Here is a 72,089-nt window from a genome sequence, read left to right as displayed (position 1 = left end):
ATCACTTATACTTGGCAGAAGGCTCAACTGATCCTGCTGAGAGGGACTTGCCATTTCCAAATCAACCAACTATACTAATACTGACCCTCACACTGCAACTATCTGAAACACGGAACTGTTTGCAACACCGAACTGCCTAAAACACTGAACATGCCTGAAACTCTGAACTGCATGAAACACTGAACATGCCTGAAACTCTGAACTGTATGAAACACTGAACATGCCTGAAACTCTGAATACGCCTGAATCACTGAGTTGCCCGAAACACTGCTTCCCAATTATCTCAAGACCTTCCTGGTTACCAATCATTCGTCGTTTATTTGCAACACTGAGTTCCAACTCAACTGTGGAGTCAAAGGACTCCTCACTTAGTCGCTCCCATGACTTCTGGATGAAATCTTTCTCTGGAACTAGTTTCCACTAGTTATCTTGTCACTGTGGCTCTAACAACCCTCCGATCTAACCGATCGGGTCCATACGTCACATCCTGACATCATCAATTCCACGACTAACAACATGATGGCTCCCAGACTGATGGTAGCCCTTAACATACCCGAACCCCAACAGTCCACTGCTACTCTGATCTCATAACTGATGTGACGATCTATAGCCAAATTGCTGAGTTAACCATAAATGAACCATTTGGGAAATCCGAAATCTAACCCGGGATTCCCATATCTTCACTGCTGCACCCGAACTGGTGGGTACTACTATTTCCCCCGCGTCCAATAACGCGCTCATGCTGTCTACCAACCTGATAAAGGCCATGGCTACACCCGCATACTTACAACTCTCTAATACTATCTGGCTGCTAGTGAATGCTACGGCTACCCCCGCAGACTTACAACACTCTATTACTATCTGACTGCTAGTGAATGCTACGGCTACCCCCGCAGACTTACAACACTACTACTACTATCTGACTGCTAGTGAATGCTACGGCTACCCCCGCAGACTTACAACACTACTACTACTATCTGACTGCTAGTGAATGCTACGGCTACCCCCGCAAACTTACAACACTATTACTACTACTATCTGAGGACATCCTGACTATCCCTTGTCCTGCTAGGGATTCCTCATCCTGATTTCTCAAAACCAGCCCTCAGTCTTTGAATTCTGCATCAACCTCGACATATTATATCCTTGATATACTTAGCGCTTCGTCGAGGAATTCTTCGGCTTGGTTCCCAAACCAACCGCCTACTAATCCGGATACAAGAAGCTATTTTTTGGAAGTTTCCAAACTCCCAACTCCTGAATCTACACAATCATGCATGCTGAATCTGTCACTGGCTACTAATACGAAAGCATCTCTTACTAACCGTTCTCAGGATCCTCATTCCGACTCACTTGAGCCCTACAGGTGGTCCTCCAATCCTGGATTCCCAACCAGATTCTAACCATCTCGATTACATGAACTAACTGTTAGGAAGGTCCTCGAACTCCCAATTCTGAACTTCTCAATCCATCAATCACTGTGCTACTATCTTTTCTTCTCAGAGGCCGCACACTCATTCTGGGTGTACGTGGCTCTTATCCTTGTATACTCGGAGAGTTCTCCCCTACTTGGATTCGGCTAATTCCTTACTGCTCACTGGTCGAAAGGATTCCCAACCTTCCTTCCATTAAAAGGGTGATACGCTGTCCGCCAACGTTTACCCTTGCCAACGCTCCAACTAACTCTTACTAGATCCGCACCCTTCTTGCTATCTGACTGAGCACCCTTCGATACTTAACTGTATTTGCTTTAGGGACTACATCTCGAGAACCTGCGTTTGGGGTGCACATCCCCAACCCACTTCCTTACTGACCGCTAGCTACTCTACTAAAAACTCTGGATTATCACTACTAGGAATATAACTGATCATTACCCGACTAACGCCTTCCGCAAGTAGTAAGGCACTACTGAATCTTACACATACATGTTATAGTCACCGCATCTGAAGTAACCTGATCTAGAGGGAACGACCTCCAATTCACCATTCTAATCCCATGGTATGCAGATGGCATAAAACTCTGTCACAAGTAGGTAATATAATACCCCCAACACATATACTTATTGATATTAATGCAACAACATAACAAATAATAACATGAATAATAATTGACAGGGAGGTAGAAGATACATACCTCCATCACTCAGCGCTACGCGAATCCTTGCTGAAATCAACCGGAAAACTCGGCTCCGAGCCGTGGGCGCCCTTGCCCGGCCTCGGCAACCACTGGCGGTACTTGAAGTCCCAAGGGCAGGAACTGGCACCTGCCCTGCTGTATACAAACTCGGACAGTGGGCCTTCTTGTGTCCCCTCTAACTGCAATGGAAACATATCGAATCAAGTCCATGGGCGATGGTAACAGTACAATCTCTGCTAAAATGGCCAATATGGCCGCACTTGAAACATCCAGCATCACCACCACTTCTACGCCTGCATGTACCCATGTGCTTCCTACCACACTTCCCGCATTGACTGCAGCTCTGATAGTTCCTCGTCCTCAAATCCGACCCCTTGGGCCTCTTGCCCGAACCTGCGGCTTCCTGAGTCTCATCCGTTTTCCTCTTCCTTTCCGATTCCCTGCCCGTCTCTCGTTCCTGCGTTCCCTTGTCGACACCGCCCGTCGACTGAACAACAGCTGTCTGATCCTGGAGCTTCGCAATCAACCTATCAGTGATCCTCACAACCATGTCGGGCAGATCCTCGCGAATGGCTCGCGTAACCTCCTAAACTATCCAATCATGCAAAGGTCTCTCTTGGAGACAGGGTGCCCCACTCACTCTTGTCCTCTGATGGCAAAAACTAGAAATGGGATCTCCTTTCCCGATGGATCCCTGAACTCCATAAGAATTGGGGTCTAGACGAGCCCCAATCTGTCCTGAAACTATCCCGGCCTTAAAGGCCTCAAGATGACTGTCCATGAGCTCCACAATGGTCTCTCTAACCGAACCGAAAATCACTGGAGTCTGATCAATGATGTTGCGCATGATCTCTGTGGAAATGAAATCCCTCATCTGATCCTCAAGCTGCCCGGCTCTAGAGCCTGAGCCAGATCCCTCCCCGACACCTGAACTGCCAACTGATATCTCGCGCAACGTCACCATGCTGAAAATATAACAATTCATGATCAATTTACACACTACTGCTGAGGGATCTCTCACACACTCTACTAGTTCCATGGTTTTTCCTTGGCCCCTCTTGAATCGAGTACGGATCCTCTGCTTTCAGTAGTACGGGCCCATACTACCTTCCACATCTATCCGTACTTTCCTCAAGAGTTACCTCAACTCCACCAAGTCCCCTTTTCTACTACTGATCTCTGCTACTCTCATCCTAGGCTTGCCCTAGGGAACCTCTAATTCCATCCAAACCAATCCTCAGCTGCTGAAGGCCTCCTCGTAATGCCAATTAGCCACCACCTGAATACCATCACATGCAATGAGGCTCGGATAATCCTTCGAGTAAAAGTCTCATCCCTACAACGGTTAGACTCAAGCGAGAGCTGCGCAGTAGGGCCAAATCCAGCACTCTGAGATTATTCAACCCTGATCACATGTGATGTGACGTATTCACCTAATGGCTAACTCCCATCACTCAGAGTCCCACAAAGAACAAAGCAAGCAACATTCGGATAAAGGAAACATACTCAGGCAAAACTATTCTCATAACAAGAAACTGTACTAGCATACAATGCTAAGCTCATACTATCAGGCATAACCTACACAGGCTATCCTACTACTGTCTACTCAATACTAGCATGAAATTCTTATCAAACTGAAACATATAAAGCAGGCACATAAGGCATCCTCCTAGATCCTTAGTCCTATACTAGCATGCTGTTCTACTGAAACTGAAACTGGAACTAAAACTGAAACTGAAACTAATGATCATAAACTTGTATGGGTAATTTGGGAGTACTTACTTGAGCTCGGCTGATTGCATGCACCACACCCTTTTCTCTTTTCAAAATTCTTTTCGCTTTTTCTAAAACTCTTTTCTTCATACTTTTTCTAAAATTGTTTTCTTTTCTCAAAATTCTTTTGTAACCATGGTTTTTCTCTTGAAAACTTTATACCTCTTCCTTAGTTTGAGTTCAGACACACTCGGGAGTGCGCCCGAATCCCTCAAACCAAGGCTCTGATACCAACTTCTAACGACCCAAAAATCATAACTAAAAATTTCTTTTTAAAAACATTACTAAAACCATATTTATAAAAACGTATCATAAGTCATAACATAACTTTCGAGTATTAGATTCAAAACATAATCTCATTATCAGAGTAAAACATTTCCCAGGCTAACTGACTATGGTGTGTGCACTGCAATCTCTCTGAGCTTCTCTTTTGAAAACTGAGTACCTGAAACCAAAACTGAAAACCGTAAGCACGAAGCTTAGTGAGCTCCCCCAAACTACCACATACCGTATAATAACATATAAAACACATACTGGGCCTTGCCTACTGCATCGAACCGAGGTCCAGACTAACTGGGGCCTTGCCCCCTACATCGGACCGAAGTTCGGAAACTGACTGGGACCTTGTCCCCTGCATCGGACCAAAGTCTGGACTAACTGGGGCCTTGCCCCCTGCATCGGACCGAAGTCCGGACTAACTGACTGGGACCTTGTCCCCTGCATCGGACCGAAGTCCGGACTAACTAGGGCCTTGCCCCTGCATCGGACCGAAGTCCGGACTAACCGGGGCCTTGCCCCCTGCATCGGACCGAAGTCCGGAACTAACTGAACAGAACATAACATAAACATATCAACTAGCATGAACACACATATACTACATACTGCATCGGGTCGTAGCCCGGAACACATAACACATAAATCCTGTCTGAGCCACGAAGGCATCAAACATACTAACTACTGCATCAGACTAAAATCCGGAAACTACTGCTAGCTAAACGGGCCGGCATTGTGGCCTTAGACCCGTTCCTACTAGAAGGAAACTCACCTGAACTGCTGAGCTCTGGTGATAATCCTCTGGCTGCTACTCGACAATCCCCTGAGCCGCTGCTCCTCTAGCTCTCCGAGCTATCAATATCAATATGACACTTAGTCTGACAATCCTCTACAAGTCAACTAAGTCAACTCTGGTCAAGGTCAAAATCCTGGTCAAAGTCAACCTTCCAGGTCAGCCCTACTCGCCGAGTCCACCTACTGACTCGCCGAGTTCATATGCTCAGGATCCTTCTATTCGCGACTCGACTCGCCGAGTCAGTCCATGACTCGCCGAGTCCAACTATTTCCGAGTCCTGACCTGTCCAACTCGTTGAGTCTCCACCCGACTCACTGATTCGAGTTTCAACTTGAAGGGTTTGGGGTTTCGCGACCTGACTCGCCGAGTCCAAGAATAGACTCGCCGAGCCCAAGGTAATCTTCAACCAACTCGTCGAGTTGTTCTTCCAACTCGCTGAGTTCATGCCTAACTTCATCCGACTCGACGAGTTGTTCATCCCACTCGTTGAGTTCCTCCTCATCTTCATGCTACTCGCCGAGTCCACTTGAAGGACTCGCCGAGTCCATTCAGATCTACATACATGCAGAGGACTTTTAAGTCATGCATGGACTCCAAACTGTAGATCCACTCTTCTAAAGCCTATTCCTTACGTAAAGTGGCAAACTTTACGTGTAGCTAACGAGATCTAGGCTCAAATCACTATAAACTAGGGTTTGAGACAAAGGGGCTCAACAATCAACCCATAGACTGATGCTTTATGATTCTCTAGGCCAAGATACACATAGATCTGAAGTAGCAACTTCAGATCTGGGCTTCTAACTCGAAATGGTTCATAAACTTGTCCTAAAAGCCCCAAATCCCATGATAAAGGTTGATCTATATGCAAAATAGGGAAGGTAGCGACTCATTACCTTCAAATGCTCTGGAAGACCTCACAAACTCTGGATCTACTGTCAATTCTTGAATCCCCAATGTGTGCCTTCTTCCTTCTTCCTTCAAATCACCCAAAATGGCAAGAAAGCTTGAATGAGCAACAATGGAGGCTTAGGGTTTCTGGTTCTGGACTATAGGGCCGCATATGAGCCCTAGGGAAGAGAATAAGATGCTTAAATAGGGTACCAAGTCCCGAAATTAGGGTTTCCTCGTTCAGACTCAACTCGCCGAGTTCACGAACCGACTTGCCGAGTTGGTCACTTACTCGATCTCCCGGATCCCGCTCCGACTCGTCGAGTTCCTCCCTGGGCTCGACGAGTCCACTCCTTGACTTAAGGTTTCTTTCCTTTTCTTGGACTTTCTGATCTTCGGTGTTACATGAGAGCTAAATGGATCTGGAAAAATAATGGTTGAAATGAATAAATCTGAGCAAATCTAAGGCGAAGAACAACATATCTAAACAAATCAGTGGCAAAATGAGGCTGAGACCAAGAGACGGTATCTATTCGTTCTTGGTCCCACGGATGGCGCCAAATGTTGCGACATGAGCTCAGGATGTCGGGTCATCTGTGTTGGATCCGGATCGGAGATCTGGAGGTGGTGCCGTCAGCTAGTTTCTAGTGAGGTACCTAAGTTGTAGTCACATCAAAGACGTTAGAGTTGCCCCAAGGATTGTGCCCTGGGAGCAAGTTCCTACGATGAAGTTAGATCGGTTGGTAGAGATGAGATGGTTCCCGCTAGCTAGAGAGAACCATCTTGGTGTTGGGTAAGAGTTTGGCCATGGAGGCTCTAGGGTTTCAACCCTTGTGAAAGGGTCCTAGGGAAGCTCCCTCTCTATGGGGGAGATTATGTTTTATTTATGGGGGACAATTAGGTCAAGGGAGAGTTAGGTCGGGCTTGGGCCAGCCCAAATCAGGCCCAACTAGCAAGGAGATGGGTAAGGCCTCCTGGGGTCGCCAGACGAGCGCTAGGGAGAGCCCTAGACGCGGGGGCTAGACAAGACCGGCAGGCGAGTCCCAGAAGAGAACCGGGCAAGGCTGGCATGCCTAGTCTTGACGTCAAGGCCATGCTAATGGACCATACGTTAAATTATTAATTTAGACACAATGACCATACACCATTCATCACTATTCTTCACTATGTAATCATGCATAATTTATCAAACACCATATTAAAGCATATTACATCACTAGCATGCAATTTTCCTAACATCATAAGCAAATCAATTTCCAGAAACATAGCATGCATAATCATCACACATCATAATCAATCCATACTCTTTACAGTAACATGAACCTATCATCACAATTCATACTAAATCAACATATAAATTATCACACAACATATCAAAATTTGGATAAATTGATTTGTTCCTAAGATTTGCAATTTCCCAACAATGTACTAGATTTTACAACAAGGATTGACTCACTTTTAATCCAAAGGTATTTGGAAGTGAACAAAGGTTAATCAACACCCCAACAACTAAATCAAGCACCCAAAAGCAGAACATGACATCTCGATAAGAAAAACAACACAAAACAACAAATTGAGAATGTAGAGTTCAACAGGCGCGCCGCGCATATAAGGGGACGCGTCACACTTAATCAAAGGTCACATTTTTGGTCAATGACGAAAATCCATTGACATGTCGCACCTATAGAGAAGCACGTTGAGCTATATCGACAACTACAAGTTCATTTTCGACCTTTTACCTTTTCATGTCCGATCTAGGTTCGATCAAAACTTTTTTAGGATGATTCCAACCCTCCAAGACCGTATCTAAGTGTTCACAATGGCTGGAACAACTTCGGGACCAAACCAACACTCCATACCATGGATTTTGCACAGTCTATGGCTACTCTTGAGTATACACCATATGGACAAAAGTAAAGAATGGTTAAGGAAGAATATGTTACCTCTTAGAACTTCAGAAAGCATAAGGAATCAAAAAGGCAAAGAAGAACGTCACAAAAAAGGTCACCATAATATTCAGTTTTGTCATGCAATTTCAAGATTCAACCGAAATTCCAAACATAGACAACTTATTTATTTCTCACTTTTATTCATATAATATCAGAACAAATGTATGTCGCATATTGTCAACGTATCTGTCGAATGTCAAGACATGATGATTACGAGGATTTTGGCAAAAATCATTAAACTCTTGATGAGTCGTAAATGGTGGAGTGATTTATATGATTAGACTAAGAATAAAACGAAAGTTATTGTGATTAAATTCGGATTTAAAAAGTACATCCAATTCAATAAGTTAGAAGTTTTTTAAATGAGATATTTCTAATGATATTTAACCCCTCCAAAAAAAAAATTGAGGATATGCATCATAATATATGTAATGGACTAGCTATACCAACTAGATAGGCTAAAGTAAATAAATACATAAATCTATCCTAATAAATAAAGATATTTTTGTCACATGTTAATTTCTAATGAGTTTTGACACTTGTCATTTTGTAATATTTTTTAAATAAATAATATCTACATGTTAATTTATGTTTTTTTTTCAAATTTTAAAATTAAAAAGTCACGTAATCTTATATTTATATATGTAAAGTATCAAATATAATAAATATTATAATAAATTACAATTAATACGTTTCTTCATTTCTTATTTTAAAATTTTATTTTAAAAATACTTACTATTGACATTTTAATATTTTATTTCCTTTAATCAACCCGTGTAATACACGGGTTTTACATATAGTACATATAACAGAGTTAGATTTCTTTGAAAAAAATAATTTTTCAAGATAACGCCACTGACTGTACCCCTACCCCAAATATAGATGAAATATACTTTTGTATCTCTTCATTGTAATTGTGTGTATATTTCGTAAGTTAATTTTGATTTTAAGCCATTTAAAGAAAGAAAGCTCTTGCTGACGGGGTGGCCACTCAGTCTTTTTCCGATTATCTAAACTTCAATTAATTGTCTATTGGCCTTGTTTCACACATGTACACACCCTTCAAAATATCAGTCCCTAATCATTAATTGGTTTTTTAAGTCACCTTGAACTACTTTCAAGGATAAACTTTGAGCAATTGTATAATTAGAATATAGCAAAATTGATTATCGTTTAATTAGAATATAGCAAAATCCAGTTACATATATATTTTATGATGTACAATTTTAGATACTACACAACTCTGTGCTATATTATTTTAAATTTTGACTGTATTTGTACTCTTATATCCAGATTTTTAGATCCCCACTAAAGATCAGCAAACATGTTAACCATATATGTTGCATTTTCATGTATAACTTATCGTATCACATTTGGTTGTGGATCGCGTTAATTTATTAACTGTGATCTATTCAAAAATATTTCTTAAACTCGAACGCCATATATTTAATTAAAGAAAAAAAACGAACACCAAGTCACCAATAATTAGAATCTATAAGTAACATAATAAGAAAGAAAACTCGGCACGTCTCAAAGTATACAATTACAAACAAAACATGTACACTCTCTGAAACAAAAAGAACACCAAGTCATTTCTTTTTCTATGTTTAGAATTTGGAACAATTGAAGTCCCCATCACTTTTCTTTTCATCAGAAAAGTAGTGGGTATCGTTTTTCGGCAAATTATACATAAAAAACCTAATTTATATTTTAAGTTCACTCTCCCCTCTATCTATTTTTACCCAAAGCCTTAACAACTTTATTTTGTAAAGTTTTGTGATTTATATATATTCATTTATTACCTTTATCAGATCATTAATTTAGGTACATATACGATTTTTTTTTTCAAAGCGTGAACATTAATTCTTTTTTATCACCTTTGTAACATTTTAGGCCTCATATATTGTTAAATTAGCATTGTCTCACCATAAACCAAAACAAAAAATGCTCCATATCATTTATGAGTGATTTTTAACAAACTATTTTTTATGGTTCAGATTTGTTATCATATGTATATACCCATGATACACACAACGTAGCCCACAACGAAAAAGTAACATTAATCAAAGACAAACACCAATACAACCATATTTTTATTTTTAATGTAAGATCATTGTTAAAGTGAAATTAGAACATCATATCTTTTAACTTTTAATGGTGGTTGGACAGATTCGATATGAGAATTGAGAAGGGAAGAAAAGAAGAAAATATGTCTTATAAAAAGAATGACTGAATTATCACATCTTAATAAATTAATCTTATTGTGTTTGAAAAAAAAGAGGTGAAAATGCTATTTTAAATTAATAATGTTACTGGTAAACAGGGGTAAATGGTCGATTTACCTAAAGTTAATCAATAAGACGACAACCGGCTTGTCGACACTCGCAGTAGACGTGTGCCATGACGAACTCCGCCTCCCAAAGACCCAAACGAAACAAAAACTCTCCCTTCCTTACTTTTGTTTTTTGTGTTTTTATTTTGAACAATTATTAAACTTTCTATATAACCCCCTCTACATTATATATGTAAAACAACTTTGTCCCTCTAGAATTTATATAACTCCATTTTACCGTGGCAAATCTTTTTTTTTTTTTTTTTTTTGGATATTGAACTAACTATACGTGTTTAAGCTATTTTTCACAAATTAAGCAAAATAGTTTTTTTTTTGCAAACGAACCTACTAGTCAGGAATGCCGCATTTCGAACCGAAATTTGGTCGACTCACCCACATGGTGAACCTGACATGTTATAGTAGTCCTTTATATATGTTATAGTAGTCCCTTATATATAACATTTCATTTCAGACTTAAGGGGATCTTTATTTCAGACATTTTAAAGTTTATATATTTTTGAAGAAAAATGTCTTCTAATGGTAATGAGCTCAATGTTTTTTTTGGGTAATTACTTTTGCATTGTGTTATTTTAAGCATATTATAGATTTAACTGTATATTTGATCTAGAACAAGTAGAACATGTCCGGAATATAATACGTTTTTAGATTAAATATTTCGTTTGAAGAGTTTTTTTTTTGGATGTTGTTGTTATTTAGGCCTTTTTGTGTCTAATATATGTATTTGGAACAATTGGATCATGTACAAAACAAGAAAACTTTCTCCAGACCACGAAGTTCGTGTCCAAAACAAAAAGTTCGGGTCTGGAACGCAAAGAACTTATCTGTAATACAAAAAACGAACCCAGAACATGATGGATATATTCAGAACACACAAAACACTTGTTCAAAACATGATGCTAATATATAACTTTTTTGCATCATGACAATATATACAACATTGTTGGTCACAACATCTAAACCATAATTTAGTCGAGAAATTATGGTTAGGTTGTAGCCTACCCTTACATGGTCTATGTTTTTCAAGGAGTATTTTATTGGTCGATGATATACCAATGGGTATAAAAGGCCACCCGTTATTATGCCATTACTTGTTATACAAGGATGCACTGACCCATCCATGGTTGATTGTAGATGAGTTGCTATTTTTGATTAAAGACTACCAAATCTCTTTCGACAAGAGAGCTTTATGCGTTGTAACAAGGTTGCATTCCATGGAATACTTTGTAACTTGTTTTTTGTCCACACAATTTAGACATCATAAGTTTCAATTTGTCTTGACATCAAAGACAACGAAAGTTGTTGACTTGTAGGATGTCTTCTATAACTCACTTAATAAGTTATTTGATGAAGATGCGGTCTTGATAGACCCAAACAGCTCCAAATTAAAACTTCGGACAACAACAACCACTTCAGTGGCAATCAACTCCCATATCTAATCATCGGTCAACCCTGGCCTATCCTGGCCTCCGACTCCAGATCCAGAACCAAATCCTCTCGTGAACACCATACTGAAAATGAACCAACAAATATATCAAAATTACCATAATTATACAATTACAACCATCACAAAGAGGCTAAACCCTCAAGGCTTGTGACTTCCTTGCTACGCGTACGGGCCCTATGCTTCCAGTAGTATGGGCCTATACTATGTAACGCCCGCAAATCTGGGCTAGTCAAATTAGAGGCAATAGGGGTCGAAAACGACTTTTCGACAAAAGATTATTTAGAATAAATAATCTTAACCAAGTTGTAGAGTATGTTACAAGGTTTTCGTACATATAAAGAACGCCGAAAACCGAGTTATAACGAAGAAGTTATGACCCGTTGAAGTTTCGCAACGGAACCGGCACGATACCGGGAAGCGTAAATAGTGAATTTATGATAGAGCGAGATTATAGCCTTAGCGATCTAAACGAAAGTCGTAGAATATGTTAAACTAAGAACATCGATAAAAAGAACGCCCAAATCTGACTTCGTATGAGGAAGTTATGATTTTTCTAAGATTTAGCATAGCAGTGCACAGCCCGAAATCTGAATTTTAGATCGGTCGATTTTTAGCCGACGGGATCTAAATGAAAGTTGTAGTACTCGTAAATACCAACACGTGGATATAAAGAACATCGATAATAGAGCTCGTATGCAAAAGTTATGGACGAAGCTTAGTCCCTACTTTTCGAGCGCGGCGAATTCGATACAGTTTTGTAAATACGAGATAGAATGAGAATTAGCCAACGAGGTCTAAATGAGAGTTGAAGATCTCATTAATAGGAACTCAACGGTAAAAAGACAGACAAAAACGGAACTCATATGGGAAAGTTATGGACGAAGCTTAGTCCCTACTTTTCGAGCGCGGCGAATTCGATATAGTTTCGTAAATCCGAGATAGAATGAGAATTAGCCAACGAGGTCTAAATGAAAGTTTAAGATCTCATTAATAGGAACTCAACGGTAAAAAGACAGACAAAAACGGAGCTCGTATGCAAAAGTTACGGACGAAGCTTAGAGACTACTTTACTATAAAACTCCTATAAATACAAGGGTGAACTCCTCATATTTTCTTCACACCATAAGCCTCTCTTTCTCTCTCTAACTTCTCTCTAGCCTCCCTAAACCCCTCCCAAGTCTACGGAACCTCCCTAGCACGAGAAGAAAGCCCCGAAGCGCCCGACGGCTCCGAGAAGAAAAGCTTTCGGCTTGGAAACGCTGCTCCAGCGAAGCCCGGTTTTTAATAAAAACTCGCTGTAAGTGAGCTACACCTATACTATATTTAATATAGATTTTATTTAATTATAGTAACATTATTAGGACCTTAAAATAATTATTTGGGCTATTATTATGAGTTATATTGAGTGTTATTTAACGCTTATATAATAGTAATAATAGCTAGACTATTAATTAGTCGTGGTTAACGTTAAAAACTAAACCCTAGTGGTATTGATACTAGGTTTTGTCGAGGAAAATTGTTTTGAGATAACGAAGTGTTGTCTGAGTTCGGAATCACCACCTAATCAGGTGAGTGCATGGTCTCTTTCATCTTACACATAGATATGAAGTATTTTAATATAAATTACGTGTTATGTGTGCATATTGTCTGAATACTTGTTGTCTATGCTGGTGAAAGATTTTTATACATGTTTTAAATGATGTAAACTGTATAAAGTATTTTATATCTACAAAATATGTTGGGTAAAACATGGGTAGATGAATGATGATGGATAAAAGCTGAAATAGAGGAACATTAGTAGTAAGGACCTAGTGCTCTATAGGTATACATTGGCAGTAGTGGACCTAGTACCCTATAGATGAGCACTGGCAGCTGCGCCACAACCTGTAGATGATTTAGATCTACGGTAAACGTCCTAGGAGCTGCGCTCTAAGGATAGTATCGGCAGCTGCGCCTAATAGGGAGCCTTATGACCATGACAGTAGTGTTTAAAGGTCAATACCGGCAGAAGCGCCTCATAGAAAATGTCCTAATTCTGGCAGCTGAGCCTAAGTGACAATATTAGCAGCTGCGCTTGACCAATGTGTCATTGACAATAATGGACTTCATGTTGTTTCCTTAGGATGATCCTTAGGAATGAATGAATGAGAAATAGCTGATTCTTAGGGTAGATCCTTAAGAATAAAGAAGATAATAGGGATGGGTAATTGGGTTGATTGTTTGATTGTTTAAACATAATAATTATATTATTGTGGGTTGAAAACCCTATGTACTCACTAGGTTTCCCAACCTGACCCACTCAATTTATTTATATCACAGGTGTTGATATGAAGTGACATTACACTGAGAGATTTAAAGAGATGTAGATCACTAGTGTAAATAATTGTAAGTTCTGTTTATGCTTATGTTCTGTATTAACGATGACATCCCAAACGTTTTAAAATGAAATAAATACGTTTCTTCGAAAATGTTTTAATAACGTATTTATCATGTTTTTCTGGGAACAAATTCCGCAACATTTTTATAAAATGAAGTACTCTGATTTTTATAAAGCATAAACAACATCGGTCTTTTCTGGCCGTGAAAATGGGGATGTCACAGTTGGTATCAGAGCATTAGTTTAAGCGAACTAGGAATATGGATTTATTTCTAGACTTAAACTTAGAATGTTAAGCGATGATTGTGAGGTGTGAGCACTAGATTATTTTAGGAATTGTGCCTAAAATGCTTTTATGTGCTAAATGCTTGTGCCTGATATGCTGTTATTTGTTCGAATCTATGGTCTGTTGCCGACCGGATCTGGAAACCTTATGTGTTTAGGATTCTAAGCGTTTAACTAAGATATTAGAACTAGCATATAAACGTTTCGGAGTGATAAGAATGATTTAAACGTCAATCCTAAGTAAAGGTCTAGATTCACCTCATTCGGTGTATAGATCAAGATGGCAAGAACCCGTAGCGGAAACGTGAATGCAAATGGGAACCGAGATCAACCCCCAGCGATTGAGCAAATACCGGTTGTGGTAGCCGCTGCTGAGCCAATAACGATGGCAGGAGTGCAAGCGATGATCCAAGCGATGTTGGATCGTCAAATGGAGGAAACCAGACATTTTCTCCAGCAAAATCGAGAGGAAGCGACTATTCAGATCGAACAGCCCAAGTTGAACGAAGGGCAGACTGAGGAAGGAAACTACAGTGGGACTGTTGGTCAAGTCAACCCACCAATAGTTCGACAAAACAACCAAGATGACGAAGTCGAGAGGAATGGATGCAAGTACAAGGATTTTCTGACTTGCAAGCCATCGACTTTCACTGGAAAGGAGGATCCGATCGGGGTCATGGATTGGATCTCGGAGATGGAATTAGCTTTCATGACGTGCGGTTGCAAGGGAAAACAACAGACCACGTTTGCAGTGCGTCAGTTTCGAGGAGGCGCTGTACGATGGTGGAATACCTTGGGAAAGACGCTGAGCCCCAATGAGCCCCTGCAACTGACATGTGCAAAATTTCTGGTGCATTTCAAACGTAGGTACTGCTTAGCCCAAAATCTGCTCGAGCTAGAAAACCAATTCCTTACCTTAAAGAAAGGAAGCATGTCTATTGATGAATACACCAACAACTTCACAGAGAAGATGGAGTTCGCCTTACATCTTGTTCCGGATGAGCTGACAAAAATTGACAAGTACGCAAAAGGACTTCCATGAGAATATGCAGTGCCAGTGCGTCAGGCACCTACTTTGGAGGCAGCTATCTGGGCTGCCAAGTCGGTTGAGGAGATGATCAAGGGAAGAGCCGCCAACAAGACCGAGGTTGGCGAAAAGAGGAAGCTTGAGGGGTCTGCGAAGCCCGATGAGAGAAGCAAATCAAGTACCAGGAAGTTTAGAGGAGGAGGGAGTGAAGAAAGATGGTGCGAGAAGTGCAAAAAGAAACACTCTGGAAAATGCAGTGAGGAAGCAACTTGTTTCAAGTGTGGGAAGCATGGGCATTATGCCAACGAGTGTAAATTCAATAAAAGGGTGTGTTACGAATGTAATGAGGAAGGGCACTTCAAGCAAGATTGCGCAAAGAGAGAGGGGGCTACAAAGCCAAATGTGCCGCCAAAGCCAAAGACGAGAGCATTTCAAATGATCCTTGACGAAGCAGATGACAATGTGAGGATTCAGGAGTGACGGCTTGACATCCAAAGATCGAGTTATGAAGTAGCCATAGAATCGTATGATGTAGCCTATTAGAGGCATAGTCTAGGGTGAACTTGAACACCTATGTAATAGTTTCAAGGAATAATAAAAACCTTCGTTTTTATATTTGATGTGTTAAGCTGTTATATGATTTTATTGTGTGGTGACTTGGAAAACTGCGGGACAATACCTGAGACGAGTATGAGTAGGTGTGAATGGTAGTAGAGGCCTATACTACCGGAAGCACAAGACTCACACTTGGATCAGGGAAAGTCACAAGGTTACCAAGAAGCTAGTAATTAATTTCGTTTTATTCAAGTGTGTTGTTACCATCGTTTCGGTAATGACTAAGAAGATTGTTGATATTCCGACCCTAGTGGTCATATCGAATCGAGTCCGACTACGATGAGTATGTTGTGTGGTTCAGAGAACCAAGTTTGATGTAGCGTCTGACTTAAACCAAACGGTTGAAATCAAAGCGATCAATAGAAGTATCGCACTCGTTGTTAAAGAAGTTGGTGGCTAGAAATGCCTAATGTTAAAGTGTGATTATATCACATTAGAACATGAAGGAAGGCATAGTCTGTTTTAGAATTTAACTCTAAGAGACCTAAGTCTAAGTGTTGCAACATACGATGATAGGTCATTAGAATATGACACATCGATCTATAGTAGTAATAAAAGAACTTATCTCAAGTCTGTATCCAGCAAGGATCGAGATTGTGACTTGAAGGTCATAATTTGGAGTCTAACCTGAGGTAGAGAGCAGGTGCACGATCGAGTACTCTTACAGTCAATGAGTTTAAGAGATAGAATCGAAGGAATGTAGAAGTTATAATTATTACCTAGGATGAAGAGATGACGTATGGAGTCATTATACGACCCTATTTCGTTGATGATTCCGAGACGTAATCATCCTAAGGGGGAGATAATTGTAACGCCCGCAAATCTGGGCTAGTCAAATTAGAGGCAATAGGGGTCGAAAACGACTTTTCGACAAAAGATTATTTAGAATAAATAATCTTAACCAAGTTTTAGAGTATGTTACAAGGTTTTCGTACATATAAAGAACGCCGAAAACCGAGTTATAACGAAGAAGTTATGACCCATTGAAGTTTCACAACGGAACCGGCACGATACCGGGAAGCGTAAATAGTGAATTTACGATAGAGGGAGATTTAGCCTTAGCGATCTAAACGAAAGTCGTAGAATATGTTAAACTAAGAACATCGATAAAAAGAACGCCCAAATCTGACTTCGTATGAGGAAGTTATGATTTTTCTAAGATTTAGCATAGCAGTGCACAGCCCGAAATCTGAATTTTAGATCGGTCGATTTTTAGCCGACGGGATCTAAATGAAAGTTGTAGTACTCGTAAATACCAACGCGTGGATATAAAGAACGTCGATAATAGAGCTCGTATGCAAAAGTTATGGACAAAGCTTAGTCCCTATTTTTCGAGCGCGGCGAATTCGATACAGTTTTGTAAATACGAGATAGAATGAGAATTAGCCAACGAGGTCTAAATGAGAGTTGAAGATCTCATTAATAGGAACTCAACGGTAAAAAGAAAGACAAAAACGGAACTCGTATGCGAAAGTTATGGACGAAGCTTAGTCCCTACTTTTCGAGCGCGGCGAATTCGATACAGTTTCGTAAATCCGAGATAGAATGAGAATTAGCCTACGAGGTCTAAATGAAAGTTGAAGATCTCATTAATAGGAACTCAACGGTAAAAAGACAGACAAAAACAGAGCTCGTATGCAAAAGTTACGGACGAAGCTTAGAGACTACTTTACTATAAAACTCCTATAAATACAAGGGTGAACTCCTCATATTTTCTTCACACCATAAGCCTCTCTTTCTCTCTCTAACTTCTCTCTAGCCTCCCTAAACCCCTCCCAAGTCTACGGAACCTCCCTAGCACGAGAAGAAAGCCCCGGAGCGCCCGACGGCACCGAGAAGAAAAGCTTTCGGCTTGGAAACGCTGCTCCAGCGAAGCCCGGTTTTTAATAAAAACTCGATGTAAGTGAGCTACGCCTATACTATATTTAATATAGATTTTATTTAATTATAGTAACATTATTAGGACCTTAAAATAATTATTTGGGCTATTATTATGAGTTATATTGAGTGTTATTTAACGCTTATATAATAGTAATAATAGCTAGACTATTAATTAGTCGTGGTTAACGTTAAAAACTAAACCCTAGTGGTATTGATACTAGGTTTTGTCGAGGAAAATTGTTTTGAGATAACGAAGTGCTGTCTGAGTTCGGAATCACCACCTAATCAGGTGAGTGCATGGTCTCTTTCATCTTACACATAAATATGAAGTATTTTAATATAAATTGCGTGTTATGTGTGCATATTGTCTGAATACTTGTTGTCTATGCTGGTGAAAGATTTTTATACATGTTTTAAATGATGTAAACTGTATAAAGTATTTTATATCTACAAAATATGTTGGGTAAAACATGGGTAGATGAATGATGATGGATAAAAGCTGAAATAGAGGAACATTAGTAGTACGGACCTAGTGCCCTATAGGTATACATTGGCAGCAGTGGACCTAATACCCTATAGATGAGCACTGGCAGCTGCGCCACAACCCGTAGATGATTTAGATCTACGGTAAACGTCCTAGGAGCTGCGCTCTAAGGATAGTATCGGCAGCTGCGCCTAATAGGGAGCCTTATGACCATGACAGTAGTGTTTAAAGGTCAATACCGGCAGAAGCGCCTCATAGAAAATGTCCTAATTCTGGCAGCTGAGCCTAAGTGACAATATTAGCAGTTGCACTTGACCAATGTGTCATTGACAATAATGGACTTCATGTTGTTTCCTTAGGATGATCCTTAGGAATGAATGAATGAGAAATAGCTGATTCTTAGCGTAGATCCTTAAGAATAAAGAAGATAATGGGGATGGGTAATTGGGTTGATTGTTTGATTGTTTAAACATAATAATTATATTATTGTGGGTTGAAAACCCTATGTACTCACTAGGTTTCCCAACCTGACCCACTCAATTTATTTATATCACAGGTGTTGATATGAAGTGACATTACACTGAGAGATTTAAAGAGATGTAGATCACTAGTGTAAATAATTGTAAGTTCTGTTTATGCTTATGTTTCTGTATTAACGATGACATCCCAAACGTTTTAAAATGAAATAAATACGTTTCTTCGAAAATGTTTTAATAACGTATTTACCATGTTTTTCTGGGAAGAAATTCGGCAACATTTTTATAAAATGAAGTACTCTGATTTTTATAAAGCATAAACAACATCGGTCTTTTCTGGCCGTGAAAATGGGGATGTTACATACTACCTTCCACACCTACCCGTATTTGTCTCAAAGGATCCTCACAAACTACTCTAACACAAACCGCAACTAGGATACACATTTACCCTATACCCACTCTAGTGAGAGTGGCTAATCATTCCTCATCCGACCGACTGCTCAAAAACTTACTCATGAAACTTCCACCAACCCTGTAGTCACTCGTGCATGCTAATCATACATAGCATTAGATTCTATAGACAGACGAATACTTGATTCTAACCTAAGACCACAATGAGACAATGAACAATAAATAAGGCTAAACCAAATGTTCTCAGGCTATAAAATCCTAGTTATGTACAACCATAATGCACACTAAGCAACTACATTGTTGATGTCAATTTCATATATCATATAGGAAGTTCTCCCATGCTATTAGGAATCATACATCAGGAAATTCTATCATGCATTTCCTGAAGATCCTTAGCATATCACTAGCTTATAGTTCTATTATAAAAATCATTAACAAATAATAATGTGGTAACTTGGGGCACACTTTCTTGCTCCAACTGATTGTATATATCCCATCCTTCCTTGGTTATTTTTGAAAACAGTTTGAAAACAATTTTGAAAACCATTTTGAAAACTCTTACAAATCCTTAGGTTGAGTCTGGAGTCACATGAATGCTCATCCAATTCTCTCAAACCAAGGCTTTGATACAAACTTGTGACATCCCAAAAATCATGATAAAAATTTTCAATTTCAATTAAGGAAAAATAATAATTTTCAACCAACCCCCAAGACAAAACCTAGTATCAAATACAAATATCCCATAATCATATTGTAACAAAATATCCCAAACACATCACTGAAGGAAGTGTACGATCACGCCTTTGCTTTTCCTCGATCATCTGAGGTACCTGAAATAATAAACTTACACTATAATGTAACGACCGAAAAATACAACCAATTTTAAATTTTTAAAAAACAACTCGATTCCATTAAGTTATTACAAAAAGGTTTCCAATACATTTCATTTTAAGTATTCCCTGAATCTCTTCTCAATATAAACACGAGGAGCGGTACGATCACGCCTTCGCCTTGCCACGATCTCCTGAAGAACCTGAAAAACATAAAACCACAACTGTAAGCCCGAAAGCTTAGTGAGATATCCCCAAAATACCAACCACATATACCATACACGCATAACATGCCACAACATATCTGATCACAGAACAACCATGCACTTCGGGTCTACTGTGTGACTGGTCCGCCGCACCGGCCTACAGTCCACCTGGTCCACCCTATGAGTCTAGCCATAAACCTCGAGTCTACAGTGTGATTGGTCCGCCCGCACAGGGCCTTCAATCCACCTGGTCCACTCTCCGAATCTAACCACATACATCGAGTCTGTAGCGTGATTGGTCCGCCCGCACCGGGCCTTCAATCCACCTGGTCCACTCTCTGAGTCTACAGTATGACTGGTCCGCCCACACCGGGCCTTCAGTTTTCCTGGTCCACTCCCCGAGCCTCGGCACGTCTGGTCCGCCCTCTTGGGGCCTACAGCCTATCCGGACCGCTCGCTGGGCCTTCGGGACAACCGGTTCGCCCTGGGTATCTTGGCCTACAGCACAAAGCAGGACCCGCCTCAACCCAAATCCAGTCCAAACAACCATGTGCACATATACATACAATCATATAGCAATTCACAGTTAACAAGCAGATCAAACAGATCACATAACATATCATCATCCTAACCAGGATACCGACCTAATAGGTCACTAGCATAGCATCTCCCTATCTCTCAGGATACCGATCTCAATCAGGTCTCTAACATATACCATCCTAGCTCTCAGGATGCAAACATATCAAAGCAACAACATAACAACAACTACCCGTATCTCAATCCGATAAGGGTCAGCCTTGGTGCCTTAGACCCTGTTGATATAGTGAGGATAACTCACCTCGATACTGACGACTAAACAGACAACCCAAGCTGCTCCGATCACTGATACGATCTCCACCACTCGACAACCACCAAAGCACTGAACTCAAAACAATAACCAACAATTACCAAAATTCCCCTGGAAACCACTGGTCAACCCTTGGTCAAAGACAAGGTCAAAGTCAACCCCTGACTGACTCTACTCGCCGAGTCAACCCGATGACTCGCCGGGCCCCCAAGCTCAGAACTTCCCTCAATCCGCGACCTAACTCGCCGAGTCACCCCGAGACTCGCCGAGTTCAACAACTCTGAGTCCACTCGCACACAACTCACCGAGTCATCCCTTGACTCACCAATTCTCGATTCGACCAGAAAATATCGAGACTCTTCGACAAGACTCGTCGAGTCCAAGAACAGACTCGCCGAGTCTAAGGCTATCTTCAACCTACTCGCCGAGTTGTTCATACAACTCGCCGAGTTCCAAGCCATCTTCATCCAACTCGCCGAGTTGTTCTTCCAACTCGTCGAGTTCCATCTTATCTTCAAGCAACTCGTCGAGTCCACCCATGTGACTCGCCGAGTACCACTGGTCTGAATCCATACAGAAGCACTCTAGGCCATGCAATTGATCCAAAACATAGATCTAGCCTCCTACAACCCATCCATCACGTAAAGTGGCAAACTTTACATGAATCCAAGGAGATCTAGGCCTTATACACTTTAGGGCTAAGGTTTGGGACATGATAGCTTCTCCCAACACTCAACACAGGGACTTTATGCACATTTGGACCATCACCACTCCATATCTGAGGTAGCAACCTCAGATCTAACTTCCAAACTCCAAAATATACCAAGATAAGCTCCCTACAAACCCCAAAATGATGAATCCAAAGAGTAACAGCCCAAGGACGAGATATTACCTCAAAAGAACGCCCCAACTGCAATGGAACTCGAATCCAAGCAAAGCCCATTGCTCCAAGCCTCCTACCCTTCAAGATTTCCTCAACAATTGCTTCTCCAAGCTCCCAAATGCAACTTGATCCACTCACATACGAAGGTTAGGGTTTCTGGACTTGAGGATGAGTAAAGAGGCTGGGGGAATGGATGTTATGTTCTTTATATAGGGCTCAACCCCGAGAATTAGGGTTTTCTCCACTCAGCGCCTACTCGCCGATTCCATCTCACTGACTCGCCGAGTCGGCTACTTAACACGCGACCAAGTCGCGACTCTACTCGCCGAGTCCACCCATGGACTCGCCGAGTCGCTCTTTCCCAATTTACTCTTTTAGCCCTTCAACTATACTCTTGATATTTAGGGATGTTACATCTAAGCCAAAGCTTAGTGAGTTTCCCCCAAATACCACATAACATAACATATACAAATAATTCATACTAGGTTCACAATCTCCCGGTTGGATTACCCCTGGCTCATAACCTTCGGGTTGGATTGCTCCGACCCACAACCTCATGGTTGGATTGCCCCCTTCTGGCCTAAAACCTCATGGTTGGATTGCCACCGCCCCACAACCTTTCGGTTGGATTGACCACGTTTCTTGACTGGCAGCACAAAGCAGTAAAGTCTCAATCTAACTACACTATGTCGACATGTAAAACGAATAAACACATAACAACAACCAGATAATCATGCAGATGTTAACAATTCACTACAATATAACAACATTCCAAACCAAAATACACAATCTACTGAGCCGACATTAGTGTTTTCGATCCATAAGTACAATGAGTAAAACTCACCTCATAGTCTGAGAAGATAGTAGAAAATAACGATGCTCCAACTGTCAATTCTACGGTTCACCTATATAGAAAACAACGACTTAGACTCAATTCACAGCTCAAAATACCCGAAATACCCCTAGCTCAAACTTGGTTAAAATCTTGGTCAAGGTCAAAGGTAAAAAAGGAAACCGAGTCAACTCAGGTTTAGTACGCTCGATGTACTCAGCCATTACACTCCGCATAGTGTATTCATTTGGCCAGCTTACGAGGTCCTGACCAGGTACGCGCAACGTACCCTCAATTACAACTAGCGTACTCGGCTGCCACCTTTTCTCCTAAATTAATTGCTTAATCTATTAATTCCTTTAATCCAAAGCCCATATATAGTCCCAAATAACATCTTAAATCATAAATTTTCCAACTTTATGATCTTTCGTGGCCATTAAGAGCCCAACACCAAAACCCTAACTTATCCTAAAGTTCTAAGCCACCAAAATGGATACATAGAGGGATGTGAGCAATCAAGATCCCACTTTTATAACTCAATACACTTTAAAATGTCTAAAAGGACAACTCATGCGGTCCAGAGTAGCTCCTACCCAAATAGACCAAGATTATGGGACTAATAAGCACAAAACTCCACATCTAGCAAGATCTAATGAAATAAACAACAAGTTTAGAGCTTTTTACCTTATGGAGGTTGATCAAGGAGTGTAAGAATCTGATGTACAAAGCTTGAAGTTCCTTCCTTGCTTTCAAATTTCTTCCTTCCTTCAAAAGTGGACACTAAACACCAAAAATGAGCTCAAAACACCACAAATGGAGATTAGGGTTTGAAAGAGACGAATTGGGAAATGGAGGATGATAAGGGGAGAAGGTCTTGGGAGTTAATGATACATAAATAGGTCCCAAACCCAAAAAATTAGGGTTTCAACATCGACCACTTACGCCCAACGTATGCTTGGGTATGCCTAACATACGCACACAACTCCACGTTTTTCATTTAAGTGCCAAGGGACCAACTTTGCAAACAGTTCACATACTAAGGGTTAAAAATTTTAATTACCTTGATGATGAATGTTACAAATTATCCTACAAAGTCAAAATAAGTCTAGTACTCGTCGATAGCTACACGTAGATATAAAGAACGTCGAAAACAGAGCTCGTATGAGAAAGATAATTTTTTTTTGAAGTTTTTAGAAAAGCGTCACACGGAGGGTATGTTGTGCGGCGTACACCTTCTAGAAGATGGGGCATGGACCACCAACTTTGCGACACGTAGCAACAACCTGAAGGAGCGACTTCGCTGGAAGGCACAATGCGCAGTCTGATAGGCACGTCGTGTTTGGTCAAAAATTAGCTATAAATAGCAGGTTAGCCCCTATTCATCTTCACACTTTATCTGAATTCTCTCTCAAATCCATAGGATGATTTTGAGGTTTTTCTTCAAGGTTTCAGAGTATCTTAGCTTAGCAAAGCCATGGGCATCTGAGAGTCCGATAATTAGAGGCCAAAGTTCTACCCGCGACTTTCCGGTTTTCGCTAAAATTCCTGTAAGTTAAGCTGCACTTACTATGCTTCCAATGTAACTTATATTTATATTCACAACCGTTATTATGAACCAATAAATAAGATTTATTAGTGATTCCATGTCAAAATACTAATTGATTTACTTGCGGAAATGATGTTTAAGCTAGATTTAGTTAGGTGTTTAAAGTGAGATTTCCAAACAGTACACTCTGTATACATGGGCGGAACACGGACATTAAAACTAGGGGGGCCGGAGATATAAGAATTGAGGCAAATTGGAATGAAATATAACTTCAATTCCAACGATCATAATAAGAAAACAACAAAGTATAATATCTTCATTGCCCTTTACACAATTGAACATTTTATCAAAACTTGTCATTTCAATACAATCAATTACATTTGTTTTATAATCTTGACAACCTTTCTTTTAAATTATACAATGTTAACAAACGATTTTATATGAAAACATGTAACCAAATATTACTATACATGTCAACATATTATTAAAATTAGTTCAAAACTAATTTGCAATACATAAAATTCAAACGCATAACAAATTAGAAGTCACGTAGGTTGATGAATAAGTAAAAACATAGTTATATTTATGTAGTTATAATTATTATATATTAAAATAATAAAAATAAAAATAGTATAAAATAAATAAAATGATATAAGATTTGCATAGAGAAAAAGGAAAAAAGCTACCTGCATTATCACTACCACATCACTCATCACAATACCCTAGACAAATTCTCACAGGAAAAAAATCTTCTTTTTACCCTAGAAAGATCTTATATTCTCATCTTTTTAGCCTATAAACTACAATTCACAAGACATTTATCCTAAAATCTAAGAGTTTAGAGAGATGAATCGAAGATTATAATCTCACAAATTACAATTTAAATAAGAGAATAACTGAGATGAGAGACCCATAACAAGAATGAGTCGATGAGAGTGGAGTAATTAATTAAGTATGAGTACATACATCGAGATTGTGATAGCTCCAGACGAGAAGACCTTCGAGATTCCAAGATGTCGAGGTTGCGATAAGCGACGATCTGATTCCATTAGCGAGCACGGTGGCGACATAAAAGTTTTGATGGAGAACATAGAAGCGCAAAGTGGTTAGGATTTTGTTGTTTTTTTGAATTTCAGGGTTTTTTTTGATATTTTTATGGGCTTCATAAAAGTTTTGATGGAGTCCCTTGACTCCCTTTGAGCCTTTAAGGTTTCATTTGAATTAACGATTTTAAAATTTTGATACTTGATAAGGTTTGATGGTAGGATTTGCTAGATTTTGATTTAGATTATTATTGTTTGAGTTTTATTTCCATTAAAAGAATAAGAATATTATCTCCAAAAACAATTTGGTTGATTTAGATTTCAATTTATTAAATTTTGCACCGTAAAAGGAGAACATCCCAGGTTCCCAACTCTACCTTCTCTTTCTTCTTTAAAAAATTGAGTTTTCCAAATCATATATATGTACAGGTATTATAACGCATAAAAGCAGGGGGGCATGGCCCCTCCTGGCCCCTAAGAGCCCCCGCCACTGTCTGTATACCAAATGGACCCTACCTCCAATATAATTACCTGATTATTCCTTACTTGATAGATCTTGATGTAGACATTGGGATTATTGACAAATCTGGATTATCATTAGTCATCAGGAATATAAGACTAAAACTTAGTCATGTGAATACTTAGGTTATATCAAAGGAAAACTAAGGTGTTAGGCGAAGCTGAACCCAAATCACCATTTATCCACTTTTAACAAGTGAGTGCATAGTTATTTTCAGCTTACACACACACACACACACACACACATATATATATATATATAAGTATTCTAAATGCTTAAATGTTATATGTGTTGTATAGTTGTGTTTAACACATCTATGCAACATGATATGGTTAGACTATAGACTATATATCTATTATACTTAAAATGTGATTGGCTGGTAAAGAGTTGTGTGAGATAATAAATGAGAGGATGTGATAGGAAAGTATTGGTTAGTGAAGGGTTGTGCGAAATAATAAGCTGTGACTAAAGTACTACCATACTGTTGTGCCCAGTCATATAGGGGAGTATAGATGACGACCACTGACTATTATAGGTAGTCATGTAAACACTGGCAGACTCATTACCTGCAGGTATTAATGAGCTACGAGTTCATTCGTTGTGATCTATCCCTTAAAACAATTGCCTTATTGACACTTATTGCTAATGAAATCCCTGAAGCAGTATTGTCTACTCGATGTTTACGATGATCATTTACGATAGGTCCTTCGAGATCATCATTTTAGGATAAGGAAGTGAGGATAACGGGAATTGATAATTAGGTTATTTAATTGCTATGATATATATATATATATATATATATATATATATATATATATATATATAATATTGTGGGTTGAGAACCCTATGTGCTCACAAAGCTCTCAAGCCCGACCCACTCAGTTTTTTTGTATCAAATGTAATTGTATGACGATTCAGGAATATGAATGTTTGAATCTGCCGAGAGATTTTGTAACACCCACATTTCCTGCTAGGCTTAGTTATTAAATATGTAATCTTGTCGGTTAACTATTTTAAATCTTTGAGAATAAATAAAAATATATTATCCAAATATAAATATATATGAATATATGAATTTTATAGATATTACGTGTATATGATATCTATGTGAAATTCTACGTCGAAACGAAATAAATAAAGCTAAAATATAAATTAAAAATAAAAGATTATTTTGGATAAATAATCTAAATAAAAGTCGTAGTAATCGGAAAAACAAACTCGTGCATATAAAGAACGCCTAAATCTTACTTCGTGAGAGGAAGTTATGATTTTTCGAAGTTTCAACGTAATAGTATACGTCTGAGAAACCTAGATTGAAATCAGTCGATTGTTAAGAAAAACAATCTAAACGAGAGTTGAAGATCTCGTTAATACATATCCTTCGATGTAAACATAGTCGAGAATGAATATCGTACGAGAAAATTATGATTTTTATACAAACATTAGCAGTCTAAGGTTGTTAAAAACATAACTTAAAAATAAAGTGAGAATTAGCCAACGGATTCTAAATGAAAGTTGTAGATCTCATCGGTCGTGTATATAAAATTTGTCGAAAACGGAGCTCGTATGAAAAAAATATGAATTTGTAAGAAATCATAAATTTCAGCGCGTAGCAGTGCTCACTGACAAGGTGCGCGGCACGCTTCTTACCCTCCACAAGAACGTGACACATGTCACCACTCATCAATTACCACGTCACCTTGTCGACCACTTGCGCAACACGTGCAGACAGGTTGTGCAGCGTACTTTCACTTTTTCAGCCAATATAAACCTTAAATTTCAGCATAATTCTCACACATTTCTTCAAATTTCTTTGGAACTCTTCCGCACCCTTAGTATCTTTTATTCCCTAGTTTTCAGTTACCTTAGCGAGGCCCTGCAGCATCAGAGAGACGAAGATTAGATGTAACACCCGTAAATTTGGTCTAGGCAATAAAGTTATTATAAGCCATAATAATGAATTTTGAAGAGGGAATATTTAGGATAAATAATATAAAACCAAATTACAGTATATGTGAGGAGGATTTCGTACATATAAAGAACACCCAAATCCGACTTCGAGTGAAGAAGTTTCATGTTCAAACAGTATGTCGTAAACAATGAGATGGTGATAGGTTGCTTATTAGCCTTAGTAATCTAAAGAAAAGTCATAGATATCGTAAAAGCGAATTCGTGCATATAGATATCGCTCAAATCTGACTTCGTAAGAGGAAGTTAGAATTTTAGAAGTTTTAGCGTAGCAGTACATGTCTCAGAAACCGAAGTAGAAATCGGTTGATTGTAAGGAGAAGCAATCTAAATGAGGTTGAAGATCTTGTCCATATGGTTCCATCGATATAAAGACAATTGAGAACTGATACCTTTTGAGGAAGTTATGAATTTTTAACGGACTTTAGCCTGTTAAAAATATTACTTTAAAAATAAATTCAAAATCAACCGATGGAGTCTAAACGAAAGTTGTAGATCTCGTCGAAAGCTTTCCAAGGATATAAAGAGCATCTAAAACAGAGCTCGAGTGAAGAAGATACGATTTTCTGAAGTTTTCCAAAAAGCGCTACATGCAGGTGGATTGCATGACGTACACCTTCAAGAAGGTAGGGCGTGTACCACCATATTTGTGACATGTGGCAAAAAATGGGAGGAGCGACGTCTCAAATGTGCATGACGCGTACACTAGGCATGACGCGCAGTTGCACTATAAATAGACTTCGGCTGCTCATTTGCTTCCTCACTCCCCATCCTCATCTCTCTCGAAATTCTCTCGATTTTAGCCCATTTCCCTTAGTTTTAGCCTTCGGCGAATCCCTGCGATCCCTGAAGAAGTAGTAGCTAGCGAGTAGAAGCTCTGCTTGTTCAATTTCCTAACTTCTGTTAGGAAGAACCTCTGTAAGTTAAGCTACACTCTAGTATTTTCTGTGTAACTTACATTTATAGTCATGAGTCGTCATTATGAACCTATAAATAAGATTTATCATTAATTCCATGTCGTTATAATAATTAATCTACTTACAGGAGAAGTTCCTAGAATGGTCATGTTGGCTTGGTTGTCGGATTTCAGAAAAGCTATTATGCCGAAATGATCCTACCTCCCAACTGTCTTGCCTGGATGATCCTTACTTGATAGATCTTGATGTAGAGATTGGGATCAGTGAGGATCTGGACTATTCTTGGTCTCCAGGATCATTCAGACTAAAACTTTGTAGTAATTATACTTAGGTCACATCAAGGAATATCTAAGGTGTTAGACGAAGCTTTGCCCAAATCACCAATCACCCATTTTACCAAGTGAGTGCATGGCCCCTTTCGGCTTACACATAGATATGAAGTATCTAGATAATTACATGCTTATGTGCTTATTATCTGTGCCAAGGTGATATGTGTTAGATAAAATAATATCAGATGATATTTAGCTGATTTAATTATATAAGTATTTTACACTTATAACAGAAATTGGGTGGTGACGGGTGATGAGAAATAGGTGATGCTAGATAGGTGATGTTAGATTGGTGATAAATAGCCGATGACTATCAGACTGATTGATGACAGTCTCGAAGAACATTGGCATCGATGAACTTCGTGCCTATAAGTATTGGCAGCTATGGACTTAGTGCCTATTAGTTAAATGCTGGCAGCTATGGACTTAGTGTCTATTAGATAAATACTGCAATGATGGACTTCGTGCCCATTTGATATAGGAGATGATATGTCAATACGATGTAGGTGATGACGATATAACCCTAAGGAAGAATAGATAAGAAAACAAGGATGGGTAATTGTGTTAATGGTTTGATAATTAAACATATTAACTATATTATTGTGGGTTGAAAACCCTATATACTCACCAGGTTTCCCAACCTGACCCACTCAGTTTATTGTACCATAGGAAATTATATATGATGATATATGTATCTGTTGAGAGATTCAAGGAGATGTAGACTATTAGTGTAAATAAATGTTGTAAATCTTCATTTATGATTATGTTTATTATATTTACGATGACATCTTGAGTTTTATAAATAAAATACATTTCTTGGAAATGTCTTGATGATATTACTATCATGTTTTTGGGACAAAATTGGGCAAAGTAAATCTTTTTAAAAGGATACTCTGATTTATTAAGCATAAACGAAAATCGGTGTTTTCTTGCCATAAAAATGAGGATGTCACATTAGAAGCTCTCGGGTCAGAGTTCTGTCCGTACATTTACCGATATTCGTCAAAAAACTTTGTAAGTTAGGCTACACTTATTTTAAATTAAGTGTAACTTATATTTATAGTCATAGTCGTTATTATGAACCTATAAATAAGATTTATTAGTAATTCCAATTCATTATACTGATTGATCTACTTACAGGAGTGATGTCTATGCTGGATTTAACGAGGTGTTTAAAGTGGGATTTCTGATATGATCCTACCTGGTTATTCCTTATTTGATATATCTTGATGTAGAAATTGAGATTATTGAGGAATCTAAGATATCATTATATAGTCACTAGGATTATGAAAATAAACTAATACTTAGTGCCATTTTAATATAGATCTTTTGAAAGGATAAAGTGTTAAGGCGAAGCGTTGCCCTAACCTCGAGTCACCTACTTTTGTCAGGTGAGTGCATAGTTACTTTCAAGAGCATAATTCAATAAAACTATTTATTAAATGCTAATTGTATTAGTTATACTCTGTCATTTATGTACTATAATAGTACTGCTTAACGAGAATTGTATTGGAAATCAGATTTGCCTTTAAGTTATAGTTTGGGTTAGTCATAGACTTATAAAAGGTACTAAGTTTCAAATAGGATAAACATATGATAGGTTTAATTATAAGGATAGAGTGTGAGATCCAAGCGAAGTGTAGTACTCCACCTCTTTTTTTGATGACCAAAAATGGTGGGTCTAGATCAGATAACCGGTAGGTATGTCTGGGTCATCGATCAGAGTAGATGACAACAGTTGACTGTTCTAAGTGGTCTAGTGAATTACGTTACTAGTATGGACTTATAACCTACAAACGTAGATAAAATGGGATACCATATTTATCAATAGCTCTAAACATTGGTTGCCTTTATATGACTTACACCGGCCTTGGACTCCCCTATCCATGTAGTCAAGAAGTTGCTCAAACGATTCATCAGGTTGGGTCATTCCTCTAGATAATTGCTGCCTTAGGATTTGTAAGAATCAATTGGGCAGGGTAGGTGGTCTCATGTCGGATTATACCTATAATGTTTGTTTCATGAATGTTATTATATATTATCATCAATTGGGCAGGGTAGGTGCATCTTACCAGGTTTTCCAAACCTAACTCACTCGTTTTATGTGCATCACATGTAGCGGATGTAAGGTAGTCAAAGTCTAATTAGGATGCCGAGTGAAATAAAGAGATGTGCATGTTATAGTATTTCAGGACCTTTTAGTATTTACGTTGTAATGTTTGTTTGGATATGAACAATGACATCCTCAGTGTTTTGAATAAAATGAAATAACTTACGGTATCTCAAAATGTTTTAATTAAAATGAGATTTTCCGCAACACAATAACCTAAAGCATAAAGAAAAAGTTTTAAATGGTTTTGAAAATTGGGGGATGTCACATATTTAAGGAGATTTAGACCATTAAATAATTTGATGTAAAGCCTATAAAGACTAGTTTATACTTATGTTTCTGTATCAGTTATGACATCACAAGCTTTTGAGTATTAATGAAAAACGTTTCTTCGGAAATGCTTTCGATATTAATATCATTTCACATTAATAATGTCTTGGGACAAATTTGACACTAATAAAAGAATACTTTTAAATTAGCATAAAGAAATTTTTTTAATTGGCCGTAAAATTAGGGATATCACATATATACATAATCAGTCGATCCATACATTATAGCCTAATCACCATTACATACATAAAAACAAATGATATAAACTGATTGACCCATCGGAAGACATTGTCACAAAATGATTTACTGGCTTTTTAATGGCTTTTTGGTGTGCATTATGTTAGGATCTAACCTAATTTAAATAGATTATGAATATGGAGGTAAATGAGAAATCTAATGATTTTAAATGGTACGTGAGAAATCATAACTAATTAGATGAGTGTTGGTTTGATAATAAAGTGGTACATCCTGATAATGATAGGGAGTTCATTTTAACATAATGTTGTGTGAAAATTTATAAACATTTAATTTATTACAATATATATATATATATATATATATATATATATATATGTTATTTTGTTTTTACTAACTATTGTGTGCTAGAATGCACAGATCTAGACCATCGGATGAATAAAATCAACAATCATGATCTGAGAGTCTATGATATTACAACAGAGTAACATGTATCTTATAATCACATAAATTTTAGCAAAATGATATTTTGGTCAATTAACCTATTTTAAAAAAAGGAAATTTTTGAATTTTAAGGGATCATTAATTCTCTTATTTTTAAAAAATCTGAATTTTTTAAATTAATTCTAATTAAAATTTAATATTACTTTTAATAGTAACCGCTTTTATTCTATCAGATAAACAAAAAGTCAACAATAAACTTGTAAATATATTTGCAATTTTATTCTTGCAGAATATTGTTTCATTCAAAATACTTTTTATGTTAAACATGTTTAAAGAATTATACAACTTATTATCAAGAATAACATTTTCTAAAGAATACAGATTTTATTCTTTAAGAATCACTATTTACATTTATCCGTAAACAAAAAGACTAAACAATTATTACAATCATTCTAAAAAAATTATGACCAATAATGGTTTAAGGATTACATTTATTCTTAAAGATTAAAACTAGAAATGGTTAAAAAAGAAAAAAAAACATCAAAATCTAACAAAACACTAATCTATTCTGACAGAATACATTCTGTCATAATACATTCTGTTAGAATACAATATCGTTCTCCATGTTTTCTTTATTTTCCACATTAATGACAACCTCTTCAAAACCTAAATTCACAAGGAAAACATAATCAACTTTCAAATATTAAAAATTTTAGTGCATTAAATATAATAAAACAATCAATTCTAATAGAATGTGATATACATTCAAATAAAATATAACTATAATTTCTACAAACCAACATTAACAATCATCCTTAAACTTGCAATGTATATTATTCTGAAAGAATGTAATGTTTCATTATTGAGGATGTCATTCTATAAGAATTGAGACCAATAACAAGAATAGAAACCAATTTTATTATGACAGAATTGATTACGGTAATTCACTGCTTAAGTTGACAAGGAATTCAAGATTTTATTCTGACAAAATTAGAATTCGATATTCCATTCTAGCAGAATGATCGACATTAAGATGCATTAAAAAAAACCTAACAATATAAATAGAAAAAAGGACTATGAAGAAGATCAATACATGAATGAAAACTGCAACTTTTTCACTACATAAATAAATATAAGTATGAAGTTATGTTCTCACCATTAGAAGCTCCATTTCTTGTTTAGTAGGACAAAATTTGATAAGATTCTCTACTTGATCATCAAATAAGATTGATTCATCCATAGCTAAAGCTGCAGCCTGTGTTGACAAATAAAATTGTGTTTATTTAACTAATTCACAAGACTAATCAAGTGTACAAACACTGCCATAATTATAATTATATCATGCATGTAGAGTGATTGATGATCTGAAACTTGAAAAAGAAACAAAACATAACATAATAATAACAAAAAACATCAAATTCATCACAAAACAAAAAATAGTAATTCACAAAACAATCAAAATTCAAAAGTGACTATTACAGATTGTGGATTTGTCGATTGCAGGCAAACAACAATCAACAACTGTATCCAAAAGTAAAGGGGCAATAAATCGACAAAGCCAAAGGGAAATTGGGGGGGAAATGTAGTTGGGGTTTGAATTTGGAAGCCAAAGGGCAGGCAATCGACAATCGTCCTCCTCCCTTGATATCTCTCCACAGAAATCTGAAATTTAGAAGTGAAATATTGTATACAGATTAACATATTAGAGAGGAGAGGAGAGGAGACGTGAAGATGAATTCCAGAGAAAGAGAAAAAAAGAATCGGCTAGGGTTTTTTTCAACAAATTTTGACTTTTACATCCCATATTTAAAGGAATAATTGTAACGACCATAAAATTTCCAACCAATTTAAACTTTTCAAAAACAACCCCGTTTCATTATTATTACAAAAAGGTTTTCAATACAATTATCATCAGAGTCTTCCCAGAATCACATCATAAAACAAAATCATGAGGAGCGGTACGATCACGCCTTTGTCTTGCCACGGTCTCCTGAAGAACCTGAAAAACATTAAACCACAACTGTAAGCCCGAAAGCTTAGTGAGATACCCCCAAAATACCAACCACATATACCATACACGCACAACATGCCATAACATAACAGAACACAGAACAGCCATGCACTTCGGGTCTACTGTGTGACTGGTCCGCCGCACCGGCCTTCAGTCCACCTGGTCCACCCTCCGAGTCTAGCCATATACATCGATTCTACAGTGTGATTGGTCTACCCGCACCGGGCCTTCAATCCACCTGGTCCACTCTATGAGTCTACAGTGTGACTGGTCCGCCCGCACTGGGCCTTCAGTCGGCCTGGTCCACTCACAGAGCCTCGGCACGTCTGGTCCGCCCTCTCGGGGCCTACATCCTATCCGGACCGCTCGCTGGGCCTTCGGGACAACCGGTCCACCCTGGGTATGTTGGCCTACAACACAAAGCAGGACCCGCCTCAACCCAACCCCAGTCCAACAACCATGTGCACATAAACATTCAATCATATAACAATTCACATTCAATCAAGCCGATCAAGCAAATCACGTAACATAACATCATCCTAACCAGGATACCGACCTAACCGGTCTTTAGCATAATACCATCCTAACTACCAGGATGTAGACATAGCAAAGCGATAACGTAACAACGATACCCGGATCACAATCCGATAAAAGGCCGGCCTTGGTGCCTTAGACCCTGTTGATATAGTGAGGATAACTCACCTCGCAACTGCCGAAACTCTGAACTGAAGAAGCAGATTCCCGAATCACCGCCTCACCGAAAATCCCGAACTATCCGAAGCAGCAAAATAACCATTAGACCAAACACAATATCCTTCCAAGGGTAAATTGACCAATTTACCCTTAACTCAATCTGGTCCATGACTAAGGCCCACAATTCAAAATATGAAAGGCCCATCACTAGATAAGCTCTCAAGCCCACTAATGGCCCAAAGACCAAAAGTCTGAAGCAAAGCCCAATATTGGCCCAATTTACTAAATTGGGCCCACCTCACCAAATGGGCTAGATCCAAGGTCCATAATAATTAGTGAGTCCACAATACTCCATCCATAATGTCCAGTCACGACCCAAGATCTAGTAGCCCAATAACAGCCCAATCTCCTAAGGCCCAAAATGAAAACCCAACAGAGGGAGTACGCTGGGCGTACAACGATGCTCGCGAAACGGAGTTGGGACACAGACCCACTACGCTGGGCGTACTCTCAGTTACGCTGGGCGTAACTCCGCTGAACTACAACATCTCATAAGATCTTAATGGCTTTAGCTCTTAAGTCCAAACTTCAGATCCATAGACCAAATATGCCTAGGATTCATAAAGTCTCAAACTTTATTACATGGGACGTCCATAAAGCTCTTAATCCAAGGTCTTAATCCATTAAGACCTATCTATAACACATGTGAGACAACCAAAGCCCTTGGGACCTCATTTTTCTTACCCAAGACCTCTCTTAAGGTCTAAAAGGACAGCTAATCTCAACCAACTCGAAACATGCATCAAGATGAGGGTTTTTGGGACAAGAATGATGTCAAAACTTCGCAACACATAGATCTACACAATATGATTGTCAAGCTAGAGACTTTTTACCTCAAAAGAGCCTCAGAATATGATGTCTTTCCAGATCTACAAGCTCCAGCCACACAACTCCTTCTTTGACAACTTCTTATTTCTTCTTCAAGACTCTCTTTGCCAAAATAAGCTTTCCAAGGCCAAACACACCCAACAATGGAGGTGGGACGACTATCTAGGGTTTCTGAGGTTAAGAGAGTGCTTATGGAGGCTAGGGTAAGAACCATTATGTTCCTTATATAGTGGCTGACCCTAAATTTAGGGTTTCTGGACGATAGACGTATGCTGGGCGTACATCCAGTACGCTGGGCGTACATCAAGAGACCTCCGCGTTCCTTTCCTCCACTAGGCTGGGCGTATGTCCAGCTTACGCTGGGCGTACCCAGCCAACCACAAGCGCGCATGCAAGGGACCCCTTTGCTAAATTTTCCCCCTTAAGGGACCATGGCTGCCCACATCTTTAATTTACAACCTCTCCTCCATCATAAGCCGTTCTTGCCAAACTCTATATCCACATCAAGGACCGAAACGCCCTTACTCTTGCTCTTAGGAACCCAAAATTAGATATTTCAAGAACGGGGCGTTACAATAATAAACAATATATTCATTATCTATCATAATTAAATATGCAAAGATTACTATAATACCCTTAAATGATTTATTTAACTATTTATTTTTTCCTAAATTCCTATTGGCGCATTCATGCACACAATAGCTGCTAGAAACATTTGAAGCTAGCTCTCTCTCTCTCTCTCTCTCTCTATATATATATATATATATATATATATATATATATATATATAGGGCTAGGTTCAAATGTAGATGAACATCTATTATGCGAACATGTGGACAGTGCTATTCTGTGAGAATGACTACAATAATTTGTTGTTTGATAATGTTAATAAGTTCAACCTCACATAACTATTATCATTATCACACAATTTCAGTAGTTAAATCGTCTATAAAGGTATTATGGACTCTTTTTTATGCTTCTCATTCTGTCATAATGTGTTCTTGATAATCATATTCTGTAAGAATGAGAATGAGTGAAAAAAGATGTGTGAGAATAAAAATAAATAATAATTAGTGAGAATGTATGATAATGATGATAATTATGTGTGATTGAATGTATTCATATTACCAAACAATCTATTCTATTAGTTATTCTCATGGAATAGCACTGTCCACACACGTCCGCACAATAGATGTCATCTATATTTTAACCTAGCTCTCTCTCTCTCTCTCTCTCTCTATATATATATATATATATATATATATATATATATATATATGGACACTCCAGAATATCACCTCCATGGCGGAGCCAATGCAGAGGCATGTCGGTGTTGTGCTACCCCTAACGCCTATTCCCGAGTTTTAATAAAGAAACCAAAAGAAAGGAAAAGAAAGTAAGGAGAGAAAAGAAGAAAAAAGAAAAGAAAAGAAATTTGTATTTTGTGTTCCCAAGTTGACGAGAAGTGAGAGGAAAATTGATCATTTTATTCTTTCTCTCCAAATCCTTCCAAATCGGAAGGAAAGTTAGGAGAGAAAATAATCATTCAATTTCTTTCTACTTTTTTCTTTTAGTGAAACTTGAGAACATTAATTTCTTTTATTTCCTTACTACTTCCACCCATTTCCTTTCCTTTCCCTAGTTAAGTTGAACTCATGAAAATGGTCTAACTATTTCAATTGATATACTTGTAAAGCTTAATTAACTATACCATACGCTCTACATAGATTGGTTATTAATTAATTCCACTTAAACCCACCGCTATCCTTATAACTTTGATTTTTTACTGGAGATATTGTTTTTTTAATTATTTATATATTAAATAATTATGCATTCTCATGCCCCACTTTTATGGTTGAATAATGGCTACTCCCTTCTTTCAAAATCAAAAAAATCATTTTTTTAAAACATATTACAAAATGACAAATAATGATGTGTAATTACTGATTTTTTAAACTCTTCCACTTAATTAGAAAAATTATCGCAAAAGATAATCTAAATCTCAAATTTAAAGTCTTAAAAATCACAATCATAAATTCAATTCTATCAAAAATTTAAAATACTTTGTCCAACAAAACATACAATTAGTCTTTAAAACTAAAAAAATGTTAATGAAGAAAATCCCAAAACAAAAAATATAAACCCTAACCAATCTATGTCATTTCTTGCTATTCGGTCATCACTAACTAGTAACACTGTTAAATAATATTCCATGTGTAAACCTTTGCTCTTCGTAGTCATTGTCTCGATGTCTTGAGATGTTGTCGGTCATTGTCTCGTTGATTTAAGATCTCATCGCTCACCGTCTTGAGCTCCCGACCTCTGGTTGAATGTAACTCCCTCGTTCTTTCTCACTAGCAAAATCTCTCTCTCTCTCTCACACACACACACACAACAAATTGGTTCACTGCCTTTATATTTGACTGTGTTTCTATGTAACTTTTACATTTTGTTCTTGAATTTTTTGGGTTGTTGGTTTTATATATCTATTTTGATATGTGACTTGATTTTTAAATTACTTGTTGAGATTATTGTCTTTAACTTAGAGTTGTTAGTTTTGACCAAAAGTTATAGATTTTTTTATATAGAACTATAAATGTAAGCTCTTCTTGTCTGAAATTTCTAGCTCCGCCTCTGATCACTACGGTTCCCATACTCAGACTATGAAATATTATGCACCGAAAAAAATAGTTATTTTGTTAAAATAACAAAAACAACTTGATTATTTTTATTAATTAAATTGTTTATAAGACTTCATTTTGGTAACATTCTATCCTTTTTTCAACACATGTCAAAAATAAAAACATGTAATCATGTTTGGGACGACAATCACACTCTTTTAGACAATTGTTTTGCAGATTTTAACTACATATTTTTATTATTACATTTAATCTTTAATTATTTAAAACTTTAATAAATATTTTATTTATTATGTAATATTTTTAACAAATATTTTGTTTATTTACTTTTATTATTAAATAGTTTTATTATTATATTTAATCTTTAATTATTTAAAAATCTAATTTTGTAAAACTTATGGATATGAGTTATAAACGAGCATTAAAAATATAGTACATGCCCTTATTAATCTTTAATGTATTTTAAAGGCCACAATAAAATTTTAAAAATAATATCATTTATATACATTTAATATAATATGTAAATAAATACCATCATAAATAATCAAAACATGATAAATATGAAAAACATAACTTTATTAATTAAAACATAATGATAATCACTAAAATATATATTATTTTATAAATACATATAACAAAAAATAGCATATATATATATATATATATATATATATATATATATATATATATATATATATATATATATAGAGAGAGAGAGAGAGAGAGAGAGAGAGAGTAAAAAAAACTCATGTTGAAAATGACGAATGCTAACTCCATTATGAGTTGTGAACTCATTTTCATTTTCCTGATGAGACTTTTCTTATTGGAAGATCAAAATTTTGTTTATCAGGAGAATAATCATATCGAAAACTTGAAGTTGATAACATCGTCATATGGTTATAATAAAAAGAAATTACAAGGGGTCTCAATGAAAGGCATAAAGACTACAAAGAATAAAGCAAATATAAATATTAGCTAAACAAAACCCTAATGAGCTAAAGACTAAAGAGCCCACAAACAAGTATGCTAATAATATATAAGCTAACACCCCCCCTCAAACTTACAATGCTGCAACAATAAGCATTGGGAGTTTGTCACATAAGAACCAAAACTGAGAAGCCGATAGAGCCTTCGTAAAAATATCCGCAAGCTGCAAGGTTGATGAAACAAATGGAAGCGATATGGTCTTGAGCTACATGTGATGACAGGTCAAATGACAATCAATCTCAATATGCTTCGTCTGCTCAAGAAAAACTGAATTCTTTGCAATTTGTATCGCACTTTTGTTATCACAATGCAAGGGAGTAGATGAAGAAATACGAACTCCCATATCTACAAGCAGCCACTGTAACCAGATAATCTCACATGTAGTTACAGTCGTAACACGATATTCAGCCTCCGTGGAAGATCTAGAGACAACATCTTGTTTCTTGCTCTTACATGAAATGAGAGACTCTCCAAGAAATACGCAAAATCCAGTGGTGGACTTACGATCATGGCGATCAACATCCCAATCAGCATCACTATAGGCACGTAACTCAAGAAAAGACGTCGAGGGAAACAAGAGGGTCTGAAACTAAGTGCCACGAAGATATCTCAGAATACGAAGAACAACTCCCCAATGAACAGAGGTAGGGGCAATAACAAAGTAACTGACAACATGAACAACATGAGCAGTATATGGACGAATAACTGTGAGATAGACCAAGCTTCCCACAACAGTGCGAGAAAGGTTCGGATCGGATAAAGGATCACCATAAGTAGGAGAGTATCGTGCATTGGTTTCAAGAGGAGTATCAACAGTCCGATTGTCAGAAAGGCATGCCCGTGTAAACAAGTTAGATATATATTTATTCTGAGAAAGAAGATACCCTTTCTTAGACTGAGCTACCTCAATACCCAAGAAATAACGCAACAATCCCAAATCCTTCATAGCAAATCGATAGGCTAGATCATGCTTCAAAGACTCAATACCACCATGGTCATCACCCGTAATAATGATGCCATCCACATATAAGGACAGAAGAATCCGTCCTACACTCGAGCATCTAATAAACAAAGCAGAATCGTGATTACTCTGGATAAATCCAAGAGAGGTAATCACTATGGAGAATTTTTCAAACCAAGCACGAGGGGCTTGCTTGAGACCATACAAAGCTTTGCGAAGCCGACAAACCTCACCCGACCGGTGTTGAATTCCTAGGGGAGGAGTCATATAAACCTCTTCACGGAGGTTACCATTCAAAAAAGCATTCTTGACATCAAGTTATTAATCCAAGTAATTACCTTGGAGTTATCAGTTTCCCAAGCATCAAGTAACAAATAAAAATTCTCAGTTTGAGGTATTAAGGGTTTGGCTTTAGTCCCAGTGACATAGCCCCACATATTCTTCTCATGAAGGAAGCTCTTCATAACGTAACTCCAATACATATAATTCTTTCCATCCAAACGAGTACTGATTGACTGAAGGGAATCATCCTTTCCGGTCATGTTTGACAATGAATAAATAACCACATTGACACTATAGCAATATGAGAATGAGAGGAGTAACAAACCAACGGAAGCAATCAATCGGACAACAAGAAATCGAACAGCAACAACGAATCAACAACAACAACAAACGAAATTCACCAACAAAAAACACATCAACAACGAATACCAGCAACACTGAATCAACAACAGCAACAAACGAAATTCACCAACAAAAAACACATCAACAATGAATACTAGCAACAACCAACAACGAATACCACGCCACAGATGATTGCTACAAAGGCTTCTAACAACGTATCAAACATCCGCTATGATACCATGATAACATTGTCATATGATTATAATAAAGAGAAATTACAAGGAGTCTCAATGAAAGACATAAAGACTACAAAGAATAAAGCGGATATAAATACTAGCTAGACAAAACCGTAATAGGCTAAAGACTAAAGAGCCCATAAACAAGTGGGCTAATAATATATAGGCTAACAGAAGTAAGCTTGAAAATTATTTTCTCTGAGAAAAATTTAAAAATTGAGCTTTATTGTGGGCGTTGAACCTACTTTTCGACTAAAACAAAGTTTGAAAATTTGAACTTCAATTTGGTTTTTGGCCTGTTTAACGGTTTCGTTTCTATGTTCCAATTGCATAACACATTCCAACTTCCAAATTCCCCATAATTTGTGGAAGACAATATAATAGCGTAGAATACCATTTAACTATTCCAAACCATACATATACTTTTGGTATAAAATGTGTAGCTTGTAAAATTAGACTTTTTTTTTTGGATAAATAATAATATATGGTGTTTTTTCATGAGTCATTTGTAATATTTTTACAATCAATTCATATAAATTAAGAACTTTGCTATAAACATGGTTCCCATATTACACAGTTTATCATGAAATAACACACCAACTACGTATAACTAACATATGCCATTGAATTTAACCATCTAATAAAGCTTTCTAATAATAAAATTAAGTTATATGCAAGAGATATATTTCATAAGCACCTATCACATTTATAAGAAAACTAATAATGTATATCTATATCTATAGCTGATAACAACCCATGAGAAAGTTTAATCATCAATGCACTTTCATTGAGTTGTTATCAAACTAAGAGGTAGACAAACATTATTAGATACTTTGAATAAATAGGCTTCAACTTGATATAACTTCTTCGAACACTAAGAAGGGCTCATAATTCATTTAATGAAGAACAAGGACCTTTCGCGATATGTTCCATTCATAGCTATAATCTTGTTTTAGCACCATGGTTAACCGAGGGATACCACCAAATATCCTACCACTGACCTCGACTATGGTAGGTGTTGGCAACAAAGAACGTTAAAGGTTTCATGTAGTAGACATGAATACATATGTGGTAGTCTTTATTTGGTTTGATTGTAACTCGAACAAAAACAACATGATAATTTTTATGAACACAAAAAACCAAACATTAAATTTTAGTGAAGAAAAAATATCTTGCCCATGAGTTTCAAACATGTTCTTCCCATAAGTTTTGTACATGTTATTCATATGAGTTTCAAACATGTTTTTATGAATTTGGAATATGTTATTTGTAGTATACGAGTTTCGAACTAGAATAATATGTTATTTTGCTTGTATACTTTAAAAAGGAAATAATATAGGTCATACTATTTATTCCCTATAAGTTCTGTACATGTTAGTCATTGTTTATGAGTTTCAATTGAAAAATTATTTTTATATAATACATATAGAATCGATATAAATACGAAAAAGATCACAACTTTATTATGCGAATCGATAAATATAAAGAATATATAAATTTCCCCCGGTTTTTGAAATTGTATTCGTATGAAAATGAAAAATAATTAATAAAAAAATACTAGAAAAATTGTGATTAAAATTTTTGAAATTGGTTTTTGGTTTGTGAAAATTTGTACAATCTTAAAGGGATGGGTGCAAAACAATTGCGTTCGCAATGAATTGATCATATTGATTTTCTCTTAAAAGGATAGGTTATTTTGTGACATATCTATATAAATTGTTCCGATGATTATACATATTATATAAGTGAAATATTTAAAATTCTAGTGTAACAAAAAGTTAAAAAATGCGATATCACTTAATATTAAGTTAAAAAAATGCGATATCACTTAATATTAATATTTTATATCTTAGTGTATTAAAAAGTTAAAAAATATTACATAATTTGGTATTATCTCAATAAGTCACCATCTATTGCCTAATTTAGTATATTAATTAGAAAAAGTTTATTTGTACCTTTAAATTAAGCTAGTGGTTTAACATATCACTAAAAATGAGTTAAAAATTCAATTGCATAACAAGTATAGGGGTCATTTGTGTCATTCTATATTGTGCACGGGGATACCCATAACACTATATGTATTATAGGGATATTCCTTGTGACAATACAAACACACAATCGCTATAGCCTATATATGCTTTATGCATACATATCATCTGCATCTATTGGTAATCTGCCATATGCAATTGTGCCCAGATATTCTCTCTGTAATTTCAAAGAACCCCATAAAATTCATGGCGGAAAATTAAACCTTTCTTCTTCTCTTTTTTTTTTTTTTATCGATCCTTGTAAAACCTAGACCACACCACATTTTCTTTCCACGATTCGAGTATTAGCATCAGTTTTTCTGATCCGTACGTCTAATTTGTAAGCATGGAGTGATTCTTCATCACTACTCTCTCTAATCAATTCAATGTGTGTTTTTCTTTGTAAAATCAGCTGAAAATAAATGTTAAACGCCTCGAACTTGTTTTCATTGCGTCTAGTGTTTTTGTTCTCTTGTTGATTTACAATTTTATAATTAAAATTGTTGGATCTCACAACGTCTGTCGTTTTATTTTATTAATTTATATTTTTTGTTTTCTAGTAGACGTTATGTTGGATTACTGTCATTGATGATAGCTTTCTTTAATTTATCATCACGCCGTTTTTGATTCTGGCGACTGCACGTGTATATTGGCACCGATAAATTCAAGTTTATCGTAATTAATACTGTAAAAATCGAGTTTTCATTATGATGGGTTTTTTTGTTTTCAGTCTTCAGGGAATATAAAAAAAAATCAAGAAACAAAAAAGAAGAAATCAAAAGGAAACTGAAAGAAAGAAACCCTTGGGGTGTTGTTACTACCCCTTTGCCAGTACTGAGGTGTGTTATTCTTGCTGTCTTTCTCATTGAAATCAACAGGAAACAGAAAGACACTGTATTTCTTCCAATTACCATTTTAATTTCATCTTTTGGTGTAAAGCTCAGTAGTTTATGATCAGATAATTATTTATTGTTTCTTTCGTCTTTACTAAACTACCACTGTTTAATTCTATGATGTTGTTTCCTGTTTTATTACCTAAAGTAAAGTTAATCAGAATCAGAGTGTTCTGCAATCGAGGCCTACGACTCGGAAAAAACCAAACACACAGTAACAAAACTTGCAGCGAATATAGTAACTGAATGTTAGAAGTTATAATATGGTGTTGGACGTCTAACAAATTCTTTTTATTTAAGGAAGTAGTAGATGAAATTAGGGTATCTAAGTAACTTTACTTTACCATTTGATAATCAGATTTATTGTAACTAGTATCAAACTCATTAGTCAAAAAACCGATTCTTTGAAGTTTATCTTTTCAGGATCTACATCCAAATATGGCATTAATATCCAGATCAAATAACAATTTGGCTTAAACTTCATTGGAATTGTGATAATTATGCTACAATAAGACCTAATGAGTTATTTACATATAGTCTTGTTAATTTACACATATCTTTAACTCATGTGGCATTTTCAGAATTAGGAGGGCAAAGAGGGTAGTAAAAAAGACAAAATGGCTGATCTTTGGAGTTCATTTTGCGGGTGTTCCAGCAATGACAAGCATTGTGATCAAGATTTGGGTTTTATCACGAATCCATCTTCGTGTATGAATCATGTTTTAATCATTTGCTTCGATATATTACTCTTCTCCATGTTACTCCTATCCATTTTTACCAAATCGCCATTGAAAACCACCAGAAGATCATCACTTTTTCACCGAAAATCAACTTTACAGTTGGCTTCAGCAATCTTTAATGGTTTACTTGGAACACTGTACATATGTTTGGGCATTTGGACATTGAAAACCACCATTCTTCCTTTGCATCAATGGCTCACATTCTTGTTTCATGGAGTAACATGGTCAACAGTCTCACTAACCATAAGCCTAACCGGAAAACATTTCTCAAAAATCCCCGTTCGCCTTCTGTCAATAGTTTCTGTTCTATTCGCCGGATTTTTTGGCGGCTTATCGGTTCTCGACCACTCAATGTCAATCAAGATGGCCATGGATACAACCTCTTTCCTAGGAGCAGTCTTACTTTTAGCATGCACTTACAAAGGCTTCAACTATGAAGAAATTAACGACAACAACAACAGTCTTTACACCCCTTTAAATGGTAACACCAATGGCACCAAAGTAATTCACAACGAAAACCTAACCCCACTTGCCAAAGCTGGATTTTTCAATGTAATGTCGTTTTGGTGGTTAAACCCATTGATGAAAACAGGAAGCCAGAAAACCCTCGAGGATAAAGATATGCCAAAATTACGCACAGAAGATCGAGCCGAATCGTGTTATTCCAACTTCTTAGACCGGTTTAACAACGAAAAGCAATCTCAGCCGTCGATCTTGAGAACAATCGTGATGTGCAATCTAACAGAGCTTCTCGTATCGGGATTTTTCGCGTTGTTAAAAATAATCACGGTTTCCGCGGGCCCGCTTTTTCTCAAAGCGTTCATACGCGTTGCGGAAGGTAACGAAAGTTTTACTGGCGAAGGTTACGTTTTAGCCATCGCGCTTTTCTTTTCCAAAACATTAGAATCGTTATCACAGCGACAATGGGACTTTAGGTGTAGACTTATTGGTATACGTGTTCGATCGTTACTCACAGCAGCAATTTATAAAAAACAATTAAATCTATCTAATTCTGCCAAAATCACACATTCTGCTGGAGAGATCATGAATTATGCCACTGTGGACGCATATCGAATTGGGGAATTCCCGAATTGGTTACACCAAACATGGACAACAAGTCTCCAGCTTATATTCGCACTTGCTATTCTTTTCCAAGCAGTCGGTTTGGCCACATTTGCATCATTGGGAGTTATAATATTTACAGTTATTTGCAACGCGCCACTTGCTAAATTACAACATAAGTTTCAATCGAAGTTAATGGTGGCACAAGATGAGAGGTTGAAAGCCATATCTGAGGCTCTTGTGAATATGAAAGTTTTGAAACTTTACGCCTGGGAGATTCATTTCAAGGGTGTGATTGAAAAGTTAAGGGCAGTTGAAGATAAATGGTTATCAGCTGTTCAGCTTCGAAGAGCTTATAACAGTTTTTTATTCTGGTCTTCTCCTCTTTTGGTCTCCACTGCTACTTTTGGAGCTTGTTATTTCATTGGGATTCCTTTAAATGCTAGCAATGTTTTCACATTTGTGGCAACTTTAAGGTTAGTTCAAGATCCTGTTAGAACGATTCCGGATGTTATCGGGTTTATTATTCAAGCAAAAGTTGCATTTTCAAGAATCTTGAATTTTCTTGAGGCACCGGAGCTCGAGAGTGGCCATGTAAGGCGGAAGGTGAAAAATGAGGGTTTGGATTGTAACATTTTGATCGAGTCTGCAAGTCTTTCGTGGGAAGGGAATATTGTGAAGCCTACTTTAAGAAAGATCAACTTACAGGCTCGATTGGGTGAAAAGATTGCTATTTGTGGAGAGGTGGGGTCCGGTAAGTCTACTCTTTTGGCGGGAATTCTTGGAGAGGTTCCGATCATCGAGGGAGCTGTAAGTAATTTACATATTTTAGCATCCTCTTTCATTTCTACCTTTTAAATCCTTTTTTTTTTTTTTCTCAGCTTCAAGTATATGGGAGCATTGCGTATGTTTCTCAATCGGCTTGGATTCAAACGGGTAGTATCCGGGATAATATTTTGTTTGGGTCATCAATGGAGGATCAAAGATACCAAGACACACTTGAAAAGTGTTGTTTGGTGAAGGATCTGGAGTTATTAGAATATGGTGATCTTACTGAGATTGGAGAGAGAGGAGTTAATCTCAGTGGTGGACAGAAACAGAGGATTCAACTCGCGCGTGCTTTATATCAGGATGCTGATATCTATCTCTTGGATGATCCGTTTAGTGCTGTGGATGCACACACTGCTTCAAGCTTATTTAATGTAAACTAATTTAGAAAAAGAATATATACTTTTAGTTCATGATTTCCAGTTTGCGATGTCGAAATGGTAAATAATGCTTGAAGTTTTGCAGGGATTTGTTATGGAAGCCCTTTCTAGCAAGACGGTTTTGCTTGTGACTCACCAAGTTGATTTTCTTCCTACATTTGATTCTGTCCTGGTGAGTTAGTTCACAAATTTATCCTTTTTTTTTTCTTGTTGCTTTATCAAATATCTACTAAGCTTAAGGGATTTGTAGATCTGATATGTTTAATGTGTTGGACAGTTAATGTCAGATGGGGAAATCCTAGCAGCTGCTCCTTACCATCAACTAATGGCCTCAAGCCAAGAATTTCAAGACTTGGTGAATGCACACAAAGAAACAGCAGGCTCCGAAAGGCTTCTAGAAGTCACCTCTTCAAGAAAGCAGATACCTTCTATCAAAGACATTAAAAACACCCATACAAACAAATTACCAGTGGCATCGGGAGACAATCAATTGATCAAGAAAGAAGAAAGGGAAGAAGGGGACACTGGTTTCACACCCTACATACAATATCTATCCCAAAACAAAGGCTACATTTTCTTTTCCATAGCCGCATTTGCCCATGTCACCTTCATGGCATGCAATGTGTGTCAGAATTCATGGATGGCTGCAAATGTCGACAACGCTGACGTCAGCACTCTGAAATTGATCCTCGTGTACTTGGCTATTGGTGTTATAGCAATCATGTTTCTTCTCGTGAGATCACTCTTCACAGTTGCCTTGGGGTTACAATCGTCAAAATCGATATTTTCTCAATTACTCGTATCCCTTTTCCGTGCCCCTATGTCGTTTTACGATTCTACCCCTCTGGGTAGGGTACTAAGCAGGATCTCGGTGGATTTGAGTATCATTGATCTTGACATTCCATTTAATTTAATATTTGCTGTTGCCGCCACCACAAATTTCTACACTAATTTGGGAGTTTTAATCTTCGTGACGTGGCAAGTCTTGTTTGTCTCGATACCACTAATTTATGTGGCAATGCGATTACAGGTAATTTTTAATTGTCAAAAAAAAAAAACGTAATCTTTGATGATATTTTTATTTGATGAATTTGAAATGCACGATAAAACAGAGATACTACTTCTCGTCTGCAAAAATGCTGATGAGGATCAACGGGACAACCAAATCTTTGGTGGCAAACCATCTTGCTGAATCTGTGGCAGGTGCCATGACAATAAGAGCTTTCAAACAAGAAGATCGATTCTTTGCAAAAAATCTTAAAGTTGTTGACATAAATGCTAGTCCTTACATACACAGCTTTGCTGCAAACAACTGGTTGATCCAACGGCTAGAAATCATCAGTGCAACCGTTTTATCAGCTTCTGGACTCTGCATGGTGTTGCTTCCTCCTGGAACTTTCACTTCCGGTGAGCTTTTTTTTTTTTTTTTTTTTTTTTTTTTCTTTTTTTGTTCCTGAAATGTTATTGTTGTAGTAAATTCATGTGTTTGAGGTTTTGAATGCAGGTTTTATTGGAATGGCTATGTCTTATGGGCTTTCTTTGAACATGTCACTTGTTATGTCGATTCAAAATCAGTGCACATTGGTCAACTATATTATTTCAGTTGAGAGGGTCAACCAGTACATGCATTTACCAAGTGAAGCTCCTTTAGTGATTGAAGAGAATCGCCCTCCATCTAATTGGCCTGATGAGGGTAAGGTGGAAATTCAAGATTTACAGGTAAACTTCATAATTAATACCCTTTTTGCTAATTTACCAATTGGTACACAAAAGTGTTGGTTTTTAGTCTTGATACTAAGAAATTTAAAAAAAAAAAAAATGTTGAAAAAACAGATTAGGTATCGACCAGATGCACCTCTTGTTCTTCGGGGTGTTAGTTGTACGTTTGAAGGGGGACACAAGATTGGTATTGTTGGGAGGACAGGCAGTGGAAAGACTACACTGATTGGTGCATTGTTTCGTTTGGTGGAACCTGTTGGGGGTAAAATTATTGTTGATGGGATTGACATTTCAACGGTTGGACTTCATGATTTAAGGTCACGTTTTGGGATTATACCTCAAGATCCTACACTTTTCAATGGCACAGTTAGATACAATTTGGACCCCTTATGTCAACATACTGATCAACAAATATGGGAGGTAAATTCGAATTTAATGCACAGATAGTATAAGGTTCTTCCCTTTGTATTTATCTTCCAATTTCTGGCATTGAAGGTTCTTGGAAAGTGTCAGCTTCGAGAGGCTGTTCAGGATAAAGCAGGGGGGCTGGATTCGATAGGTAATTACTATACAGTAGAGAGTATTTTAGGTAGGGTGTAAAAAAAACATATTTTAATTATGCTTCTTATAAGTACATGCAGTAGTGGAAGATGGAACAAATTGGAGCATGGGGCAACGACAGCTGTTCTGTTTGGGGCGTGCATTGTTGAGAAGAAGCAAGATTTTGGTGCTTGATGAAGCAACTGCATCCATTGATAATGCTACAGACACAATGCTGCAAGAAACCATCAGATCCGAGTTTGCTGATTGCACCGTTATCACAGTGGCTCACCGCATCCCAACCGTAATGGACTGCACCATGGTCCTAACCATGACCGATGGTCAGTCGAACTCTAACTCACAGCTATCGTTTGTTTTTCCAATATTCCCAAAACTAAAATTAGTTTCAACCTGTAACAGGAAAAATAGCGGAATATGATGAACCCATGAAGCTTATGAGAAGAGATGATTCTTTGTTTGGACAGCTTGTGAAGGAATATTGGTCGCACTCTCAGTCTGCACAACTTGTGTGAACTTCATTTCATTCTGCCATTTGATCGGCTGAATCATATGTTATAGCAGAATAAAAACTTGAGAGACATAATATTTGCATATAGCCACAGTTGAGGTGTATATAGTGGTGGTATTTGATTAGGATCGATAGCAGCTACTCATTCTTGTTACACCATGCAACTCTTATTTTTCTTTCTATAATGATTGGGAAGAGGATCAAATAGATTTTACAACCACCTGAATATCATTGATAAATAAATACAGGACTTGAACTTCAAAACCTTCAAACTTCTTCTAAACAAGTTTTTAAAAAGGGTTAATATCACAAAATGACCATCAATAACTCTAGTCACTCGTTTTTTAAGTGTATTTATTTATTCAGCCTTTTTTTCCTATGTTTCATCACACCAGTAGATTAGATCTCTCAATAGCGGGTTGCTATTATTGAGTTTGGATTGGTCGTCTACATAAACACAGATGGACAAACTCATTCATATTGGATTTATGATGGATGTCATATAAGGTGCGTGCTGAATACCATTTTACCAAGTTGAAATCCATCCTAATTTTGTAAGGAGACATAGAAAAATAAGTTTATCCGTCTATAAAGTACAATTAAAAATAAGTGATTTAAAAGAGTAAATTAAGAGCTATTGGTTGCCATTTTATGATATCAATCCTTTTAATAATTTTAAGAGGCACAAAAAGTACTATGATTTTAATACAAAAGTAGTTGTTTCATTCATCTATTTGTTCTATTTTTACACAAAAGTTGTTCCATTCATTTATTTTACTTCAAATTTAAAAGGAAAGAAAAAACTTCTATTGGTTTTCTATGTTTACAAACTTGTTTTTATAAAAGAGTAACATCTTGTTTCTTTTTTACTTAACACACTTGATGAAGTTAACTCTTAATGTAGACCTATAAAAAGTTGTTTATGAAATGTCTTAAAATAAAACGTTGATCCAAATATTTAAAATTTTGGTCTTCTATCCTACTACATGTTTTTATGTGTTCACAACATGTTTCTCATCCCCCTTTCACCATTCATGGCTGGTGCATGCACCATGATCTTCTTTTCTGATGAAAATTTATCCTCGTCTTTTGCAATGACATTGCCACCACTAATGTCTCTCCTCTTTTCCCCGTTGATGATTTTGGGTCATCAAACAATTTAGTATGATCAAAATCAACTCGAGATAGGTTGAGCTCTCTATTAGCTATATTGTGAGCTTGATGATGTAGAGTTCACGCTTACATAAGTTGATGTGATTCCATAAAATATGGGGGCAGGTACACAATGGTCCCACCATCTCAATATAAAAAACTCACGGATGACCAACTTAATTGAGACAATAAAATTAAAATGTCGAAAAAATTTGGTTACTGTTCAAGTCGTTTATTTTTATGATTTATTGCTGTTTTACTTTTCTTTTATTGTTTTTGTCGTCTTCCATATTAAACATTATTATAATTTGTTAACTTAAAAGATTAAGAAATCAAGATATATTATATTGTCTATAAAACCGTTTTTTTGGTAGTCCTTGTGAATCACCTAATCATACAACTATACATTGATTTGATTTAATTCAAATATTACAATGGCCTATACAATAATCGTATATTGATTCGGCTTAATTCAAATATCATGATTATCTATTAATGATAAGGGTATCCATATAAACTTTTTTATAGTGTCCATCTAAATATATTATATACTGTAGTTGTGAGAACCATATATTATACGAGTTTATTTTAATAAAAAAAAAGGTTAACTATGAAGGTCTAAATATTTAAAAATTTTGAATTTATAAGAAAATTGAGAAAAATATTGATTTATTAAAATCAAGTGAAGGCCCGACGAGGACATACTGGTCAGGCCGAAAGCCTGACGAGGGGTTCGGATAGGCTGAAGGCCCTGAGAGGCGGTCCAGACGTGCCAATGGCTCGGAGAGCGGTCCAGATAGACTGATGGCCCTGTGAGGCGGTCCAATCAGACTGATGACTCATTATGTATGTTGTTTGTTTATATGATATGATTATGATTGTATAGCGTTGGTATTTTGGGAGAACTCACTAAGCTTCGGGCTTACAATTGTTGATTATGTTTCGGGTACTTCTGATGATTGCGGGAAGGCGAAGGCGTGATCGTGCACCTCCTTATATTTTTATGATTTGATTATGGGATACTCTGTCATGAAGCCATTTTGAAAACAAATTTGTACTAATTATTGGTTTTTGAATGATTTAAAAAGTTTTAAATTGACATGATTTTTATGGGTGTTACAAGATGCACGAGAGATTGCAGACCGTGTAGAGCCGACAGAAGATTTACGCTGATAGACGTCGTTCAGATTTGGAATTTTAGGTTGGGCATATGGTACTCCTAAAGGTGTCACCTTGGAAAGGTGTTATCCGCTTCAGGAAACGGAGCAAAATGAGCCCCATATATATTGGTCCTTTTAGGAATATTGGCCAAGTGGGAAGGTTTGCTTATCATTTGGAGCAACCCGAGGAGCTGAGTCAGATTCACAACACTTTTCATGTCTCTCAGCTATGGAAGTGTTTGGTTTATGATTCTGTAGTGGTCTCTTTAGAGAATATTCAGGTGGATGAGGGTCTGAATTACATAGAAAGAACGGTTGCGATCCTAGACAAGAAGACAAAGATTTTGTTAAACAAGGTAGTGGGTCTAGTGAAGTAACAATGGCAGCACTGGAAAGGTTCAGAATAGACATGAGAGCCTGAAAATGAGATAATAGAGCATTATCCAAAGTTGTTTGCCAAGGCAGACTTCGAGGACAAAGTCTGATTCAAGTCGGGGAGAACTGTAACGCTCGATTCTCAGGTAATTCCTTAAAATTCTAAGTGTTTATTTATTTTTCATAATGGCCTATTATGCAGGGCGTAATTAAGGTACGCGAGGTGTACCTTGTCAAGTCTTAGACACGAGGTTTTCCCCTAGTACGTTGGGCTTACCTATGGTACATAGGGCGTACTCGAGTCAGGGAAAAACCCTAAAATGTAACATCCGGAATTTCAGGTCTTATATTTATTCATTTTATTTTGAGTTTTGTGGAAGAACTCGGCGAGTTGGTACGTAGACTCGCCGAGTAGAGACGCGATTTCTCACCCGGATTAATGACCGGACTCGACGAGTCGCATTGGTGGACTCGGTGAGTCTGCGCTGTTTAATGAAACCCTAATTTCTCGGGTTTGGGGCCTATTTAAAGGGGCCTTATGGCCATCATTTGTGCTCACCAGTCCCCAGAGTGAAAACCTAGTGAGCTTGAGCGTTTGGAGTGAGAGAAGGAGCCATTGTTGACCTTGGAGGTGTTGTCTAACAAGGGAAAGGAAGCTATAGCCAAGGGGAAACAAGAGGATCAACTTCCTGAAGATCTGAGGTCCAGAACATCACGTTTGAGGTACTATTTTCGAACCATTTTCTGTTAAGGTGATGTTCACGTTGATTTAGGGCTTATTGAGCCCTTTTGTGGCTAGATCTAGTGCTTCCTTGGTCCCTTAAGCGAGTTAGGTTCTGGATCTGGACCCTTGGAGGTCCAGAGTGTCCCTTTGTCCAAGCTTTTTATGAATCCATGGAGGTTTTGGTTTGGGATCTTTGTGCTTGAGGTCAAAACACCATTTATGAGTCATTAGGTGTGTTTTGAGCGCCAAGACATGAACTTTACATGATAAATAAGCTTGGAAGGACTGGATCTATAAGTTAGTGGAGCAGATCTGACCTCAGAAGGTCGTTTGGGGTTGTGCATGGAATGCACTCGCCGAGTCCATTTCCAGACTCGACGAGTTGGTGCGGGTTGTTCAGTGATTTCGAACCAGGGGTTGAGTAACCGAGTCGGGTGAGTGACTCGGTGAGTCGGAAGGGACTCAGAGGAATCGGGTCCCCGTAGAGGCTCGGCGAGTCCACGCCAGACTCGGCGAGTTGAGTTGACCGTTGACCATTGGCCAGAGTTGACCGGTGTTGACTTGATAGGGTTAGTCAACCTTATTTGGGAAAGTGTTAATTAGAGATGCATTGTGTTATAGGAGGACTATAGCTTGGGAGATTGAGCACTAGTGATTTCAGGGATTTACGAGTTACCGAGATACGCAAGGTGAGTCTTCTCACTATACCTTACCTTGAGTAGGTAATCAGAGTTATGTGACAGAGTATTTGTATGCTATATGTATGTTATGTGCTGTACTGCATTATTTCTATGTGATTTATGATGTGCATGTTTATAGAGTTGGAACCGGAAGGTTCACAGAGTTAGAACTAGAGGGTTCACAGAGTAGGGTCCACGGATCCACAGAGTTATAGCCTCGAGTGGCTAATGTGTGCTATGTGTGGTATTTTGGGGAACTCACTAAGCTTTGTGCTTACAGTGTTTGGTGTTATTTATTTCAGGTACTAGTGAGGATCGCGGGAAGGCGCCGGCCTGATCAGCACACACACAGGATTTTTATGTTATGAGATCTTGGGATTTTTATATGCTACTAATTTGAGTTTCAAACAATGATGTTTTTATGAATATTGAACAAATTGTGTTTTGTATAAAATGCGAAAAATTGTTTTGAAATTTACGGTGTTACAAGTTGGTATCAGAGCCTTGGTTTGAGGGATTCGAGTACACTTTCGGGCGTATTTGAACTCAAACTGAGGATTTGAGAAATATTTTCAAAAAGAGTAAAAGATTTTTGGAAAACGCAGAGCAGAGTTGTGTGTACGATCAGTCCGCGCCCGAACGGTGATTTCCCAAGATACCCTTATATTATATGTTATGGTATTGATATGATGTATTCTCATGCTAGAGTGGGCTAGGTACTCCTATTAGGACTAAATTGGCCTGATTTGTGATGCCTTAGCCTAGGGAGAGGTGAGCTGCTATGAGATGCTTGAGAGTGGGTAGGTAGCAGCGAGGAGCTTATGAGAGATCTGTTAGAGAGTGGATCATGTATAATAGAGTACTTGGAAGTTGGGATCCGAAGAGGAGGACTTGAGGTGTATACTGAAACGGTGCGGACAGTAGTATTGGGCCCGTACTACTGGAAGCACCGGGGCGGTGTACAGTCCAAGTAAGAATCTTCGGGATGCCAAGGATCAAGGAGGGATGAGTTATCGAGTGCGAGTATGCTCGAGAGAGTTTCTAATATATCGTATGTTGTTTTTCAGAGGTGGATCATGGTGAGGACACGTCTTATGCCAGAGAGCAGTGGGGCTAGTGATGAGGAGATCCGCCGGATCATCCATGAGGAGGTGGCTGCGGCCATCAGGGCGGAGATACTAGAGATGTTCGAGTCTATTAAGACCACATTGATTGAGACTTTCAATGAGCGTTATGCTGCTCTTTCTGAGGCTGCTGTTGCAGCGGCCACTGCAGCTGTTGCTGCTGCGAGGCCGCAGGGTGGTGATGCGTTGCTGTTCCGAGAGTTCAGCAACACAAAACCGCCGGAGTTTGACGGGACCCAGGACCCAGTGGCGGCTAAGAGATGGATTTCAGACATAGAGGGGTGTTTCTTTACTTGCTCATCTCCTGAGCATTTGAGAGTCCGGTTTGCGCTGAACCAGCTTCGCTTGGGAGCGAAGGACTGGTGGAAGTTTGTGACGGCGCACTATACGCCTGCTGAGCTTGCGGCAGTGACCTGGGAGAGGTTCACTGCCATGTTCCGAGATGAGTACGTTCCCCAGGTGGAGAGGGAGCGTTTGGCCCAGGAGTTTCTGACCCTCAAGCAGGGTACTGAGGCTGTTACGGTGATTACCAGGATGTTCCATGAGGGGGTGATGTTCTGCCCTGAGCACGTGTCTACTGAGCAGGCACGTATGAGCCGATATTTGATTATCTTGAGGAGAGACATTCGGGAGTTCGTGGTGAACTCCTCGTACCGGACATTTGTCGAGCTTCAGGCAAATGCCCGAAAGAGGGAGATCGAGCTAGAGACTCAGGCTAGGGAGGAGGCGGAGTCTCAGGGGAGGGATCAGCGACCGGCACAGTCCCAGCCGGCAGCCAAGCGGGCCAAGCCCGTTGATCCCAAATCAGGGAGCCAGAAGGGCCACACTTGTGCAAAGTGCGGCAAGGGTCATGATGGAGTTTGTAGAGCCGGATCTTGCTACAAGTGTGGAAAGGAGGGGCATATGGCCAAGGACTACCCCAAGGGGTTTGCAGTGTGTTTTCATTGCAACCAGACCGGACACCGGAAGGCAGAGTGTCCGCAGTTGCGAGGACCAGCTCAGGGAGCACCTCAGGGATCTGCCCCTGCCGCCATCAGAGCTACCGAGAGTCGGACAGTGAAGGCCGAGGTGCCGAGGGCACGAGGGAGAGCCTTTCAGTTGACTGCGGAGGAGGTCCGCGCAGTGCCCGATGTCGTGGCGGGTATGTATTCTTTCGTGTATTTATTTTGATGTTGAGATATTATGCTTATATTATGTTATGTGTAGGTACTTTTCTTGTGAATTTTGTACCTGCCTTGGTGTTATTTGGCTCGGGTACGAGTCGGTCTTTTGTATCTTTGGCTTTTAGTCAGCATATCAGTATTAGTCGTGAGGTGTTGAGTCGGCCTCTGAGAGTTTCCATAGCTGACGAGAGGGTGATATATGCCACGGAGGTGATCCGTGGGTGTGTATTCGAGATTTTCGATGTTGAGCTCCCGATTGATTTGGTTCCTATTGCGATGGGTGATGTCTGTGTCATTGTGGGCATGGACTGGTTGAGCAGATTCGGTGCGGTTATCGATTGTGAGCGGCAGCTGGTGACCATACGAGACCCTAGTGGGGGAGTTCTTACGATGTACGGCGAGGGTACACGTTCTGGGTCAGCGTTTTGTTCGGCCGCTAGGGTGAGGCAGTGTCTACAGCAGGGCTGTAAGGGATTTGTGGCGTATGTGATGGATACGCGGGTTGATTCAGAGAGGCCGAGGTCAGTTGAGGAGGTTCCGATAGTGCGTGAGTTCCCGGATGTATTTCCAGAGGAGTTGTCGGGTGTGCCTCCCGTGAGGCAAGTGGAGTTCAATATCGATTTGGTTCCGGTGGCCGCGCCTATCGCCAAGGTGCCTTATCACCTTGCACCTCCAGAGATGCAAGAGTTATCCTCGCAGCTTTAGGAGCTGCTGGGAAAGGGATTTATTCGGCCGAGCAGCTCGCCGTGGGGAGCGCCTATCCTTTTTGTCAAGAAGAAGGATGGTTCACACCGGATGTGCATTGATTACCGGGAGTTGAACAAACTGACGGTCAAGAACCGTTACCCATTGTCGAGGATCAACGATTTGTTCGACCAGTTACAGGGAGCATCTTGGTTCTCCAAGATCGATTTGAGGTCTGGATATCATCAGGTGAGGGTGCGAGATGAGGACATCTAGAAGACAGCGTTCAGGGCATTACGAGTTTGTGGAGATGCCTTTCGGGCTCACCAATGCCCCGACAGTGTTCATGGATCTCATGAACCGAGTGTGCAGGCCGATGTTGGATCGGTCGGTGATTGTATTCATCGACGACATTTTGGTATATTCGAGATCTAGAGAGCAGCATGAGGAGCATTTGAGGGAGATCCTCGGAGTTCTGAGATCGGAGAGGCTTTATGCCAAATTCTCCAAGTGTGATTTCTGGTTGCGAGAGGTCCAGTTCCTAGGGCATCTCGTTAACCAGAAAGTGATATTGGTCGACCCGGCCAAAGTTGAGGCAGTGATGAGTTGGGAGGTGCCGAGGTCACCCTCCGAGATCAGGAGTTTCTTAGGGTTGGCAGGTTATTAGCGGAGATTTATCAGGGATTTCTCTAAGATCACAGTGCCACTCACCAGGTTGACCCGGAAGGGTGTCGCTTTTTCATGGGGCCCCGAACAGCAGGCCTCCTTTGAGACGCTTCGCTAAAGGTTATGCGAAGCCCCGGTGTTAGCTCTCCCGGAGGGGATGGAGGACTTGTGGTATACTGTGATGCGTCGATCTTGGGGTTGGGAGTGGTGCTGATGCAGAGAGGACATGTGATAGCATACGCATCGAGGCAGCGGAAGCCTCATGAGACGAGGTATCCCACCCATGATCTAGAGTTGGGGGAAGTGGTGTTCGCCCTCAAAATTTGGCGTCACTATCTGTATGGGGTTCGGTGTACGATATACACGGACCATAAGAGCCTGAAGTATTTGATGGATCAGCCTAACCTAAATATGCGGCAGAGGAGGTGGTTGGATGTGGTCAAGGATTATGATTGTGAGATCCTGTATCATCCGGGCAAGGCTAATGTGGTAGCCGACGCCCTGAGTCGCAGGGCGGAGAGCGCCCCATTGCGAGATGTATGTTTGTGATTGACCGTGATGGCTCCGGTGTTGGACACCATTCGTGGAGCACAGGCTGAGGCCGTGAGATCGGACAACCAGAAGAGAGAACGAGTTGTTGGGTTGGTATCGGAGTTCGTTACCGATGGTCGGGGGCTTATGACATTTCAGGGGCGTATATGGGTACCGTTTGTGGGAGGTACGCGTACCATTTTGATGGAAGAGGCTCATCGGTCGAAATTCTCAATCCATCCTGGGGCCACTAAGATGTATTTGGACCTGAGGAGAGAGTATTGGTGGCCCTGCATGAAGAGGGATGTTGCGTGGTTTGTTGAGAGGTGCTTAACCTGCCGTAGGGTTAAGGCCGAGCACCAGAGACCGCATGGTAAGTTGCAGCCGTTGGAGGTTCCCGAATGGAAGTGGGAACAGATTACCATGGATTTTATCACCAAATTGCCAAGGACTGATAGGGGAGTCGATGCAATTTGGGTGATTGTGGACAAGTTGACAAAGAGCGCTCACTTCCTTGCTATCAGCGAGAGTTCTTCCGTAGAGAAATTAGCAGAGATGTACGTGAGGGAAGTGGTATCACGGCATGGAGTGCCGATCTCGATTGTTTCAGACCGAGATGTGCTTTTCACTTCCAGATTCTGGAAGAAGTTTCACGAGGAGTTGGGTACTAGGCTGCATTTTAGTACCGCATATCACCCCCAGACTGACGGGCAGAGTGAGCGGACGATTCAGACACTCGAAGACATGCTCCGGGCATGTGTGTTGGACTTTGGGGGGAGTTGGGACACATATTTGCCCTTGGCAGAGTTTTCCTACAACAACAGCCATCATTCGAGCATTGGTATGCCACCCTTTGAGCTGTTGTATGGGAGGAGGTGTCGGACCCCTATTTGCTGGGGAGAGGTCGGGCAGCGTGTTATGGGTAGCACAGAGATTGTGCTTCAGACGACAGAGCAGATACAACGGGTCAGGCAGAGATTGTTGACCGCTCAGAGCCGCCAGAAGAGTTATGCGGATAGACGTCGATCCGAGCTCGAGTTCCAGGTCGGTGATTATGTTCTCCTGAAGGTATCTCCTTGGAAAGGAGTGATCCGATTCAAGAAGAGGGGCAAGCTAGGGCCTCGGTATATTGGGCCGTTCAGAGTGATCGCGAGGGTGGGCAGGGTAGCGTATCGCTTGGAGCTACCTGCATAATTGGAGCGGATTCATAATACCTTCCATGTGTCTCAGTTGAGGAAGTGTATAGCCGACGAGTCGGCGGTAGTGCCGTTAGAGGACATTCAGGTGGATGCGAGCCTGAACTACGCGGAGAGACCAGTTGCGATTGTGGATCAGAAGATCAAGGTTCTGAGGAACAAGGAGGTGCCTCTGGTACAGGTTCAGTGGCAACATCGGAAGGGATCCGAGTTGACCTGGGAGCCAGAGCATGAGATGCGGGAGCAGCATCCGGAGCTATTTCAGGAATGAGACTTCGAGGGCGAAGTCAGATTCAAGTGGGGGAGAATTGTAACATCCGGAATTTCAGGTATTATATTTATTCATTTTATTTTGAGTTTTGTGGAAGAACTCGGCGAGTTGGTGCGTAGACTCGCCGAGTAGAGACGCGATTTCTCACCCGGATTAATGACCGGACTCGACGAGTCTGCGCTGTTTAATGAAACCCTAATTTCTCGGGTTTGGGGCCTATTTAAATGGGCCTTATGGCCGTCATTGGTGCTCACCAGTCCCCAGAGCGAAACCCTAGTGAGCTTAAGCGTTTGGAGTGAGAGAAGGAGCCATTGTTGACCTTGGAGGTGTTGTCTAGCAAGGGAAAGGAAGCTATAGCCAAGGGGAAACAAGAGGATCAACTTCCTGAAGATATGAGGTCCAGAACATCACGTTTGAGGTACTATTTTCGAACCATTTTCTGTTAAGGTGATGTTCATGTTGATTTAGGGCTTATTGAGCCCTTTTGTGGCTAGATCTAGTGCTTCCTTGGTCCCTTAAGCGAGTTAGGTTATGGATCTGGACCCTTGGAGGTCCAGAGTGTCCCTTTGTCTAAGCTTTTTATGAATCCATGGAGGTTTTGGTTTGGGATCTTTGTGCTTGAGGTCAAAACACCATTTATGAGTCATTAGGTGTGTTATGAGCGCCAAGACATGAACTTTACGTGATAAATAAGCTTGGAAGGACTGGATCTATGAGTTAGTGGAGCCGATCTGACCTCAGAAGGTCGTTTGGGGTTGTGCATGGAATGCACTCGCTGAGTCCATTTCCAGACTCGACGAGTTGGTGCGGGTTGTTCAGTGATTTCGAACCAGGGGTTGAGTAACCGAGTCGGGTGAGTGACTCGGTGAGTCGGAAGGGACTCAGAGGAATCGGGTCCCCGTAGAGACTCGGCGAGTCCACGCCAGACTCGGCGAGTTGAGTTGACCGTTGACCATTGCCAGAGTTGACCGGTGTTGACTTGATAGGGTTAGTCAACCTTAGTTGGGAAAGTGTTAAATAGAGATGCATTGTGTTATAGGAGGACTATAGCTTGGGAGATTGAGCACTAGTGATTTCAGGGATTTACGAGTTACCGAGATACGCAAGGTGAGTCTTCTCACTATACCTTACCTTGAGTAGGTAATCAGAGTTATGTGACAAAGTATTTGTATGCTATATGTATGTTATGTGTTGTACTGCATTATTTCTATGTGATTTATGTTGTGCATGTTTATAGAGTTGGAACCGGAAGGTTCACAGAGTTAGAACTAGAGGGTTCACAGAGTAGGGTCCACGGACCCACAGAGTTATAGCCTCGAGTGGCTAATATGTGCTATGTGTGGTATTTTGGGGAACTCACTAAGCTTTGTGCTTACAGTGTTTGGTGTTATTTGTTTCAGGTACTAGTGAGGATCGTGGGAAGGCGCTGGCCTGAATCAGTACACACACGGGATTTTTATGTTATGAGATCTTGGGATTTTTATATGCTACTAATTCGAGTTTCAAACAATGATGTTTTTATGAATATTAAACAAATTGTGTTTTGTATAAAATGCGAAAAATTGTTTTGAAATTTACGGTGTTACATAAAATTTAGGGTTTAGACCCTATTTAAGCACGTTACAACCTCATGAATTCTTCTATGACCATCCCCCTTCGTCCCAAAGTAGTTTCCATGAAACCCTAGCCCATTTTTTAGAGAGTATTGAGCCTTTTTGTGTATTTTGATGTGTTTTTGGTACATCTTGAAGATCGAAGAACTCTTTGGAGAAACACTTGTTGATTTAAAGCTTGTGGATCCATAATGTATTCACCTTGATCATCCTCTTGGAGGTATAAAGTCTTGATCTTGTTGAATCATCTCTTAGATCTAGTTAGTTTAGGGTTTTGGGTATATTTTGGTCCCTTGATTTGATTTATGTGAGTATAAGCTACTCCATAATCTTAGGATAGTAGATCTTGATGTTTTTGAGGTCCCTAATGCATAAAAATAGCATTTTGATGGATTTAACTCAACCATGCAATAGTTGATGTTCCTATTATGGAGTTGGAATGTTAAAATGGGTGTTGGGCCTCTTTGAGCAATGAAAAGGCATCAAACTGATGACTTCATCATTTAAGACGTTTCCAAAGCGCAAGATATATGATTTGGATGATTGGACTTAAGGCATTAAATGCTTAAGGTGATTTTTGGCCATCAGGGGAGTACGTGGGGCGTAAATATGAGTACGCCCAACGTAGTGTGTTCAACCCCATTTTCCCTTGCTGTTAGAGATTGTACGCAGAGCATAGCATGGTGGTACGCATAGCGTGCTCACAAAAGAACCTTTGGGCCATTTTGGGCCTTGGGGTTAGTTTAGGCATTATGGGCCATGGCTTGTTGGGCCTAGGGTAGGAAGGGTAAAAGGGCCTTTTACCCTTTATGAAAGGGATTATGATTTGGGATTTTAGTTGTGGTTTATTACCTTAAATAGTGATTAGGGTTGGTTTGAATGTGTTCAATGTGAGGGGTTGTTGTAGCAATAACTTGCGTGTGATTGTTTATCATGAGATTGAGGTGAGTCTTTTCAAAGTGTTTAGAGGTTCAAAGGCACCAATACCGAACCACTGATTATTGTTATTAGGATGTTAACTGTCTATGTGACTCTTACATGTATTGTATGTGTTTGTATGTATACCTGGCGAGGTTCGATGCCAGGCGAGGCCTGATGAATGTGTTGGGCGGGACCCATCGCATTTTACTGACATATTTGTATTGGGCGGGGCCCAATATTGGGACGTCGGGCAAGGCCCACTTTATGTATGATATGTAGTATTTTAGGAAAAATCGCTAAGCTTTGTGCTTACGATTAAAGTTTATGTTTCAGGTTCTTCCAATTCGAAGGGGAATGGCCCGACCTGATCGCAACTCATCCAACCATGCTTTACATATTTATGATTTTGGGATTTTACTCTGATAACTATTTTTCACATTGCCATACCTTTTTATGGTTGATATGAATATTTGATGGATTTTGGTTGACTTATAAATGAAAATTTTATCCATGATTTTTAGGCTGTTACAATAAAATATATTTTTTTTTTCTAATAATAAACATTTTTATAATACCTATGTCTAAGATGTTGATATCTTACATTAATTTTATGGTATTTTATTTGTGTGATAGAAAATATCTATTATGAAAATAATTTTTTTCCTTCTAAAAATAACCGTTTTTATAAGATTGATGTAAGATAACAATCTGTTAGACAAAAATATTATAGAAACGATTATTTATAGAAAAAAACTATTCCATAATATATATTATCTGTCAGACACAGAATATATATCATCAAATTAATGTAGGAAAATACAATTTGTTAGCAGAGATATAATAAAAAAGATTATTTTTATACGAAAAAAATTATATTCAAAATAGATATTATTTTTAGACAAAGAAAATATTATAAGATTAATGTAAAACAATACAAGAAAATATCATAAGATTAATTTAAGATAATACAATCCATTAGAAAATATATAATAAGATAATAAAATAATATAAAAAAAATAAAAATAATATATATATATATATATATATATATATATATATATATATATATATATATTAAAAATCCTTATATTTTTTTGATTTATTTGCGAAAAAAGTCTTTATATTCTATTGGTGATTGGTGATCAGCTTACCAACAAAAGAATCAAAATGAATACAATTGATGCTTTTTGGAGTTACCGACTAAAAAAAGGATAATGATAAAATTGATTATGAAACTTAAACATAAAGATTTTTTAATAAATTTCTCCTAATAATATAATTCATTTGATCAAAATAACATCAATACATTCAACACTAAATATTTGAGAACTTTAAGTTTATAAGAAAAAAAATAATGAATTATTAAAACTGAAATGTTTTTATATATTTTAAATTTAAATACATAAACAAAAAAATTAATAAGCTTTACTTTGAAAATTTTGAAATTAGAAGGTAAGTCTATTAATGAAATTGATATTTATTTATTACTATATTTATTGTAATTATTACATTAAAATATTATGTGGAATTTAATCAAAAATAAGAAAACTCATAAAATGACATGTGAAAAAAAATTAAATCAAAATAATCAAAAATGACATTTAACAAATTGAATGAGAATATAACATTTGACAAAATTAATAGACGCCTCTATATGCAAAATTCAACATTCAGGGGAAGTTTGTTTCGGTTGTGATATACATTGGATTCTTGGATTTGGATCTTTAAATAAGGTGGAATTAATAGGCGCCTCTATATGCAAAATTCAACATTCATGGACCTTTAAAAGACCAATATCCACCTCTGATCCATCACTTTATCACTTTTGGAGCGCCAATTGGAGGCACATGAGTTTGAAATAAGTGTAATCTATCACATCTTTGTTTGAAAAGAAAAAGAAATAGAATGAAATCCAATTATAAAAATTGATTGAATTTTTAAAATTTCACTTATAGTATTTTTTTTTTTATTTTAACATATAAGAAGAGTATTTTGGTCTTTTAGTATAAAAGAAAGAAATAAATTGAATTCCTTCTACTAACCCTTCCACCAATCCTTAAAACGGAGAAATTTATCAACCATGTAATTAGGTCCATATGGAAAGAAATCTTGAATTCTAATTCCCTTCTATTTGATTGTTGGGTAATATCTATGAACAAAAAAATGGAATACAACCCTTTACACCAACTATCTTAATGTTGAAATCCATCAAAAATGAAATTGAAGAAATCTGATAAGATCTATCTTTTTTTTTTCTTTGGGTTTTCCCTAATTTATTAGAATAAAAGATTTTACCTACCAAATAACTTCAAAAACATTAACTATTAATTTGAAAAAAAAATAACCTAAAAAATATCAAACCCCACGTACACATATTACGCACAAACTATCATTAATAATAACTACTAATGACAATTTATGACAACGTACTCAAATAGAACTGAATTATAAAATAACATCATAATCCATAAAATAGTACTTACAACATATAACTTCAAAAACAAAAAACCCCTAACAAATAACTAAAAATAATATATTTTTAAAATAAAAAAGTTAAAATTAGCCTTTTACTATATAGCAGCCTAGCAAGTGGAGGAAGTAGTTTCTGTTTTACATTTTGAGAATTTTGAGAGTAAGATTATAAGGTTACGTTTGATTGACGAAGTGAATGAAATTCGGAGAAAAATAATTCAAATTCCTTTAAATTTATTTGTTGGTTTAATTTTAAAAGGGGAAAAAATATTTCTTAAAGAAAAATGTTTCCTTCAAATAAAGGAAAACTAATTCCATGAAGGAATTAATTCCTTAATAAGATGGAAAACCGAAGATTATCATATTATCATCTACCATCATTACTATCAACATTCATTGTTACTGCTACCAACCACCAACTGTTACTGTCAACACCTCTTACCACCACCACCACCACCACCAGCACCATCACAACCGTCGCCACCGCCACCACCACCACAGTCGCCACCACAGCTACAACCGCCACCACCATCATTGTTGCTACCGTTACGCCACCACCACCACCACTACCATCACCCACCAACGCTACCACCAACCGCCAACCCACCGTCACCTCTAGCCACTACCGGCACCGCTCCACCGTGATTGCCACCACTACCATCACCACCCACCAATACCCTTAACGCCATCTCAACCAACGCCGAATTTTTTTTATTTTTATAATTTATATAATATATATTTACATATAAATTAGAAAATAAAGTAAAATTAAACAGAACAAACAAAAAGATAATTATGTTATTTTATATGAATTCCAATTTTATTTTTTTAGCGTATCAAACAAAATCTAAAACTAATTTCAATTTAATTTTCTGCTAACCAACCATAATATATTCATTCTTCGATTTTATTTGCATTTCTTTCAAAAAAAAAAAAAAAAAAAAATTCTAAGACCCAAACTATACATAAAGAATTTCGGTAGACAGCAATATTGCAAGTATAAACACACTGATAGATTTAGTATTTATTTATTAATAAAATAAAAAACGAATTGGTAAAAGGATTGATTATATAATATGGGTCAAAACTCAAAAGTAAAGAATGGGCTTCACTTCACGTTGATGGTGGCCTTGGCGGGCCAGACTAGGATAACTGGGGCCGGTCTAATCTAAGTGATTATGGTTTTGTGGGGGAATCGCAGAATGGATATTTTTCTACCGAGTGTGTCAACTAACTTCATGTAGTGGTGAGATAGGAAAAATCGGAGATTTCATGTAACATTATTTTTGAATTTGTAAGATCGGAATCGGAATCCTAAGATCTCATAAATAAAACATAATTTTAATTTATAATTTTAAAAGATGAAAAATATTTCAAACATTAAATTTTTATTCAAAAGTTATAAAAACTTCAAAATATTAGTCATTATTCATAACACAAAATGATAAATAGTAAATTGGTAAATAGTAAAAGACATAAAATGATAAAAAAAAATTCATTTGCAAAATAAATAAATAAATAAATCAAGGGAAGGTAGGATCAGATCAGAATCTTACCTACAATTTTATAATCCTATCTGTGATTCTATCCCAAAGGCAATTTATTTACGATCCGGCTCGTTTTTCATATCTAAGATCGTAAGAATCGGGATTTTGACATCCATAATAAATATGAGTAATCTGTTGGATAATGGTCATATTCTTTTTCAAATGTTAGTAGTTATTATTATTTTTCGGTTATTTAGAAATAGACATGGTTTAAAGGACTTAAATCAATTATGGGCTCTTTGTTTGATTTTAACATGATTTTTTATTATTTTTGGATTTTAAATCGAATGAGTCAACTGATGTCGTGTGATGGGAAATTAATAGGATAATTGGTTGATCTATTGCCTTACGAATACAATGGTGAGCTTGATGGATCACACACCACACAGGTTTTGTCGGTTTGATACTTCTTTTTTTAGTATTTGTTTATTTTTTTTACTACTTTTTTTTTTTTTTTTTTTTAATTGTGGTTATCTTGAGATAACATTGAAAAAAATCGTCAGAAGTTCAAGTGGGATTCACGTTAGTATACATTAAGTGACTAGTTGTGAAACCCGTATATTATACGGGTTGATTAAAACAAAATGTTAAATAGAAATGATTAAACAAGAAGTTTATTTGAATTCGAAATTTGAAATAAATAAAAATTATGAGAAAAAAAATGCAAAAAATAAATAAATTAAAATTATTGGTTAGTTATCAGACCCATATACTAAACAGGTTAATTATAACAAAATATTAAACATAAAGGTTTAAACTGTAAATTTATTTGAAATTGAAATTGAAATTTAAAATTTAAAATTTGAAATTAATATCATTATGGTATGTTTAATTTATGGAAACTAATTAATAATATATTAGAAATGGAAAATAAAATAAATGGCAAGTGGAAAATAAATATATCTCTAAATTATGACAAAATGACATGTGGCAAATTGAATGAGAGAAGAACATGTGGCAAAATCATTCTTGTTTATTAGGGTAGATCAGGTGGGATTCACGCTAATAATATTAGCATAAATTAAGTGCTCACTGCTTGAATGGTTAAATGCCATATGTAGGTATTTTAATATATGGAAATTGAGTGATCTAACCTTTATTTCGGGTTTCTTTAAAAAATACGATTTTTTTTTCTTTCAAAAATAACCATATATTCCAAAATGTGTTGTTTTTGAATGTATTTTGGATTATTTTTCGGGTGACCTAGACTATTTCATTGGATCCGGAATGCCTATTCTGGATCAACCGTATATGTTCCGGATGCGGATTTTGAATTTTCAAAATTCGGAATATATTTGATGCGGCGACTTCATTCCGGAAAGGCGCATTCTGATTCCGACGTTTGACTCGATTTTGACACACAACTTAGATCTCTGATACGCAACTCCGATCTCCGAAATGGAAGACGAGCACTACGACCCCGTTATTTTACGAGTACGTTCTTCGTTTTATCTTTACATAGTTTCCTTGTTTGTTTAAGGTGCCTATTTTTTTACTGTTATTGTTTTAGAATTCGTACACCTCTTGAATGAATTGAAAACGTTTCGAAGTTTAAATTAAAGATGTAATTGTTGTAGAACAAACTGAAAAGTAATTTAGATGTTTAGATATTGTTGATTTACATCGAAATGTCGTGTTCCGGATCTTAAAAGTTCATTCCGAAAGCCTTCGAAACACGATGAACTGTTCCAGAACATGATGAACTCGGTCGGAACTGGTTCGAAATATTGGTCATTTCCGTTTCGAAATGAAGTGATAACACATTTTTTATTTGTGTAGCACGGCATAGTTTTGATGCATCAGTTACACTCTCGTGTAAACCCAAAATCGACAGGGAAATTCTTGCGGCATTTAGAGATAAACCCAAATACGAGACTATGTTCCGGAATACATGTTTTAGGAGGTGGTTAGACATTCCTAATGTAGATGAGGATCCTTTGCTTTTACATTACGTCTTTTGCCACGAAGTTGTCATCAACCCCCAAAGTCAAGTAGAGGAATGGTTTTTGAGATTGGGCGTTACGAGCTGCCTTTCAGGAAGAAATAATTTTGTCTCATCATCGGCTTCCGGTTTGGTGACTATTTTCCTGCTTCTGCATCTACGCCGCCTTCCGTTCCCATGTCTTTCCTATGGTCCTGACAAATGTCTCGGTCAAATTAGACCATGTTATGAAGGTCTGTAAACATTCACCTAATGAGTTATCGGACGATGATGCAGTCCATGTATGTCTTCTATACCTGTTAGAGAAGGATTTTAATGAGCAGTTGGCTAAATAGCATGTTATAGAAGAGTATTTCACTTTTCCATCCAACCTTGATGAATTCAACAGGTATAATGTCGTCTATTTTATAATTACGGATTATAATTACTTATCGTTACTAATATTTTTTAGTAATTTAATTGTTAACTAATTTTTTGTGTGACAGATATCCATAGGGGAAGATAATTTGGGATCAATTGTACAAACAACTATTTACTCCATTCAATAAGGTTGACAAGCTTATACATCTAGACGAACCGAAAGAGAACGAACCTCAAAAATTGGCCTACACCCTATAGGGATTTTTCTACGCTTTTAAGGTAAGTATATGATGAAAAATTTATTATTTATTTTTCTTTGCTAACATTCTAACAATTATTTATTTATTTGATTGCTAACATTCAAATATGAATTCTTGAAACTTTTTCGGTGAGTAGTTTGTTTGGTACCCGACAACAGAATGTGATCCATCGGGCTGTTGCATGACTAAACTAAGGTCGTTACAAAAGATTCACTGCAACCAGTTTTTACAAATCAACGGCGTATGGTTACTTTATTATTTAAATATTTATTTATTTTATAATTTATGTTTATTTATAATTTTATAATTTATGTTAGCAGAATAATAGACTTGTATAGAAGTTGGAGCCAACAAAAGATGAGATGCGTGCTAAATGGTGGATAGTTAGCTCGACGTGTATTAATGGCCCTGATTTTCTTGACACTGAAGTTTACAGGGCACCTTCCCTAATACCATCTCCCAAAAACTCCCCTACCCATTAGCCTCGAGAAAAGAAGGCACGAATAGATGATCCATCTCACCAGCCATCACAACCACTGTCGGCCGCTGACCCACCAACTGATAAGGAGCAGATTATTAGTGACTTGCAAAACGAGGTTCATCAATTGAAAAATGAGGTTCGTGAATGTCGCGAGCAATTAAGGTCTCACGTTGAGTGTTTAGCAGAGAATGAAACTACTTCAGCCATGGTTCTAAAACTTATCAATAAGACTCCAGGAGATGATGTTGGTACCTCGAAGGGGATGGAGTTACATTTTAATTATTTCATCGTTTATGGTCGTTATGTTTTTGCATCATTTACAAGTATACATTCTTGAACCGTACAAGGATACTACAATGCCAATGACTTATGTGAGCATAATTATGTCTTAAGCACCCCGAACACCTGCGGAATGATGGGCCTGAGCACCCGTCTCTGGTTATTCAATCATCGGATGTAAAAGAGATTCCAATGGATGAATACAAAACACCATTGCTAACACCTCTTAGGTGTTCTAAGCGCCAAAAAGTTATGTATATATGGTATAAGTCGCTATGGATACAAATGAATAGGAAATGTGTTACACGACAACAACCAGCACCGATGGATAATCTTTTAGAGCCTACTGTATACATCATATATATATATATATATATATATATATATATATATATATATATATATATATATATATAAAGAACGGGATGACTCGTTGTTTTTTGCTCACAATTATTTGACCGGTTTTGCTACGCTTGAGTTTTGGACACGTTTATATGTAGATAGTCATAGATGATGGTTGTCATGTGATGTAAGTAATATAATTATTTGTTCAATACATACTATGCTTCTAACAACAATACTTACTTTACTGCAAAAAAATTAATTGACAGCACATCATGATGTCGATCTCATTGCTGCTAGAGCGTAGAGCAGATGATGCTCGGCGGACAGTTGTGTCGTTAACTTTCAACACAGATACATTTGACTGGAGTGACATGTATGACAGATCCGTTTATCTAGCTTTAGCAGAGTGTGGTATTGTATACTTTTGTTTGGATTACATTACCTGAGTATTTATATACTAATTTATTATTTCTAACCTTTTATGTAACTTTACATCCCAATCAATATACAACATACTCATTGGTTTTTGGATGCTTTGGATTTGAAGACATTCCAAATGATTATATACGATAGTCATTGGAAGGGCGGCTACTGTTCGGAAAATGAGGATTGATTTATAGGTATGAGAGCATGCATCCACAAACTGCTAGTGGGAGTCGACTACCGGGGTACCAAACCAACTGATTAACATCAGAGAGGATTGTAAGGTGTTTTTGTGTTGGTCATGTATGCGTTGATTACTGAGAAATCGATTTCTATAGAGGGTAAAACCACCGATTTATGAACTATGGGTTATAGAAAACGACTAGTGGAAATATTTTGGGGCACAAAGACAAAAATAACTTGAACATCGTATGTTGTAATATGACTTACATACACATCATTTATTTAGTTTATGTATTTATTAGTTGTTTGTTGATTTTAATTGCATTTTATATTTTATAAAACCAAAAGTTATACATTTTATGAAAGCAAAACTTATATATATATATATATATATATATATATATATATACACACACACACACTAGTTTATAACCCGTGGGAACCACGATTATAAAATTAATTACATTTTTATATTATAAAATCAAAATTATTAATCAATTATCTTGAATAAATTATTACTTAAGAGATATTTTTAGTTATATAAAATTAATATCGTTGATTTAAATAAACACGTGAAGTTATATCACCTTATAATAAGTATTAAGTTTATTTTATTTTTCAATCTAATGTTATTAATTTAATATAATTAAAGTGAGAAAATTTGAAATTTGAAATTTAAAATGAAGAATCAATTATTAATTTAATGTAATTATAATGGAAAATTTAAAATTTGAAATTTGAAATGGATAATCAAATATTAATTTAATGTAATTAGAGTGGAAATCTAAAATTTAAATTTAAAATGGATAATTAATAGGTTGACAAGTGGCGTGATATGTGATATATAACATTAATGAGAAGTTATAATTGTATGACACTTGTCAATAGGAGATTAAATCTATTTTTTTATTAGAATGGGTATATATATATATATATATATATATATATATATATATATATATATATATATATATATATATATATATATATATATAAAACACCAAAACTAAACGAAAAAACACATGTTACAAGCAAAAAAAAGCAAGTCAAATGTATTCTGGAACTATGGTCTGGAATCGTACTCTGGAATTCTGGAGACTTCTCCGTAATGTTCCGGAGAATATGGTTACTTTACAAAAAAATTGTCATTTTTGTTAAAAATGTCATTTAGAAGTGTAACGACCCGTCTCCGACTTGAAGAAGGAGAAGAAGAAAGGAGCAAGGAGAAGAGGTGTAGAGCAAAGATCCAAGGGCAAATCAGAGTTCTTTGAGGTATTCTTCGGATTCCCTCCTGTTTTATGCTTTTAACCTCCATTAGAACTCTTCTAGATCTAGTTTGATGCTTTCCTCAAGCCTTATGATTGTATGGGTACCCTATTATGTCGAGATATCCTTAGATCTGTTCATTTAGGAGTTGTAGAGCCCAGATCTATTGCCTTTTTGAAGTTACCTTGCATGAAAACCCTAGATCTAGCCTTTTTTATGCTTTTTGAGCCATTTTAGCTTCATGGATGCATATGGGCACGTAAAGATAGAATCTTTACGTGCTAATCGAGTTAAGGGAGTCCAGATCTATAAGTTTTATACACTGGATAGATGATTTGTTTGACCA

General features: G+C 37.5%; 2 protein-coding genes across 3 annotated transcripts; one reads left to right on the top strand and one right to left on the bottom strand.

The window, feature by feature from the left end:
• Positions 1–39,975: 39,975 nt before the first annotated feature.
• LOC111888841 (uncharacterized mitochondrial protein AtMg00810-like) lies at positions 39,976–40,889 on the bottom strand. The gene is made up of 2 exons (XM_023884963.1): positions 40,686–40,889; positions 39,976–40,476 (listed from the first exon to the last, which is right to left on the bottom strand). The coding sequence occupies exons 1-2, from the start codon at positions 40,887–40,889 to the stop codon at positions 39,976–39,978; spliced, it is 705 nt and encodes a 234-aa protein (XP_023740731.1).
• A 2,470-nt stretch (positions 40,890–43,359) lies between these two features.
• LOC111888824 (ABC transporter C family member 10) lies at positions 43,360–50,142 on the top strand. 2 transcript variants are annotated; one of them, XM_042899643.2, is made up of 12 exons: positions 43,360–43,561; positions 43,965–44,073; positions 44,709–46,739; positions 46,811–47,131; positions 47,223–47,309; positions 47,415–48,167; positions 48,250–48,544; positions 48,642–48,856; positions 48,971–49,276; positions 49,352–49,415; positions 49,498–49,737; positions 49,817–50,142. In XM_042899643.2, exons 3-12 carry the CDS (start codon positions 44,745–44,747, stop codon positions 49,927–49,929), a joined length of 4,389 nt encoding a protein of 1,462 aa, XP_042755577.1. In that variant the 5' UTR covers positions 43,360–43,561; positions 43,965–44,073; positions 44,709–44,744; the 3' UTR covers positions 49,930–50,142. The 2 variants fall into 2 exon arrangements, with proteins under 2 accessions (XP_042755577.1, XP_023740710.1); XM_023884942.3 differs by having other exon boundaries at positions 43,360–43,574.
• Positions 50,143–72,089: the final 21,947 nt, after the last annotated feature.

Source organism: Lactuca sativa, chromosome 2 (assembly GCF_002870075.4).
Source record: "Lactuca sativa cultivar Salinas chromosome 2, Lsat_Salinas_v11, whole genome shotgun sequence".
Classification (NCBI taxonomy): domain Eukaryota; kingdom Viridiplantae; phylum Streptophyta; class Magnoliopsida; order Asterales; family Asteraceae; genus Lactuca; species Lactuca sativa.
This window is presented reverse-complemented; position numbering and strand designations above follow the sequence as displayed.

What these genes read in the sequence shown, in the direction of transcription:
- LOC111888841 (XM_023884963.1), bottom strand. Translation starts at nt 40,889, where the DNA reads ATGACCGGAAAGGATGATTCCCTTCAGTCAATCAGTACTCGTTTGGAT. An exon ending in GGGAAACTGATAACTCCAAG is followed by an intron (nt 40,477 to 40,685) that starts GTAATTACTTGG and finishes GGATTTATCCAG; the next exon opens with AGTAATCACGATTCTGCTTT.
- LOC111888824 (XM_042899643.2), top strand. Translation starts at nt 44,745, where the DNA reads ATGGCTGATCTTTGGAGTTCATTTTGCGGGTGTTCCAGCAATGACAAG. An exon ending in CTGCTTCAAGCTTATTTAAT is followed by an intron (nt 47,132 to 47,222) that starts GTAAACTAATTT and finishes GAAGTTTTGCAG; the next exon opens with GGATTTGTTATGGAAGCCCT. An exon ending in CTGATCAACAAATATGGGAG is followed by an intron (nt 49,277 to 49,351) that starts GTAAATTCGAAT and finishes CTGGCATTGAAG; the next exon opens with GTTCTTGGAAAGTGTCAGCT.